General features: G+C 38.6%; 1 protein-coding gene across 1 annotated transcript; it reads right to left on the minus strand.

The window, feature by feature from the left end:
- Window positions 1–12146: 12146 nt before the first annotated feature.
- LOC149210987 (putative anthocyanidin reductase) lies at window positions 12147–31423 on the minus strand. The gene is made up of 6 exons (XM_089396844.1): window positions 31257–31423; window positions 30866–31032; window positions 13316–13525; window positions 12992–13154; window positions 12503–12707; window positions 12147–12414 (listed from the first exon to the last, which is right to left on the minus strand). Exons 1-6 carry the CDS (start codon window positions 31396–31398, stop codon window positions 12270–12272), a joined length of 1032 nt encoding a protein of 343 aa, XP_089252970.1. The 5' UTR covers window positions 31399–31423; the 3' UTR covers window positions 12147–12269.
- Window positions 31424–72089: the final 40666 nt, after the last annotated feature.

Raw genomic sequence — 72089 nt, forward strand, 5'->3', positions numbered from 1 at the left:
TCATTGGGCTAAAGGGATCGCCTCTTTCCGTAGAGGGTGTAGAAATTCTCACTGTATATTAATCTAATTATGCAATGTACCAAAGAAAAATACTTAATCTACTTCTACAATCAAACTTGTGGAAACTTAATCGATTTGAGCAAGATCAAACAGAACACATATAATAGAGAAGAAGAAGCAATCACACCTGAAACACAGAAGAATACTCTGGGGAAAGCCTCAGCTAAAAATCCCGCTGTCTGTATTATCATACAAGTGGAAATATCTCAGGATTACACAAAGCTTTAGCTCTCACATCTCTCACTGCTGCTCATAGACAGAATAGACAACACATATGCCTTCTCCTTTGTCCTATAAGCCTCCTATTTCCTTACGTTGTTTGTCTGGGATGATTCACCTTCAACCAAGTGGAACACTGCTCTTACACACTATAAAAACTGCATAATCCTCAAGGAATGAATTCCTTCTGCATGCAAGAGATTTTCTCATAGGAAAATTCTTGCAACTGATAGTACACTGTCCGTGCCTTTAATCTCAACTAGGTCTTTGTCTGAAATAACATGCATGAGTTATTTATGAGAGAATATTTAGTTATCTGGAGTACACTAGTTGTATGCATGCATGCATTAACTGACTGAACTCACAATTAGTTCCTCAAACTGTTTGGAACTAATTTAACTGGACTTAACTCAGTTAACTGAGCTAACTAGTTACAACTCAAATACAACTCATCCTTATCTCCTTAGTTAAGGGATAACTTCCGAAATCAAGGGGATAACTATTGCATGACTTCACAATGACTTCATGTTTGAATTTCTCCAACTAATTAAATCAAGATGAATTAATTAATTATTTTTCAAACAGCCGGTGAGATTAAATTCGAATTTTAATTCTCAATTTTAATTCAAGGAAAAATTAAAATTGGAATATCCTGAAATGCTATCTTTAGCAATGCCATTTTTATCATTTCTATTTTTAGCATTTCTTGTTGTTATTTCCAAGCACTCCCTCTCAACAAGAAAGGGATTATTTGCCACCCCGATGCTATCTCTATGGAACTCGAATTTACACTTTAACAATGCCTTAGTCAAAAATGTTAGTATCTTGCTCCTTGGTCGAAATATACTGCAACAACATGATCATCCTTGCCACACAGTCTCTGAGATGATGATACCGAATGTCAATGTGCTTGAATTTTTCATGAAATACTGGATTCTCAGAGTGTTTGATACAACTCTGATTATCACGATAGATCACAGTTAGATCCAGATCAAACAAACCAACTAGAATTTTCCGCATCCAAATGGCCTCACATGCTGCCTAACTTGCAGCCATGTATTCAGCCTCTGTTGAACTGAGTCCAAATGACCTCTATTTCCTGCTGTACCAAGAAACTGCATTTAAACCAAGGTTGAAAATTCCTCCTGATGTGCTCTTTTAATCTGATGGACTCCCTACCCAATTTGCATTTGTGAAGCCTTGTAGCTTCACTCCCTCTGTCTGTCTGTACCATAATCCATACTGAGATGTGTCTTTGAGTTATCTCAAAACATGCTTAGCTACCTTCCAAAACAACTTGGTAAGTTGAACCATAGCTTGACTCAGCTGGTTCACCGCATAGCGCAAATCTGGTCGTGCGTTCACCAAGTACATCAGTGAACCCACAAGCTGCCGATACACAATAGCTTCTACTACTTCTCCTGAAGTAGCATCCTCCTTCCTCTAGTTACCTATTAGAGGAGTCTGCATGGGCTTGCACTTCTCCATGTGGAATCTCCTGAGTATCTCATTGGAATACTTGCCTTGAGACACAAACACTTCCCCATCCTCTGCCACACTTCCATGCCTAGAAAGTAGTGCATGAAACCCATGTCTTTCATCTCGAACTCTCTTGCAAGGTCCTCCTTGCAAGACATGATCAACTGATCATCACCTGTCAATATCAGATCATCAACATAAAGAACAATGATCAACTGCTTACCTTCCATTATGATGTGGTACAAGTTCGCATTCGCTTCGCTCTCTGTGAATCCCAACCCGGTGAATTAGTTGTCGATCTTGGTGTACCAATCATGAGGTGCTTGTTTCATCCTGTACAAGGCTCTCTTGAGTCCGCAAACATGTGACTCAAGATCGAAGGTCTCAAAACCTTCTGGCTACTCTATGTACACCTCTTCCTCAATATTTCCATTGAGGAATGAAGTCTCACATCCATCAGATGGATCTTCCAACCCATCTGTGCTGATAGTGCCAACATCGATCTGATAGATGAGTACCTTGCTACAGGAGCAAAATTCTCATCATAGTCAATCCCCTCGACCTGTGAGAAACCACGGGCAACAAACCTTGCCTTATGTTTCTCCACACTACCATCAACAGCTTGCTTTACCTTGAAAAGCCAACGGGAACTCACAACTAACTTGTTCTCGGGTCTTGGAACCACATCCCAAACACTGTTCTGAAATATGGAGTCATACTCCTACACCATAGCATCAACCCAAATCGGTTGCTGCACTTCTTCCTCAAAGGAAGATGGCTCGGTCTCAACAAATTTCCCAACAAGGGCCATGTATCTAGTGTACCTATCAGGTGACCTCCTCTGTCTGCGCTGAGAAGATGATTCTCCCACTTTCTCTCTTGCATCTAACAACAATCTGTCAGCTTCTCTCATGCGCTTCTGCCCATCTATGGAAGACTCTTCTTGAGTGGATGTCTCCACTCCTGGAACCTCTGCATGCTGTTGCTCCACATCAGTCTGAGGCTCCTCCTCCTTAGGAACCAAAAGTTCCTCCATAGCCTGTAGTTGGAGCTCCCTCTCAAGGGAAACTCGCATGGCCTTCTGCTCATCAAACTTGAGATCTCTGCGAACCATTGTCCTCCGACTGGTAGGAAAATACACCCGATAGTTGTGGGGTGTATCAGTGTACCCCAGTATCCCCAACTTTGCTGTCGGCTCAAGTTTCTTCTAGGAATCCTTGGTCACATGGAAATATACCGATGAGCCAAAGATCCTAAAGTGACCCACATCTGGTCTCTTCTCGGATAAAGCTTCCTCTGGTGTCTTCATCCCAAGAATGCGATGCAGGCTTATATTCTGCAAATAGACCACTGTGTTGCATTCCTCAACCCACAAATGAAGTGGTAGGCCTTGGTCATGCAACATCACCCGAGCTGCCCCCACAATCGTTCTGTTCTTCCTCTCGGCCACCCCATTCTGCTGTGGGTCGTCAACTCCCATTTGATTCCTTCCACTGCACAAAAGTCCTCAAACTCTTGAGAGACATATTCTCCACCATTGTCGCTTCTCAAGGCGCTGATCTTCTTCCCTGATTCTTTCTCAACCAAAGCTTTGAACTCACAAAACTTTGAGAAGGTTTGATCCTTCTTCTGCATGAAATAGATCCAACATTTCTGAGAAAAATCATCAATGAAAATCACATAATACCTTTGTTTTGTGGTGGAGGCTGTCGAGAATGGTCCACACACATCTGTATGAACTCGCTCCAAGATTGCTTCAGTTCGACTATCTCGATCATGAAAGGAAGACTTGGTGTACTTTCCCAAGGTACAACCTTTGCGTGTGTCCACTTGCTCAAGTTTACCTTTGGGAAGTTCGGTAGAAATCTGTTGCATTATCTTCAAGGCCCCATGATGCAAGTGGTCCAACTGTCTATGCCATAACTCACCAATGTCTTGGCTTTGCAACAATTCTACTTTCAAACTCAATGCAACACAATCATCTACCTCCACCTTGTAGAGATTCTTCACTCGAATCCCAATCCTCTTGGTCTGACCTGTGGCTATGTGTCTCAGGAATGCCTTTCCTTTACTGAATACTACATCATAGCCTTTGTCTTCCAACATCGCGACCAATACCAAGTTCTTCTTCAGTCCTGGCACATACTTTACATCAGTTAGGGTGAGAGGAGCTCCATGCTCCCTCTGAAAAACAACTGTACCATCACCTGAAACATGGTACTTTCCATCATCACCCATCTCTCTGCGCATCTTGAGGTTTTTCTCCTCCAAGGTACTGAATAAACTCTTATCGCCAGTCATCTAGAATGAGGCTCCACTGTCCAGATACCAAACACAACCCACCATCGATGAAACCATGCATGCGATGAGGGTAAAATCCAATTCGAACTGAGAGGCTGGTGCCTCACCTTCTGATCCTTTCGAGGGTCCATTCTTGGATTTCTTCAATGGACAATTAGTTGCATAATGGCCCACCTCATGACAATTAAAGCATCTCACTTTAGATTTGTCAATCTTCTTCCCACCATGGGAAGAACTTGATTTGGAATGGGAAGCCTTCCATTTTCCTTTCCTTGCCTTATTTTCTAAGGCTAGATTTTCTTCATCATCATGCTTAGATGAAGAACCATCTCTGGTGCTCCTCCTAATCTCCTCCTGCATCAGATCCGACCACAGTCATTCCCAATCCGATAGTTTCTCTCTTCCATTCATCGAGTCCTGGTAGCTATGCTAGCTCTTAGGAAGACCGAGGATAGCAAGACTCACCACATCATCATCGGCTATCATTATTCCTATACTCCCAACCTCATCTCTGCAGGTGGTAATCTTGTTCAAATATGTAGAAATAGCGTCGCCCTTTTCACACTTGATTTTCCGAAGCTTGTCCTTGAGTGCCAGCTTCCTCTGGTCGCTGCTGTTCTGATATAGGTCCTTCAATGTCTTCCACATTGAAAACAGAGTCTCCTTCCCATGTAGACTCGAGACAATATGGTCTCGAACTCCCTCCAGAAGAATCCTCCTCACCTTCGCCACACACTTCTTCCATTCCGCCAATTTGTGTGCATTAGCTGCAGTTGGCTTGGGGATTTCTTGATCAATGAAATCCTTCAAACGATTGTCTTCTAATACCACTTCCATGTGATCCTTACATGCTATGTAATTTGAGCTGCCATCTAGAGCATACTCAAGTCTCAAGCCATTGAACGCGATTGGTGAACTTTGAGGTGTGATAAGAATTTGATTTTGTACTTGCAATCAAGAACTTCAAACTTCGAATTTTTCCCTTCTTAGTATACTGTTCTCCTCTTTGATCACCTTTGCTCTGATACCATGTATAAATTCTCACTGTAGATTAATATGATTATGCAATTTACTAAAGCAAAATACTTAATCTACTTCTACAATCAAACTTGCGGAAACTTAATCGATTTGAGCAAGATCAAATAGAACACATATAACAGAGAAGAAGAAACAATCACACATGAAACACAGAAGAATACTCTGGGGAAAGCCTCAGCTAAAAACCCTGCTATCTGTATTATCATACAAGTGGAAATATCTCAGGATTACACAAAGCTTTAGCTCTCATAGCTATCCAGCTCTTAGTACAATCCCTCACTGCTACTCATAGACAAAATAGACAACACATATGCCTTCTCCTCTATCCTCCAAGCCTCCTACTTCCTTGCGCTGTTCCTCTAGGATGATTCACCTTCAACCAAGTGGAACACTGCTCTTACACACTATAAAAACTGTGTAATCGTCAAGGAATGAATTCCTTCTGCATGCAAGAGATCTTCTCATAGGAAAATTCTTGCAACTGATAGTACACTGTCCTTGCCTTTAATCTGAACTGGGTCTTTGCTTGCACTGACATGCATGCGTTATTTATGAGAGAATATTTAGTTATCTAGAGTACACTAGTTGCATGCATTAACTGATTGAACTCACAATTAGTTCCTCAAACTGTTTGGAACTAATTTAACTGGACTTAACTCAGTTAACTGAGTTAACCAATTACAACTCAAATACAACTCATCCTTATCTCCTTAATTAAGAGATAACTTCCTCAATCAAGGGGATCACTGTTGCATGACTTCACAAAGACTTCATGTTTGAATTTCTCCAACTAATTAACTCAAGATGAATTAATTAATTATTTTTCAAACAACTAGTGAGACTAAATTCGAATTTTAATTCTCAATTTTAATTCAAGGGCAAATTAAAATTGGAATATCCTGAAATGCTATCTTTAGCAATGCTATTTTTAGCATTTCTTGTTGCTATTTTCAACAGAGGGGATTTTCCTTCACAACACAATGATATAGAACATGAAGGCTACTTCATTTTGATGCGAAACTTCCTAATGTGCTGCAAGTATGGACAATCAAATACCATTTCATTTCAAAATTTGAATTCTTGACTTCTAGAAGCATTTTAGAGTATTTGAATAGGTGTCTAGTAGCATTAAGTAACGTAATTAAAGTTGTTAAGAATTCCATTTAGTTAATGTTTTGAAGATGCATTGGTCCATAGGAAAACCACTCCTATTTTTCAGTATATACACTACAACTTTGATGTATTTAGTTAGAAGTTTGTTTTGGTCAATGATTTAGACCACCTAGAGTGGGATATTGAACCTCATGATGTATTTAAAGATGAAAAACATGGCAATGGGTTATGTTGGTTGGATTAGAGAAGAACAAATTTTTTGAGGACTGCATTATTTGAAAACTTTTCCAGTAAATGAATGAATTTTAGAAGGTGATTTGCAAGGATTCGTGTGTGAAAATATTAGTGGTTTGTGATACTTTGATCTTATAAGTTGTCTCATGTGTTTACATCTCTTAAATGTATCTTCTTGCTTGAAAAACCAAATGTTTAATTCAGAATTCATCTTTCATGGTGCTCTAATTTAGTTCTTCAAGTTATCAATGTTTTCATCCTAAAGCAACAATTTAGAATTCATCTATGGTATTGATGCTCTATGTGTTGTCTTTCACCTTTCTACACTCACCCTCTACAACGATTTAACCTAAATTACACCACCAAGGTTGCCTACCTTGCCCTTATGGAGAAACCCTTTTCTCTTTCCATCATCTCACTGGACAAAAATAGATTTGACATGACTCCATGCCCAATGGATCTGTCTCTTTTCTCATCAACAAACCTTTGAAAAAATACTTTTATTTAACTTTATACCTAGCCTAATATCATATAGATTGAGTAATCTAAGTGAGAGAGCCCTCTCTAAGGCCAGAAGGGCTAGATTCTAACCTAGAAGTGGTTTGTGGCTACCTTTGTAATTTCTCTCCTCAACCTAGGGAATTTACAGAGTGCTAACAAAAGAAATGAAGGAAACCATCAAAGTGGTTAAAGACTCTATGACATTAGAAGACGGGATGAAAGAAATCAAAGATATTATTTTTGGTCTTACACAAGTCAACAAATAAGGTCAATCAATAGTAGTTGAAGTATAAGAAGATGTGGAAGAAGAATTAGATAAAAAGGACAAGGAAATATTAAAGGAGACCAAAGTGAAATTGAAGCTAAAGAAGAAGAAAAAGTATATATAACTTAAATTTTGGAGAAAAAGGAAGGAAAATATTATACAATGTAGAGCTGAGGACAACCTACACCAACGTGTAGAAGTAAAACAAGTTTTTGTATTGATCTCAAGTATTGTAAGCCTAGCTAAGACATAGACCAATAAGAAATAATGGTCGTAATTAAGGGGGAGTTGTTAGTGCTGATGGATATAGCAATTGAAATTAAGGGGGAGTGTTAAATAATAATTTGTCCTGTTAACTAAAGTAGTTGGACAATTAGTTGCTAGTCCAAATTAATTTTAAAAGCATATTTTTAGGCATTATTAGTTTGAATATTTTTAGAAAATTCATGTAAAGCCTATATATCTCTAGGAGTGGTTCATCACAGACAATTATAGATTATTCCTGATGCATTGTAAAATATATTTAATGACGAGAAGGGCTTACAATTCCTCAAATGTGTTTCTAGTTGATTTCATTCCCACATCTGTTTATCTTTTAACATTTATGTGATTAGCGTTGGACAAGAAAGAATTATGACATGTCACCATACATGGAACACAATACAACTAGGATGTTAAGTTCTTAGATTCAAGTTATCTGAACTCCCAACTTTGACAATAACAAAACAATATGTTGCTACACAAGAAAAAATTTCACCAATTTTAGAATGCTACTTCATAATCTAACATCACTAGTTAATTTCTTCACCATTAGACTGCACACTTGCATCTAATGGCCAACACATTGAAACAATTGGATTCTCTCAATAGCTGTTCCTTATGAGATTATGCAAATTGTGCTATTGGCAATTGAGTTTGTTATCTAATATGTTCAGGTTGCTCTACTGGTTAAGCTTCCAAAATTAATCATCAAGAGCATCTAGGAAGGGAGTAAGCCTTACCAAAATTAGCCCGCTTAGTGTATTTCTTGCACCCTTAGATCTCTCACAACACCTTCGATCTTGTCTTTTCATGCAAATAAAGACTATAGGAGGGCATTGCTAGTGAAAAATGGGAGTGTCGTAATCCTCTTCATTGATCTCTAGTGATCACCATACAAAGTAAACACCATCAATATCACTACAACTCCTCCACTGCACCTAAGCATGCTATATTTAGCTCTTAATGCACAACAAATCGATGGACAAACAAAGCATAAGGCTACGAATAAATCATATTACCAATCCACTCTCAATAATAACTATCTACTCTCCCCTAAGCTAATATTATCTTACAATAGATTACTCTTATATGCTTCCATTTCCATGGGCCCTCTCATGAGGGAGTCAAGTCCAATTTGAATATGATACCAAATTATAAATGTGGGAAAGTAGATGCTTATTTACACACCCTAAAGAATGTATTGATTCACTATTAAATCAATACAACAAACTTTTTCTCAAGATAAATAAACTACCTTTAAATTACCTTGACCATACAATCACCCACTCAAGGTAACTATTTTTTAAATTACCTTGATCATACAATCACCCAATCGAGATAACTATTTTTTAAATTACCTTGATCATACAATCACCCACTCAAGGAAACTATTTTTCAACTACACACTAATATATGAAGTTAACTAATTGGAAAATATTTATTAAACCAACTTGATCTAACCACTTTTTCAATACTAAGAACATGTGAACATGTTTTTGTAGTAAAGATAAACTCTACCTAATAATAATCAATAGCCCTATAAATCCACAAATTTTATTACATCCAAAAGAAATAAGAATCATATATTCCTATCATAATTAAGTATATTTTATTATTTATTGAATAAGTTTGGCTTCTACAGTTAAATGCGATATAATATTTAATTAAAAACTATACAAATGAAAACCAAACCAAATATTTAAATTACTAATTATACTTGTATAAAAAAATTGTAAATCTATTCTAGACATGATTGTAATAATGTTATTAAAAAATATTCAAAATACAAATAAACTTTTCAAACTTATTTCATCAAAGAGTGGCTATCGGAGATGGAAAGTCTTCCTGCAAAGGCCATAGTAATCAGACCATTTTGAGGCAAAGCCATGCACCGCATCCAAGCATAGGATGGAAAATATACAGAGAATAGAATGCACCAGAAGAGAGCAGGATGGAAAATATTCAGAGAATAGAATGCGCTAGAATAGAATAGAATAGAATGCACTAGAAGAGAGCAGGATGGAAAATATTCAGAGAATAGAATGCACTAGAAGAGAGGAGGATGGGTCTGGCAGGGAAAGCTACCATGAACAAGGATAGTAGGTTTCAACCAGGTGACAACATTAAAAATTGAATGCATATACCGGAGCTTGCTGGTAATAAATCAGCTTTTTGGAAGCGACCATGGTCCAACTTGGAGTCTAAGGTGGTGGGCCCGTCTGTTATAGGAAAACACAGGTCCAGATTTATGGTTCATCTCTTCTCCTTGAGTTTTATGTGGATGTTTCCATTCAGGTGTGTTTCTGCTGTAGGAAATTACAGGTCCAGATTTATGGTTCATCTCTTCTCCTTGAGTTTTATGCGGATGTTTCCATTCAGGTGTGATTTTTTTGTTGTTGGTATGTTGGGATTTTAGTTTTTAATACTATAACTCATTCGTTTGTCCGGTGTTGTTCTCACTACCACTCTATAGTGACGTGCTTGTAAGACTTTATTATTAACAAGGGTAGCATTAACCTTATTTGTTATTCATTTGTCCGGTGTTGTTCTCACAACGACTCTATAATGACGTTTTTTAAGACTTCATTATTATCAAGGGTAGCATTAACCTTATTTGTTAGGTTAAAGGATGGAATTAGATGGGCAATTGCGCGTTATAGGGTGATTTTCTTGTCAAATATGGTTTAAAAATTTACAAAACCGTTAAGTTGTTTTCTTGAAACAATGAAAATGTGCTGGGAAATGTGAAAACTATCAAATTTGACGGGTGTGTCAATTTTGAAATTCCATCCCTGGTCAGGGGTCAAATGATTGGTATTTAGATTTGGATTTTCCCTCCTCTAGTGATGTGTTGTCCTTCGGTCGATTCATTTGGTACTATCATCTGCCACGTTTCTGGACAATATCAAGCATAGGGGGCGGAGCATATTGTTTTTTGTTCTTTTCATAGGGGATTGGGGTTCCCAATATTTTTTACCTCCCTATTTATTAATGGCCCTCTCCACTTTTCTCACCCCTTTTGGGGGATATTCTACGTTGAGAGTCACCACACTCTTCTTGCCATATTGAAGTGGGGACATTGTAGTGGTTTTCCGGTGATTATTAAACGTGGTTTTTTCAAGGATTGCCTAACCAATTTTTTGAGAGTGGTAAGTTCTCACAGGTTCATTGGTTGTTTGGTTTCTTTTTCAAACTACCACTTGCCATGGATGATCTACGTGACATCTCCCTTGGACTGGAGGAGCTTATCAAGGTGACGGTTGAGGCAGAGGATTCCTATAGGTGCCGTACAAAAGCTTTGTCTTGCAACTATTCACAGGTTTGTGGTGCGGGACAAGATTCTATAGTTGGTAGTGAAGGGTATATGGGCCGATTGGAGGCCATTAGAGAAATTTTGAGATAAAAAATGGGCTTCAAAACAAAGAGGTACAACAAAAATCAGCGTTATAATAACAAATAAGATTCAATATGTTGATGTCAACCATGGGGTATGAATCACCATTTTTGGAGTAAAAAAGTAAAAGGATAAAAAAAAAACTACTTTTTAAACTCATATTTTCAACTTATCTCCCTATGATTGTACTCAAATCCAAAGCGGAAGCACTCATTGGATGCAAAATTTATTTTTTCATCCAAAAAGTACCCACATTGCATACTTTTGATGGACCCTACTATATGAAAAATGTGAAATACATAAAAAGACGTGATTGCAATAAAGTCTTTTCATGTATTTCACTTTTTCCGCGTAGTAGGGTCCATCGGAAGTATGCAATGTGGGTACTTCTTAGATGCAAAATTAAATTTTGCATCCAATAAGTGCACCCACTTAGAATTTGAGTAAAATCATAGGGATATAAGTTGAAAATACGAGTTGAAAAAGTAATTTTTTTCCCTCCAAAACTTGATGAGGTTATCTAATCTTATTTTATATTTCCACTATAATTTATAATATTTTTTAGGAGGTCCATTTTAGAAAAAATAGTTTGATGGGGCGACAACAACTGGGCTTTGTGGCAGTCGAATACATATTGTTCTATATCTCGATTTCTCTTATTTATTCAGTTGATATAGTGGAGATGGCTCAAATAATAGGGCTGAGTTGTTAGCCTTGTGGGAGTTATTATTTTGTGCAAAGTGGCTGGGCATAGACTCTCTAGACATTTTTGGAGACTCCAAAGTGATTATAGAATGGGTTTTACAGAGTTCTAATTTTGATCTGCCATTGCTCATAATCTGGATGCTCCGCATTAGATCCTTGATTAAGGCCTTCGTGAATTTGTCCTTCACACATATCTACAAGGTTTGGAATCAAAAAACAGACTCTCTTTCCAAAGAGGCATGCTACAAGATGTCGATGAAGATATATTTCTTTGTTTTTCCTAATGAAAGTCACCATTATTTAGGAAGCATTAACATAACTTAGTCTGTCTCAATATTAGGTATTTTTTCCTATACAAATTAGTTTATTTTGAAGAAATTTTATTTAGAAAGTTTTGTTTTTTTGTTTTCCTCTGAGAATATGTAACCTTTAAGGATGAGGGAGGAAAGTAACGTGTCATTTCATAAGAAAGAAGTTTATAGATCTAAGAAGTAGAAAATAGTTTATGGAAGAAAAACAAATTTTCTCTCAAAAGTGGGATTTGAGATATATGAGGAAGATCTCTAACTACAAGTATATGTAAACATCTTTTTATGTTAATAGAAATTTTGTTTGCTTTTACTTATTGGAAAAAAACAAAGGTATTTCTTCAACATAAATTCATTTTAAAGTCTATTTAAACTAATCATTTCAATTAATCTATTTCAATAGTCCATACGATTGAGCGCATTTGATCGTCTCATCAAAAATATCTTCCAGGCTGTACTTGTAAGAAAACCCCATATCCAGAAGTTTCCGAGAACAATTTGACGCATAAATACCATTATCATCTTCACCATGGGTTCTGCCATGATAAGCCAAAATATAGATCAATATAATTAAATAAAAGTATAACTCAATATGGATTCAAATGATGGCAAGTGACTACTTACTTGAATTTTAAAGTGAACTGTGGATAGCGCTTGTGAATGAACTCTGCCATTTGAGAAAGTGTAAGAGAGCGCACACAACAAATATGTCGTCCTTCTACATTTGGTTGCTCCATCAAAAATATATGAGCCTCACATACATCATCAATATGAACTAATGGTATTGATCCCAAAAGAGACATGGCTATCTTGAGCCCTTCATAATTACCTGAAATATTTCAACAGAATTCAAAAGATTTGTCCAATTTTAACATAATTTGATTGTAAAATTTAAACAATTAACTTCACTTATATTCATTAAATTTTCAAAATTAAAATAGCCAAATAGATCAGCCAAAAATATAAGTAAACTTTATTTCCTTACAATAAAACCCAAAAATATATATTAATTTTTTAATAAATGTATAACTAAAAAATGTACACATATATATTTTAACCCTTTTATCTAATGAATTAAAAAAGTGTGTAGATTTGCATTTTGAAATTACATACCTGTAATTAAGCTTAATATTTGCTCACATGAATATGGGAATTCAGAGACAAGACATGGTCCACCCACATAACCCGGTCCAATTGTCACAACCTCCATTTCGCTACTGTTTAATCCATACTCAATGGCTGCTTTCTCCGCCAAAGTCTTGGCCAAACAATAAAACTGGACATATAATAATTAAGACACCAATTTAATTATTCTTCTACCTTTATATATTCATAACTCTAATTTATGAAGAGTAAATTAGTGGCAAGTGAGTTTGTGAAATTAAATCGAATACAAATTAATTATAAAATATAAAAATAAAAATAAAATATACATACATTGAGAGGATGGAGTTTGCTTCTTAGGAAATCGACAGGGGTCCATGTTGACTCGTCCAGAGTGGAGCCACCAATAAGGTGCCCTTCCTCATTCAAGGGACAGGCTGCTGCCATTGAAGAAGTATAAACCACACGCCTCACCGATTTAGCACGTGAGCAGGATTTCAATACATTCAATACCCCTTTCAAAGCAGGCTGAACAAAATCATCCTGTCACACAATTAACATTGTATATTAATAGTAGAGCTTCAAAATTTTAACATTGTATATTTCCAACATTATAAGTAAATCACCGGAAGTAAAAGCATAACTAATAAAAAAAAATTGCGATATATTAGCACTTAGAATTACATTATTGCCACTATAAAAAATTATAAAAATATTGCCATATATTAACACTTAGAACTACATCATTGCCACTATAAAAAAATATAAAAAATATTGCCACATATTAGCACTTAGAACTACATCATTGCCACTATAAAAAACTATAATAGATAAGCAAACTGCGAGTCTTTGTCTTCACTGTCATATTCTTGGCCAAGACTAAAACTTTTTATCCAACTTCTCTAGTTTATCCAAAATTTGACATAGATTCCACGCTCTAATACCTGTCATGGGGGATAATATCTCGATTTGCAATATCTTGACATATACTTCTTAGAGAGTCTAGAATGTCTTGAGTCCATTTTCAGTCCAAGGTATCAATTTTAAAGTTGAACCCCTCGTTAGCTAATTTGTTCACAAATCTATTTCCATTTCTCCTAACATGGGATAGAATGGGAGTTGCGATTCCTTACAAAAACTTTGTTATCCTTGCTAAGAAAGCTACCATGAAGTATCAAGCTGCTTGAGACTTTAGAAGGGTGTGATCCATATTGGAGGTTTTCAATCATCTAAATTTTTGTTTTTGACTCCCCTTCTATTATGAATTTTTGAAGATTGCTTCTTCTAGTGATGAGTAATACCTATTCAAAAGCATGTAATTTAGCAGAATTGTTATTATCTATCCCAAGACCCCTCTAGTAAATATGAATTATGTGACCTAGACTTGTTCTGAAAACACCCTCAAAACTGGTCGGTCCTGGATTACCTTTTGAGGCCCCATCAAATTTCAATGTTAGAAAACTAGTTGGGGGAGAAGACTAATAGTTGGACATGAAGAGTTTGGTGGAGACAAAGGAACTTGAGGACAAGTGATGTATTGATGGAGATTTAGTAGAGAAAGAATGTGTTTTTCTTGATGATTGCAATCCTAATGTTGGGAGGTCCATGGGATTAACAAAACAATTTTTTGATCTTATTGAGGATAGAATGCTACATGAAATTCATGATCTATTTTATTTTCAAATATTTTTCAATTCCTTTCTTTCTAGGTTTTCCATAAGATAAATTCTGGAAAGAGTTTTCAATCTCTATTTAACATTGGATTGGAGAATGCAGTAGATCTCCATTTCTCTATGGTTGATAACATACTACTTCTGTTTCGATCTAATTGTCAAAAGACAATAGCTGTGTGAATTCCATATCTTAGAAGGAAACTCACATCTATTTAGAAGGTTCTCAATGACCTCAGGGTTGGCACAACAAAGGTGGCATATAGAGGGCCCCTGAAAGTTTTTTTTCCTGAAGCTTATTGTAGGTTAATGTTTTGTTAAGCATAAGCAACCATAGGAATAATGTTACCTTAGGTCATAGCTTAAGATTCCAAAGCTTCTTCCATTATTTTCGGAATTTTGTCTTATCATGCATGAAAGGATTTTGTATGCTTCCTTGAGATTAAAAGTTCATGTAGGACCATGATCACATCTTAAAATATTTGGCCCTTATTGGGTCTTTTTTTTCCTCTTTTCCATTTCTCTGGTTATTTCAGTTTGAGTGCCTTGGTTTATGTATATTGGCTAGAGAGAGCAATGTTCCCATTGTTGTTATAGTTTTTGTACTTGGGATTGAGTCCAATACTGAGCTACGATGACTTTCCTTAAGAGATTAATTAGTTTTTTATATTTTGTATTTCCCTTCCTTGCCCTAGCTTGGGCCATTGGTGCCATTAATCTTCCCAAAAAATAGCTTTCCATTTATAACTTCCCAAAAGCTACAATTTTTTAAAATATAACTATTTCTCTATGATGTATTCCAAAGATATGAACCTTTGATATTTCCTTCCATGCAAATCAGTTGTGTTTCCTCTATATTTGGTGCATATTTTTCTTTCAAAACTTGACTCCATAGAGATTTTGGATTCTGTAAATCTTCTCCAAGTTTTTTCTCTGACAACTTCAATGAGAATTTCAGGGTCCTTCAAATCCAATCCACCAAGAAATTTGGGTTCACAAATATTGTCCAAAGCCATCAGAGCCCATTTTCTTTCATGAGTTGTCCCGCCCTAGAGAAAGGTTCTTTGGATATTTATGATTTTCTGTAAAATTACTTTGGGAGAAGTCACAACTGAAAGTAAGTAGAGATGAAGATCTTGTAAGAAAAATTTCAAAAGAATGAGTCTACTTGGAAGGTTAAATGATCTAAAGGTCTAGAAAGAAATTTTATTCTCAATTTTTAAGATAAAATCTTCTCAAACATTTTGCCGAAGATATCTTTCCAACAAATGGGCACCAAGATATTTTGACAGAAGGGAAGTCCTTTGAATGCCTAAGAGTCTAGTATAATGAAATTGAATGGTAGAGGGATTATTGAAAAAGAAAATTTGTGATTTGGATAAATTGATAGTGATACCAGAAGCTTAGGAGAAGTTATTAAGGATAGTCTTAAAAGAAATGGCTTATCTAACAATAATGATAGGGAGAGTTTGGAATTAAAGCATGGATACATTTTAGAGAACCTTCTAGTGCAATAACTTTTAAGGCATGTCCCAATCCCTTTTCTATTAGGAGAAATATATAAGGATAAATAGGGCGTCCTTACTTGATACCTCTAGAGGGGAAAAGTGGGGCTAAGGTCGAACCATTTACAAGAATGAAGAAGAAATATTTTGTGATAAGAGCCATGACCCAATGAATCCAAGATTCCCCGAAACCAAATATTTAAGCATATAAAAAATGAATTTCTAGTCAAGCTAGTCAAAATATTTTGACATATCTACTTTAATAAGAATTCTAGGGGTTTTTGAAGATTTAAGTGAATAAATAAGTTCATGAGTCAAAATAATGTTTTCTAGTAGTTTCTTACCTTCAACATAGCCAATTTGTTGAGGAGATATGAGAGTAGGAAGGAGAAGTTTGAGTCTCTTAGGAATCACTTTACAAATGATTTTATATATTACATTACAAAGTGAAGCAAGGCAATAATCAAAGGGAGAATTAGAGTGAGTACCTTTAGGGATGAGAGAGATAAAGGTGGCATCCAAATTTGAGAGGATGGAGGAGAAAACCCTAGAATCTTCCACCAATCTCCACAGATATTCTCCTATGAACTTTCAACAATCTTGAAAAGAAATTAGTAATGAAACCACAAGGATTATCTATGGTCATTCCCAATGATTACTTCCTTTATTTCTTTTATGGAGATCTCCCTTGATAAGATTGCATTTTGCTTTAGAGTCACTAACTTTGGAATATGCTTTGTTATTTTTTGGATTACAAGCCTTTTGTCTCTGATTGGTTTTGTTAGGATGTCCTTAAAGTGATCTAATAAATCCTTAGTTATTTCCTTATGATATTCAATCTTCTAATTTTGAGAGTTTTTAATGCTCACAATTATATTGCACTGCCTATGTTGAATCTTGGATTTGTGAAAAAAATAGATGTTCCTTTCTTTTTCTTTTAGCCATTGGATTCTTTATTTTTTCTTAAATAATTTTTCTTTATACTTAAGGCACCCTTCCAGCTGGAGTTGAATAATATATTCTTGGTGGTTTAATTATTTCATCCTTCCCTCCTCAATGATAAATTTTTTCATGGATTCCATCTCTTTTTTCAATCTCTTATTTTTCTCATGGATGTTGCCAAATTCTTTAATATTCCACTTATTTATCTTCATTTTGAGATATATTAGCCTATTATAAAAGTGGTACATAATGGTGCCATCAATTGTAGTAGCCCTGAGTTAAATGTTCATGTAATAAAATTTAATAAAGGTAAAATAAGACCATGGTTAAGTGACAATTATTCCAAGCTGAATGTTGGGAAAAATATCCTAGTGGGCATCACTTGTGTTTTATAGCTAACGGAAAATTGGAAAAGGAAATGGCTAAGGATTTGGAAAGGAAAAAAGGTATTTTTGGCACATTATTTATGAAAATAATGGGAATTAGGAGAAAAGGGAGGTGAAAGGTCACATGTTGCATGTGAGGAGGAAAATGAAGAATAATAATGGAAACTTGAAGAAATTAGAGACCTCATCAATAAAAAGACATCAAAGCATTAATTGGTAGCCTTTTGTCAGTTTAGTGTTAGAATTTGTCAGCCTTTTGTCAGTTTAGTGTTAGAATTTGTCTCAAAGAGGAGAAAGAAAGTAAGCAAGCAAGGAAAGGAAAGGAAAAGCAAAGAAGGACACGGAAAAAAAGGAAGGCAAGGATCAAGCAACTTCAGCGAGAATACTTGCAGGTAATAGATTGCATGTGTGATTTCCTAGCTGGTTTTGACATGCATGGTATGTGGTTCTTTTGTTGTCATTGACATGGATTTTGCCAGGATTTGACAGTGGATTTTAGCCTAGCCTTTCTATTTCCAGAGAGCCATGGTGTGATGGGATTGTTCTTGGTTTGAGCTTTGGGTTTCTAGATGGTTTTGGAATCCGAGGTGAGATGGTCTCAAGAAAATTCCCAAAGGTCTAGGAATCCCTTGAACGGTAATTGCAGGATACACGATAAATCCTGAGGGTGGAGATAGGAAAATTCCTCAAGGATGGTGAAGAAATTCTGAGGCATCCAAGCTCGATTTGGTTTTGTGATCTTGGCACTGGTTTAGGTGTGATCACGATATGGATAGGGTGGAGGTGGTTTAACCTCTGGATTCCCTTGGTTATCTCTGGATTGGTTTATCCCATGAGATCCCACATTCATGCTTGGAATATGGCACAAGGGTGATTGGCTGAAGAGAGATTTGGCTCAACCAATCTATGGTCGGGTGGAATGTGGAAGTCCCGACTCGGTTGGTATTTGACTATGGTTAATAAAAGATAAATTTCTCTTGCTTTTGGTAAGGAAATGTATTGGTTATTATGTGGCTTTAGTGGTTGTGCTCATATTGTTATTTATCTAGTTATATACTGGTTATAAGCATGGTTTTATGGCGTATATTAGTCATGGCACTTTTCATGTTTTCACTTATAACTGAATAAATAATGAATGCAAGACGTAATTGATGTTAAGAAAACTAATGAGAGAAGCTAGTGACCCTTCATGTTAAACCTAAAATAAGTTTTCAGTCCCTTATGTTCAAAATTTCATTCATGACTTGTAGGTTGCATATCTACCAAGTGTTTGAAAGAATGTCAGTCCCGGTTGGGTTTGATCAGGTCAAGTCTTGGTTCTAGTTTTTGCTTTACAAGTATTTCCTTCATGTCTTTTATGAGTTATTGAAGTTTCATAGCTTTCTAGAAAGAGGCTAAGCCCCAGTCCTGGAAAATAACCTTAATTATTGTAGTCACTGGTAAAGCACTGACAGGAAAAGGATACATTTGCACTGATGTAGGCCTATGGGAGCGAATGGGAACCCAAATTCGCATGGAGGCCTTTTCAAGGGAGCGACTGGGGCTCTAAGTCAGGGAAAATGTGATTTGTATAAGGGATTGCACACTTGCAGGGTTGGGTACTCCTGGGGGTCCCATGGCATCTGAGGGAAGTCGGTAAGGTCTTGTTGTTTCGAATCCATTTCCTTTAGGTCATCTAGGAGGTCGATTCATATCATAGTAGCTCCTCATCTCATGTTTACCCCGGGTAAGCCATTGAAAGTGGGTAGATGTGAGAGAAGGCAACATTATAGGGTGGTACCAGAGTGGGTTGCACTCACCTTGGGTCATATCTGATACCATAGGGTGGTATTAGAGCGTGGTTTCACTCTCTTTGGGTAATTTTAATGTTGTAAAGGTTATGGTTTTCATGCATGGGATTAGGGTATACAATTGGTATGATCATGTGTGATGTTGTTGTGATGTTATATTATTACGCAAATATGTTTATGACTATACATGTACATGCTAATGTGGACTGATCTTGCAGATGAGATAAGCCTCCATTGAACATCACTAAGGTATGTATTTGATTTTGGTATCTATTTGGTTTATCTGACATGGTACACTTGCAGGAAGAAGAGAATAAGGATAACAAGCAAAATGGTAGATTACATTTCCCATGACACTTCCTATAGGTCAGATGAGAAACAAGGAGAAGAGTATTCTCCTGGTATAACAAATACATTAACAAGCTTGAGGGCAGATATCAGGAGTTATAAAGTAGAAAATGACAGGTTGGTTGAGGCTCGGAAAGACTTGCAATGGCTTAAGAGAAGTAGGTAGAAGTTAATGCAACAATGATTCAAAGCTTGTAAGAGTTGCAGAAACATGGAAAATTTAGAATCAATTAAGAGCAGGAAGAGAAAACTAATGGAGCCTATGGTAGCAGATCTTAGTCCGAATACAAGTTGGATAGAGGGGACATAGTTAGAGGTGGAAGATCATTGGATACACTTGTCAGGAGGACTTATATGTATGGGCATCATTCTAGTTCCTCATCCAAGAGACATAAGTACAATCATCATTGTCATCATCACTATAGGAGGAGGGAGTATTTACCTGAGGAGTTCAAGAAAGTGAGGCCTCCTACATTTGATGGAGATATAAAGAAGCCAGAAGATGCATATGCATGGTTGCTTAGAATGAATAAATTCTTCATATTTCATAGCTATTCATAGAACATGAAAGCCAAGATAGCCACCTTCAGTCTTAAAGGGAAAGAAGATATCTGGTGGGAAGATGTAAAGAATGTCAAGGGCATTCAGGAAGAAGACTTTATTTGGGATGATTTTGAGAGGATCTTCAAGAAGAAGTACTTATCAAAGAGGTACTATGATGATAAAGGTAAGGAGTTTTATGAGCTACAAATGGGTTCTATGACAGATGATGAGTACACTAGCAGATTATTGGGGTTGTTGAGGTATGTGCCATATCTCAAGGAAGAGAAGGCTAAGATTCAGAGATTCATTAGTGGATTTCCAGTAGCATATAGAGACTAGATTGAGCTTGATGAGCCTATATCACTAGAGGAATCCATCCATAAATTGAAGCATTGTTATGAGCAGTCAAAGCGAAAAGCTAAGCCTAAACGTGAATTGAAGGCAAATGAGAAAGTAAAAGGAAAATGGCCACCGAAGTAGGGAATACCTCAAGATGCATGTGAGAAAGAAAAGGTTGCTCCTTACTAGAATTTCAGTGAAGTTGAGAAGGAATATGTGTCGCAGCCTAGAGAGAAACATACTAGATGTGATAGTAGAGCACCATTGTGGTGTTAGATATGTGGAAAAGATCATCGTAAGAAGGATTTTCCATTATACTAGGGAGGTAGGCCTCATATCTATAGTGCTCAGGAGGTGAAAAAAATTGGGGATGTTGGTCATAATATTCCTCAGATTTATGTGGCTATGGAAAAACAGGCAGGAAGATCACCAGTCATCTATTATTGAGATGGATGGTAAGTTTTGTGATCAAGTTATTTGTATTTTGATTGATCCTGGATCTAATTATAGTTATGTTAATCCTGACTTGGTGGATAAGTGTGGCTTGAGAAAAGAAGTGCATGCAGAGTCTTGGTTGGTGCAGTTGGCTACAAGTATGAAGAAGAGAGTTCATCACTGGGTAAGAGCTTGTGCATTTGAGTTGAACGGTATGCCTACAACAACACATTTGAATGTACTGCCATTGCTATCATATAATATGCTTTTGGGTATGGATTGGCCATATTTTCATAGGACCAATGTAGATTTCTATGACAAGGCTATTGAGTGCCTAGATGATAATGGAGAGAAGAGAATATTGCAGGGAAAGAAGAAGCCTACATCAGTGAGGATAGTCACAACTATGCAGGCTAAGCGCAGTTGCAGGAAAGGTTGTGTGATGTTTGCAGTTCATATTTCCAGTGACAAGGGTAAGGATGTTGAGGATGCATAAATCTTCAAGAGGTACCATGTATTGCAACAGTTTTAGGATGTGTTTCCAGCAGAGATTCTAGAGTTGCCTCTGCACAGGGAAGTACAAGTTTCTATTGAGTTGGTACTAGGGTCAACACCAACATCAAAGGCACCTTATATGATGAGCACTCCAAAAGTAGTAGAGTTAAAGTTGCAACTGAAGGAAATTCTTGAAAAGTGATACATTAGACCAAGTGTATCGCCTTGGGGTGCACCAATATTTCTCTTGAAGAAGAAGGATGGTACTCCTAGATTGTACATTGATTACAGACAAGTGAATAAGGTGAAAATCAAGAATAGGTACCCATTGCGGAGGATTGAAGACTTGTTTGATCAGTTGAGGGGAGCAAAAATGTTCTCAAAGATTGAGCTGCGATCAGGATATCATCAGGTACACATCAAAGAAGAGGACATATACAAGACTATATTCAGTACCCGGTATTGGCATTATGAGTTTATTGTAGTCCCATTCGGTTTGACTAATGCTCCAACTACTTTTATGTGTTTGATGAATAGTGTGTTTCATCCTTATTTGGACAAGTTTTTTAATGTATTCATTGATGAAATATTGATATATTCTAAGAATGAGGAAGATCATACCAAGAATTTAGCAACAATGTTGAGATTTCTAAGAGAGCATCAGTTGTATGCTAAGCTTAGCTAGTGCAGTTTCTTTTAGACAGAAGTACACTAATTGGGACATGTTGTTTCCAAGAATGACATAACAATAGATCTGGAGAAGATAAAGACTATCATGGAGTGGGAAACTCCTAGAAATGTGGAGGAAGTCAGATCATTCATGGGCTTAGCAGGTTACTACAAGAGGTTCATCAGGAACTTCTCATGCATTGCATATCCTATTACATCATTGCAGAGGAAAGGTAATAATTTTGAATGGAAAAAGGAGTGTGTAACCAGTTTTGAACAGTTAAAGCAGTTGTTGATGAACACTCCAGTGTTAAAAAATATAGATCTGGATAAAGAGTTTGTAGTATTTACAAATGCTTGCAAGAGAGGGCTTGGTGGAGTCCTTATGCAGGAGGGATAAGTGATATGTTATGAGTCCAGGAAACTAAATGAGCATGAGAATAACTACGTGACTCATGATCTTGATTTGGCAGCTATTATTCATGCCTTGAAGATGAGGAGACATTATCTTCTTGGCAGGAGGTTTGTGTTGATGAGCGATCAATGTGGACTAAGATATCTGTTTGACCATTCGAATTTGAACACTAGGCAGGCTAGATGTTTGGCTACCCTTAGTGAGTTTGACTTTGAGATCAGGTAAATTAAGGGAAAGGAGAACAAGGTTGCCGATGCTCTTAGCAGGAAAGTGTAGTTGAACCACGTTGCAACAATGAGATCATATGGAACATATTTACAAGATCAGATCTTACAGGTAGGATAACAGGATGATAGTTACAGGGAGGTTATGCTCAGGTTACAACAGGTTATAGGTGATCAGGATGTGGATTACCATCTTACAACAGATGGCTTGGTGAGATTTATGGACATGATCTATGTGCCAGATGATAGTGAACTCAAGAAGCTTATCTTGAGGGAGTTTCATGTAAAACCATACTCAAGTCACCCAAGATATTATAAGACATTGGCAACAGTAAATAAGTTCTACTACTAGTTGAATTTGAAGAAGGAAGTGGCAGATTTTGTGGCGAGATGTTTGGATTGTTAGCAGGTCAAAGAAAAGTGTAAGCATCCAGGTGGGTTTCTTCAGCCTATTCCGATTCCAGAGTGGAAATGGGAGGTCAATTCCATGGATTTCATTACAATTCTTCCAAGGATATCGAGGAAACATGATTCTATCATGGTTGTGGTAGACATGTTGAGAAAGGTAGCTCACTTCATTCCAGCGAAGACTACTTATTCAACTAGTGAGGTAACATAGGTATTCATCAGGGAGATCGTGAGATTGCATGGTGTTTCGAAGAAGATTGTGTCGGACAAGGATGCCAAGTTCACTTCCAAGTTTTGGAAGGAGGTTTTTGCAGGATTGCGGACAAAGTTGGCCTTCAGCACAACTTGTCATCCATAGACAGATGGACAAACATAGAGGGTCAACAAGATATTGGAGGAAATGTTGAGGATGTATGTCATGCATCAAAAAAGAATATGGGAGGAGTACCTTCCATTGGTTGAGTTTGCATAAAACAACAGTTATTAGGAGTCACTAAGGATGAGTCCGTTTGAGGCATTATATGGGCAAAGTTGTAACACTCCCATCAACTGGAGTGATCCAGTGAACATGGTACTTATTGGAACGGACATGTTGGCAGACATGGAATAAGAAATCCAGGTTATAAAGAAGAATCTAAAGGAAACATAGGATAAACAAAAAAGTTATGCAGACCAGCACAGGGCATTTAAGGAGTTTCAGGTTGGGGAGCATGTGTATTTGAGCATCAAGCCCAAGAATATCTCCTTGAGGATTGGATCATGTGCCAAGTTGACACCATGGTATTGCGGGCCTTTTGATATTCTTGAGAGGATTGGACTAGTGGCCTACAGACTTGCACTGCCTCCAATAATGAAAGTCCATGTTGTTTTTCATATTTCATTGCTTAAAAGATATGTAAAGGATGTTGATCATGTTATTAATTGGTTTGTATTACAGATGGAGCAAGAAAGAGAATTCTAGCCGGAACCCCAATGCATATTGCAACAAAAACATCTCATTCTCCATAATAGAGCACTCGAGTAGGTTAACGTGCAATGGAAGCACTTTGAGCCCGATGAAGCTACATGGGAGATGGTTGATCAGATGTGGGCTATGTATCTTTTATTGTTTTTTGGTGAAGGAAACTGAGTCTTGGTATTTGTACATATTTATGTATGGTTTCTACTGTAAATACCATAATGAGCTAAGTTATAAAGCTCCAATAAGTGATATGGTTGTCATGTTGTCATGTTTGACATGATGGTTTTGCTTTTGAGCAGGATGTTATTGTAAATATTGCAATGAGATGGGTTATAAAGCTCCATAGGCAGTGTGTTTTTTCTCTTCAATGGTTTTGCTAGGTTTGGGCGTGCTTTAACATCGAGGACGATGTTCCCCTAAGGGGGAGGTGTCTGTAACAACCTCGAGTTAAAATTTCACGTAATAAAAGTTAATAAAGGTAAAATAAGACCATGGTTAAGGGAAACTTATTCCAAGCTGAATGTTGGGAAAAATATCCCAGTGGGCATCAGTTGTTGTGTTTTATGGCTAAGGGGAATTGGCAAAGTCTAAGGCTTTGGAAAGGTAAAAAGGTATTTTTGGCACATTATTTATGAAAATAATGGGAATTAGGAGAAAAGGGAGGTGAAAGGTCACAGGTTTCATGTGAGGAGGAAATTGAAGGAAAATAATGGAAAATTGAAGAAATTAGAGGCCCCATCAATAAAAAGACCTTAGAGCATCAATTGGTAGCCTTTTGTCAGTTTAGTGTTAGAATTTATCTCAAAGAGGAGAAAGCACCAAGAGGAGAAAGAAAGTAAGCGAGCAAGGAAAGGAAAGGGAAAGAAAAGGAAGAAAGGATCAAGCATTTGTCTTCCACATTATTAAAAATAGTACTAAAACAATCTATTAGAGCCTAGTTTCAGCTCTATGTCACTTTTCACAAGCCAATTTTTGAACCAATGATAATTCTTTTTGAGGGCTAGATCCCCAAAAATTTGTAGATTTGTGCATAATCTCTCATATATTGAATTTTCTACCCTATTTTTTTTGAAATTATTTCAAACATAGGAATTTTTTTTGTCTATAGAAGGTAGGATCTCAATTTCTCAACCCACTTTGGAAGTAGTCCATTTTCAATAGGTGGCATATCTCCTATTTCACAAGGAATAGAATAACTTGGCAATGAAGAAGATACATTCTTGCTTGAGTTAAGATTACTAGGTTTGCATGAAGCTTGATTATTTGTATACCTAGGTGCGAAATTACTAAATGAGAGGCCGTAGCCTCCCCCCCATGGGGGAACCATTATGTGTTCAAAAACCCTAGCGATAATAACTCAATAATGGATTTGAATTTGCAATTGTTTTAAATTTATATAAGTTTAACAAATATATTAATTTTGTTTATAATTAATAATAATAAAAATTTGTTTGTTTGTTTGTCAAGGTGTTTACGATCCTCCAGGCTTGACCTGTGGCTTGAGGAGCCACAACCCAGGGGAATTTAATCCGTCAAAGTCACCCAGTGATCACACCCAACTTGGGCCACACCAGCCCTAAGCTAACTATATTTTTTAGCATGTCTCTTCCCTCTAGAACATGGCACAACCAACCCCCATGAGGTTTGATCTTGGGTCGCCTTGCTAATGAGGCCCATCCTCAACTAGTTGTGCTAGTGGGACTTGACTAATAATAATAACTATTTAAAATAAAGTTATAATTTAGTTAATTTTAATTTAAATTTTTGTTCTGGGTAATATGAGACGTATTATAAGCAAGTGTCTAGATGTCTACTATGCATTAATGTCTATCCATGTTTATTAAGATAAAAAATAATAATAATAATAAAAAAATCAATTATAAAATAGATAAATGAATTTGAAAATAATAAAAGATGAAAAAATTAATTATTAACATAAAACTTTAAAATGTTACGTAAAACATTTAATAAGAGAACCAACTAATTAATGCCACACTATTGCTCTATATCCTATCATAGTTATAAGTACATCATCGGCTTAAATTTAACCTAGATCTAGGCTTGGAATTTCAAATTTACTTCACCTATCCACTAAAATATTAGTCATAGTGATGCAGGAAAAAACGACTTTTTTCTGCAACTCAGCTCTGCTCTAAACAAATTAACACTTCACTATTTCTCTTACAATCATTCACACAGATTTTTCAGGACTCTTGTACAGTAATAAGTAATCATTCACATTTAGATATCGATGCATTCATGCATAAACACACAAAAACACACAAAAACAAAGCACAACAATTAATGAATTCCTCTTCTCATTAATAAACACCAGAACCGTACATACATAATAAAAATCCTGATCTATTCTCCTCTAGCCTAATTCTACATTCATTTTGGACATTATATTTTCCCTTAGGCTTACATTGACTAAATACAACTTTTGAAGAAAAATATATTTTTCCTAGATCCCTAAATCATTCCCTGATTTATTCCATAAATCTCTCATGCTTTTCAAGGCAACTTTTCTTTTGCCTTATGAAAAAAATCTCTCCTATCCATAACTTTTCTAAAGCTATTCTATAATAATTAAATGAAACTAAGAATATTTACAATTAAGAAATTATAATTCCTTTACAATATTGAAATCCCTTTTGGAGCTTTACTTAAAAAATATTGATGGCTTGGAAGCTATAATGCTCCTGCATCAGATTCCCAAGGTAGAAAAAAATCATGACCTCCTTGTCATGTGTCATTATGATCCAGGTGGATATTGGTGGCCACCCACCTATTCCACATAGATCCCCCCAGTCAGTTTCATCTATTTCCTTGTTCATTTCGTCATTTACTATTTTTAGCAGTTTTTCGGGTCCTAAACTTCCGGAGTAGTTTTGACCCCCTAAATGGTGTGGTGGCATGGACCTGCAGCGAAACCTGTAGTACTCAAAGAGACTTTTCCAACAAGGTATCGTACGTGCTAAAAAAAGATAGTATGACCAAGTTACGACCTTGGGAAGTTGACTGCCCAACTAACCCCAACGAGGCCCACAAACTCTTGGTGTTACATCTCCTGAGGTTAGGTTTTTGGTTTTTTTGGGTTTTCTCATGTTTTCCAATAATAAATAGGCCTTGGAGCCTCATTGTAACACAGTTCAGAGGCATGTAGCCGCCACATCTCTTCTCAAACATAAGCTACCATCACCCGAGCTATCTTATTTCCATTATGTTTGTAAGCATAGTTCAATATTTTTCTATTAATGAAATGAAGTGTTTTCTACTACATCTCTGTGTTTATGATTGTGTCTGTAAGTTGTTGCGTTCCTGTTTAAGTTCGGATCACATTAATACCCGATTCCTTCTGGATCCCAATTTTGTATTGTAACTAATCACTAGCTTCTTCATGTTGCTGCTCTGTTTTTGTTATCGCTATCTTCTTTAACATTCTAAGTTTCCAAACTTTATGCTGTAGCTGTCCATTCTCTTTGCTGATGCACTCTTGTACAATCATTTTCCTCCTACAATTGATTGCTCTTCTTACATCAGTGTGCAATTTCTCATGCACTTTCATCATTATTATTCTCATCTTATCAATTTCCATGTCCAAATTTTCCTTTTGCTGGTATATGTTACTATCACCACTCACTTGTCACTGAATCTCTGAATTTAAAAATTTGATTACCTCAATGGTCATTTCATTATTTTCATAACTTCTCTTATTACACTCTTCATCTTCATGCATCTTTTCTAAGATGTTTAAGACACTTGAATGTCTTCTCCCTTGCTACTCCACAACTAATAGACTATTGTCTTCTTCAAAATTATCAATTTTGACTTCATCTTTATTACTATCTTCAAAGAAAATTCCCTACTTTATATCTTCTTGCTGAAAATGAAATAAAATTTCATTTTTATGAGACAAACTTGTCCCACCTTCCATCATCTTATCTTCTTTTGTCTACATCAATTGTTCTTTGTCATCATCTCGCTTTACATCTATGGCTGTAATCTCAGGTTCTTTCAACCATCTTTCCAACAATTTGATTTCCTCCTCAAATTTCATAAGAATTGAATCTGAATGTTTCTCTTGATCATCTACTTGATCCCTCTTTTGGATTTTTGCATAAGCCAACTTTCTCTTACTCACTGCACTAACACGTTCCTGTAATTGTGCACCATCAACTGCATTTATCCATTGTGTATAATTTCCACTCTGACTACCTGCATAAAAAAATGTTGTCTTATCTTCTTTCATAACATAAATTTTCTTCTGTTCTTCTCTTATGTCTTTGGAAATCATATCTCCACTTTGTATGACAGTTTTAAACGATTGTCCAGCTTCATCAACACCTACAACCATACACAAATCATTAGTTTTAAAATCATAAGACTCTATGGTCTCATTTGATGACTTAGTGATCAGTTCCTCATATTGCTTTGAACTTTCCACATAGTTCAAAAGATCTTTTGTAGATCTCTTCTCATCATCCTCATCACTATCCTCACCAAGTAATGGTCCCTGCTCTGGTTCACAAATGCACACATTCATCTTGGCTTCCTTGAGTTCTTCACTCCTCCATTGAATACTCAATCTATGTTTCAGCTTTACCTGCAACCTGTGCCACTTCACCTTTTTCTGTAGCACCCATCCACATCTTTGGTCTTCAACATCTTGTTGTAGCAGCTCCATAAGCACATTCAACCATGCCTTCATCTCAATCATCTCTTTCTCAAATTCCTCATCCCTCATCTTCCTCATGCCAACTACTTTGGCATTTTCTTTTATCTGATTGTGACTTCTCACTGAACCCTTGACATGACTATTAGTAGTCATTGTCACTTCCTTCTTTTGTGAACTCTCCTTGTCCACTTGTGAGTTGTAATCTAGCCAACACCTCACCAAGCTATCTCCTCTAAACTTGGCCAATGGTTCACTTCACTTGAAACTTCTTTTTGAGCACTCCTTGCTCTCTTGGTTGTTGCATTAACCTTACTCACTTACTCAGAACTTCCACTTTTCCTTTTCCTCTTTGGAAATTCATCTTGTTGTTGGTTCTATCACAATTCCTTCTCTTGAGAGCTCTATATGCTCCCTCTTCCTCTGTCACAACTACACTTGTTGTAAGGCTACTATCTACACATTAATTAATTGTCAAACAAAACACAAGACCAATAACCTGTTAGATCTCAATATATATGCTCTTCCATGCTTTGCATAAGCTCCTACGTGCTATATTCCTGGAAAAAAAAAAAGCTTCTCACTCAGATCTATATTTCCCAAACAGCGTATCCTTGCTCTGATACCACTTGATGCAGGAAAAAACAACTTTTTCCTGCAACTCAACTCTACTCTAAACAAATTAGCCCTTCATTCTTTCTCTTACAATCATTCACACAGATTTGTTAGAACTCTTGTATTGTAATAAGTAATCATTGACATTTATATATACATGTATTCATGCATAAACACACAAAATCAAAACACAACAATTAATGAATTCCTCTTCTCATTAATAAACACTAGAATTGTACATACATAATAAAAATCATGATCTATTCTCCTCTAGCCTAATTCTACATTCATTTTGGCCATTAGCACTGCCTTTAGGCTTACATTGACTAAATACAACTTTTGAAGAGAAATAGATTTTTCCTAGATCGTTAAATCACTCCCTGATTTATTTCCTTAAGCTTTCATGATTTATTCTCTTATGATTTATTCCATAAATCTCTCATGCTTTTCAAGGCAACTTTGCTTTTACCTTATTAAAAAGAATCTCTCCTATCCATCACTTTTTTAAAACTATTCTATAATAATTAAATGAAATTAAGAATATTTACAATTAAAAAATTATAATTCTTTTACAATATTGAAACTCCTTTTAGAACTTTTCTTCAAAAATCTTAATGACTTAAAAACTTTAATACTCTTGCATCACATAATCACTTGTTTTGTTTTCCTATCATTTTACAATAAAATGTAAATCAGTGAATACTATTTTTTCTCGAAAATAACCATCCCTAAACAACATTGATCTAATTGCTAACACTGAAAATCTAGCTAATGTGATACTCCAAAAGCCATGACAATATAAAAAAAAATTGAAAAAGTATGGGAAAAGGGTAGTACACTGGGATAAAAGTAGTTTCTTGTCACTGGTTGGTTGTGATCCCAGTCCAAAAGTTAGAAGGGGTTGTTTGGCCAAGATATAGTACACTCCAAATGACATTCTTTTTAGTAACACTGCCATTGAATGTATCGTTTTTTTTTACTCCAAATGACATTCTTTTTAGTTGCCAACAAATAGCAACACTGCCATTGAATGTATAGTTTTTTAAAATTGGTCTGATACGTTGACATGTGTAAAAATATATTAATTAAAAACAAAAATATATTAATTAAAAACATATTAAATTTGGAATGAACAACAACTTGTTTTACATTTATTTAAAAAAAAAAATATTTATAATTAAAAAAATAAAAAAAATCATAATTATGGAATAAAATCTGACAAAAATTCTGCAAATCTTTAAATTGAAAATAATGGCCATTGACTGTAAACTTGTAATTTAAGTATTCAAGAATTTATGACTGGTAACTTAAATGTTTGCATTGTTTCAAAATATTTTAACCATCTAATATGTTTAAAAACTAGTAAAACATCATTAATACTCACCATCTAATATGTTTAAAAACTGGTAAAACATTTGACATGAAGTCAAATTCCAACCCTGGCCAGATCTGGAAAAACATACCTCAGAAGACTTGGAGAAGTCCATAGGACTGGCCACGTGGAACACCCCTTCACAGCCCTCCACCGCGGAATCAAAGGCGCCCTCTTCGCATAAATCTGCTTGGAAGAGCTTCAGTCTCTCTGCAGCACCAGGCAGGGACAGCAGAGGCCCAGTTTTTGCTTCGTTTTCTGCATGCATGAAAATATCAGGGTTGCTCACTCTTAATTTCTTATCCATCCGTACGTACTTTAGTCCGATACAGATTGATTAGTAACAAAGATATGGTTAAACAGTTAGGTGGGAATTGTAGTTTGAGTTTTATAATCCAATTCTGAGCAAAACTATATACAACTGAAAACTATTCCAAATACAAAATTTCTACTGTTAGAAAGTAAAACACAAAATGATATACTTGGGTTTCTAAGGGTGCCGTTGACAAAGTAGCCTCTGTGGAGAAGATTCTTGACGAGCCATGATCCAATATACCCTCCTGCTCCTGTAACACAGACCTTCACGCCCGCTCCACCTTCGTGGCCTTGCATTTCTCTCCGCATATGATATTGAGATGCATATTGAAATGAGGACTTAGGTAATGTGAAATGAAATAGTGTGAATTACGTCGTCCACACGACTCCTTAACCATTCTAAACCACACAAAATTTATATATTATTTTATTCCAACAGAAAAAAATTTCCAATTATTTTCCTTTTCATAATTCAGTTATTTAAAATTTAGAGAATTCTATTTAATTTTAAATTTTAAATTATTATAAAATTTAATAAATAATAACTAATTATGAGTTTCTAGTTTTTATTATTATAGAAAATTTAAAAAACATAAAAATATTAGTGATTGGAGTTTTTTGGAGTTTTTTACAATTATTTATATAGTTGGAGATTTCTGGAATAACACTCCGTAATATTTGTATCAGCGATTGGAGACTTTCACAATTATTCATATGATGAAAGAGAGCCTAGTGAGTAAACAGTGAAAAAAGAATGAATAATAATTATAAAATCTTTGACCAAAGTCACTTTTGACAATTAAAAGGAAATTAGAAAATAATGATTAAATTAATAATTAGCACTTATTATTTTTGAAAAATTGACAATATTGTTTAAGAAAGATTTAAGAGACTTAAAGAATGAAATAATTAAAATAGGAATTAAATTTTTTAATTTAAGAATTAGTTAATAAAAGGGTTAGCATAAAATTAAATTAAAAGGGTTAGCATAAAATTAATAAAAGGGTTAGCATAAAATTAATAAAAAGGTTAGGATGATGATGATGATGATGATGTTAACGTCCACTGAGACCATATTGGTCTATCAGACCTATAATTTTCTTTCTTAGTTTCTAATTGTTTGGCTCCTCGTCTTTCTTGGCGAGATTGGTGCTGTAGCTTTCTTTTTTTTCTCTACGGTCTTCCAATTTTCTTTATCTTGCATCTCCTTCATCTCTTCTGATTCTTGGGACATTGGTGTCTTAGCTTCGCGATCTACTGTGTTCGTCCTTTTGAAGATAGTCGAAGAAGAAGTTTGGTATAGGAGATCTGCTTTGCTGTTAAATGAAGATTTATTTTGTGCGGTATTCGAACCCTCATAACTGTTGATGCTTGAGGGCTTGTCGAGTTCACTCTTTTGTTGTTGGGCGGGGCTTTCCCCCTTCTTGTCTTGAGAGTTGTTTCTTTCTCGTCCGATTTCTTGTGATTCAGAGTTTTCTCGAGAGTATTCTTCTTTGATGACAGTGTAGTGTTCCTTTTGTGCTTCTTCCCACCATGTAGATCTGTGGTGATTTTTTCTAGCAGAATTTTTCTGGGAGGCTTTTGGGCAATTTTCGGCTAGGTGGCCTGTCTCAAAGCAAGATCGACATCTGAAGAGGACACTTTCATAATCGAGTTTCTGGTTCCACACATAGTCTTTACTTGTTAGGTGTATTTCAGCTGGGAATCCCACACTGAAGTCCATTTCTACACAGATGCGTGCATAGGTGGTTCTAGCATATTCCTCTGTTTCTGGGCACCTGCAGTAAAATTTCCCAATTGCATTTCCAATGGCTTTTAGTGAAGAGAAATTCCAGAGATTCAAGGGTAGGTTTGGCAATCTCACCCAAACTGGTGCTGAGGTTATGACTATTGTTGAGGGATTGAATGATGGGTTCCATGGCCTCATGAATAGGCCTGACTTTTCCCAAAACCAAGGACCGGAATCTAGAATACATTGTCTACTCTCAGGGTTTTCAAAATCTACTATAAAGAAACCCCTAGCACAGGGGTAGATATTAATTGCATTAGAAATTAGAGGCTTCCGTACCTCCGAGATCCAACAGTGGAGAGCTCTCAACCGCGGCCAAAAACCATTGAATTGGCAGATTAGGGCACTATTTCAGAGAACTTCAAAGCCTCATCGAGTGAGGCCTGGACCACCAGGACAGTGGGAGCTGGGGCTTCACTGACGATATGGGCAAGAGCTTGCCCCCGAGAGGTAACTAGTAAAATAAAAAGAGTTTAAAAATTAAACTCTTTTTAAACTCTTTAGTAAAATAAAAAGAGTTAAAAATTAAAACAAGAATAAAATATTCAAAAAAGATTAAAAGAAATTAAGAATTAATCAAACTTGGGTAATTTAGAGAATATATATATATTATTAATTAAATAAAAAAATAATAATTAAGTATTCTTTAAGATGAATCATAATAAAATTAAAACATTAATAACTAAAAGGTACTCGGGAGGGCGAGAAGGTAATCAAGGTAGGGTCAAGAGTGAATGGGTGAGATGATGGATGACATGTTAGAATGGTACAAAGACTAGGATCTTTGATTGATTGAAATATTACACAGTGCTAACAAAACATAAAAATAATTTATTTAGACAAAGGATAATAATTATTTATTTCAAAAGTGAAAAAAAGTATTTAAGTTTTCTAATGGAAAGTTTGTATAAATGGTTAGATATAAAATAAAACATTTACACAAACTTATATACATTTTAAATATTTAGTATTTATTTAAATATTTATATAAATTTGTATAAATAGAAGTTTATATGAAACTGAAAAATAATTAATTTTAGCACATATATATTTAATGCGCAATTTGTAAGAGAGAAAATAAAAAATATTAGTAGATGACGTTGATATAAGCTTATAGACACCATTTTTATATGCTTCTTGCTATTTCTTTGTTCTTTCCTATTTGTAATCATAGCTTCTTTGCAATTCCGCACTAGCTAATTGATTAAAAAACAAAATTTTAATATATCACAAGATACAAATTTACTTGCCTAATATTTTATAATAGCAAAATAAGTAAATATTTATAATCAAAATATAATTAATATAAAATCAACTAGAAAAAATCACCATAGTCCTTTCCTTCAACCAAAAGTTATTCTTCCATAAACATAAAGAAACATGGCATAATTACATTTACTATTGTCCTCAATATATGTTATGATACAATTAAGTTCATTTTTCATAAACATAAGGAAACATGACATGTTAAATTTCATGATTGTCCTCATTATCCATTATGATAGAATTTTTCGCCTTATAAAATAAAAAATGAAAAAACAAAGATCCAAAGCTTAGTACCCTTCTTTTTTATGAGTGGACTTCATTATACAAACAAGACTAATAGCTGCAACATAGCATAATCCCTACCTCTATTGCTAATTAATTGATTAAGGAAATGTAGGGTACACATTTTTGTCATTATTCGCATCTCCGCACTGCACACAAAATGCGGGATACATGTTTTGTTGTTGTTCGAGAATTCTTTGTTTTGACAATCGTTTTGGCTATGTGTTGCCATTGTTGCGTCTGCACTTTCGTACTGCACACAATGAAAGGAAACTCTGCTTAGTTTTCTCTGCACCTCTGCATCCACCACATGTGGTCAATTAACAATATGTCTTAGAATTATAACAAAATATTCAGATTTTTTGATACATTGTTTGAAGTGCAGAAGTGCGGGTTCATACAATGGAATCCATAAATACATATTGAGCAAATACTAAGTAATATCACATATCATTTTATTTTTGCGGAGGGGAATGTGTACAGAGGTACATGTTTGTCCATTGTGTAGAGCCCGAAAATTCATGTTGAGCATGCATTGAGGAATAGAAAGCCCGAAAAATTTAGTGCCCACAATGAAATCTTTCTTTGCAAGATTTTCCTTATGCGGATTGATACATTGTGCAGAGTCTCGATATTCATATCAAGCAAATACTGAGAAATATAATATATTGGTTTCTTATGCATTTTCACCTTTCACACAATGAAAGCTTTGTATCCGCAATGAAATTATTCTATGTACAATGAAAGTGCATGTATGTACTATGCATAGTGAACATTTTGTACCTGCATGTTGATGGTGTTAGAAGTCCGCCAACACAAGGGGGTCTCCCCGGTATGAAGTCCCAACTAGACCTCAAACTGTTTGGATTAGGAGCCCCATCCAGATAATAGGCCCGACCACCATTATTCTTGGAGATTTTCCTTGGCTGCAATTATTAACATACGAGATTATGCCCAAAATTTGAGATAAGCAAGTTGACACTGTGAAGCATATGGTTGCAACATATATAGGGTTTTTCCACGAACATAGTAGAAAGAGTGAGCCTTTAAGAGAATATTAATAGTACTATTCTAGTAAACAAACACAAGAGCATAAAAAGAATTGTTAGTTGACCTGTGAAATAATTCACATAGTAACAACGATCATGAAAGAAATTAATAACGCACATTCAACAAGATGTATACTAAAGATAACAAAATATTTCATTTTCTCTAGTATGTATGGACACAAACATATACCACAAACATTAAAATAATAGTCTTACAATATCTAAGATACATGCATGAAAGTGCGCCATCTCTTAGAGCTTCAAATATTAAGTGAAAGCTCCAAGTACACAATTACAATGATGCAACACTAGCTGGAGTAGTGGAACATTAAGTCACCACTTGCTCCTCCAAAGAATGATCTTCTCTCCTATGAAAAGCTAGAGAAGCTAAGGTGAAAATTCAATTCCTTGAGATATGAGGGTGTATATATGACAAATGAGGTGACTCTCCACCTCCTTTGTGACTCTTGACCTCCCTCATGACTCTTGAGCTCCCATATTACTTTTCGAATTCCTATGTGACCTTTGAGATTTTACATGACTCTAGGAATTTCTAGTGACTTTTCAAATTCCATGTGTGACCCTCGGGCTTCTACACATTTTACATTTTTACATTTTCTCTGAAAATACAATATTGCATTCCACAAATTATGGAAAAAAATACATTGACAACATATAAGTCTTATGGTAACACTTTGAGAATCCATGCCTTTGCGACGGTGCCATATAACTTCATTGAATTGATGCCAATATCTTCTCTTTGATGCTATGACTCTAACTTATTCATGATAGATCTTTTCTTGTACTTCATCTTCACCCTCCAAAAGGTATAGATAAGTGTTGAAACCTTCCAAGTCAACATGAGTTTCCATCTCCTTATCTGGGTCCAAGATTCCTTTACCCCTGCATAATAACATCTTTGTGTCTCATCTCCACAAGTGTCCTCCTTGTGCCTCTCCTTTCTAAGCTCCTTGACATCATCTTGTCATGGTAAAATGATATCACTTGCAAATGAAATTCACTCATGACAAGACAACATCAGTCTTATAATCACTTATTCTATTTGTGTTTTCTCATGTAGCATACTAATTGTGATGGGACAATCTACAAGGGATTGAGAGAAAAGGTCTAGGAATTGTCCAATTAAGCACTGCAGGGACCAAGGGATGACCATGTTTTCCACTAGAATTGCGGGATATGAAATAAGGGAAGTCTCTTTGAGGTTTTTTGTAGTGGGAAAGTCCAGTAGACAAGGGTGATGAGCTTTCTCATCGAGGATGTGCAATGCGTAGTGCTTAAGGAACATGAAGCAGGGATTGCACAATTGAGCTCTGAAAGGATTGAGGGAAGACCCTATTGTCCACTAGAACTGTGCAATGCATAATAGGAAGCAAGGAAAGACAAGGTACTGCATAGTAGGCAAGTTCAATTAGCAAGACTAACAAGTCTAGGCACTGTAACTGCGCAATGCACACTGTTTGAGGAGAAGACTTTGGAATTGCGTAGTTGAGCACTGTAGTGACCTAGAGATGGACCTATTGTCCACTAGAACTGTACGATGTGTAATAGGAGGCAAATTTGGTGAAGGGATTGCACATAGGGTTGGTGTAAGTAGTAGAAAGTTAGGTCACTATAATTGTTGAAAAATGCAGCAAGAAATTCTCAATTTTATTTTTTCTTGATTAAATTGAGAAAATTCAATTTTTCACATCAACAGGCAACTTGGATGTATCTAACTTGTGTGACATGGCTTATGTCACCTAGTTTACTTAGTAAATTTGAGTTTGAGGAGTCAGAGTTTAGTTAAGAATGTGTGATTTCTAATTTGTAGCAATCAAAGCCAGTTATATCAAGTTGTTTTCAGTTAAACTAGTTCCAACTGTTGGAGAAACTAGTGGAAGGTTAGTTGTGCAATGGGACTTCAATCAAACTCAATGATCATTTAGTTAATTGATCAATCAACCCAAAATAGCTAGTGCATGTAGATAATTTGAGTTACCTAGTTGGGTGGAGATTCCAAGGTAGTGTAACATCAATTGTAGACTATTCCAAATTGTACATGTGTTGCATGCAACCTGATGATCAACCTGAGGAATTGTGCAATCCATTTTGGAGAAATTCCTAAATAATAGGGGCCTAATTTCCCAAATATTTTCACAAGGAAATAGGGGCTCAAGCAGAGGCCGAAATTGACTAAGTCTGGGTCAGAGCTTGTCAGTGAGCAGATGGATAGGTTATGCACTTGCAGGTTGTGCTTAGTTGAAAAAAGAAATTGTAATACATCTCTATTCATCAAATTAATGCAAGAAGACATTGGGGTTTTTAGCAGATTAATTTCCTCGGGAAAAATATTGTGTGCATGTGTGTTGTTTCTTATTGCATATCTAAAATTTTTGTTCTAGATTATGAATTAATTTCTGCATAGCAGTAGAGTAGGTTTGTGTATTGTGATTTTGATTAAAAAATTCATGATTAGTTGCAAATCTACATCATAATTTCTACATGGTATTAGAGCTAGATTCGCACTAGAGAAAAAATTTCGAATTTGTTTATCAGGAGGATAGGATTTGAAGTTCAGTGCAGAATGATCTCTTTAGAGCTGAGAAGATGGCCTTCAATAGAATGAGGCTAGAGTATGCCTTGGAAAGCAACTCTAATTTCATCGCATGGAAGGATAACATGGAGGAAATATTGGATGACAATGGATTGCTAGAATACACCAAGACAAATGCTGCAAAACCACTGGAATTTGATGCTCAAAACCTTACTCAGTGGAAGAAAGATGTAGCCAAGGCGAGGAGATAATCTTGATTCTTGGATGGAGTACGAGATCACATTGTCTCAAATCTCTACTGAAAATAAACTCCGCTCGCAATGTGGAATGCACTAACATAATTGTTCGAGAATGTAGTGACCATAAGAAGATGACACTCAATGATAAAATTCAAAGTATCAAGATGCAGAAGAATGCCACTATTTCGCGGTATCTGAGTAGGTTCACACAATGTCATGATGAACTTGTCGGGGTTTGATCTAGGGGGCTCCAGAGACACACACAGGACAAAGAGGGCTTATGAATGCTCAAAAATAAAAGTGCTCAAAATGTTTTTTACCTAGGACCAAAGCATAGATCTCGTCGTCCTGATTGTAGAGGTGCAAACTGTTCGTCAATCTAAGCTCGTATGAAGGAGAACGAGCCAGTCAAATTTTTGGTCAAAGTTGGGCTGTGGGCCAGGTTTAAGTGTCCTACAATTTGACCGACCTCGAGACATGAAACCTAGCTCCTGAAATCAGTCAAAATTGTGGCATCATTAATTTCCCCAATATCCCTTATTTTCTTAAACTTTGGAAATGAACCCCTCTTTTAAAAATCAAACACAAATTATAAATGAGGTGGCGGACCACCACCCCTGCCACCCCAAATTTACATTACAAAATTTTTATAAGGGCCGACGGGCCATGACCGTCGTTGGCCTAACCCCAAACCTTGCAAAAATTAAAAATTATTAAAGTTTGGCTCAGCGTCCATCACCTCGCGGAGCCCTCCACCATATACAATACATTGTCATGAGGGTGGGCACGGGCCACCTCCAGTGGACCCGTCCCACACCCTGAAACCCCTTACAAACGTGCCATTAGTTTGGGACTGGGGGTCGAACCTGCCCGACCCACGTGGGCCGGCCCCATAAACAGTACTACCACCCATAAAAGTAACACAACCCATTAAATGAGTACCAACTCCAAACGACCCATCAACGTTTAATACGGCCCATGAAATACAATGCCAGCTCAAACTTTAATGCGCCCAACAAAATTTGCGCCATTTAAAAAAATGGTTAACCAAAACAATGTTATTTTGGAGTGGGCAGGGTTTGACCACCCGACCCCTCCTCAACAAACCACTTAACTTAACCATTACGCCCAACCATTTCATTGGGTAATCTGCCCTCCAAACCTTAAATGAACTTTCATTTGCATAGTGCGGGGAGATGGAGGAACCAAGAGCGGGCACGGATTTTGAGGCAGAGGAAGGTAGTACATGCAGTTCGAGGCAGCATTTTGCAGGAGGGCCGAATTTTCACATTATCAGATTTTGACAAATTTTATATGGTTTCAGCATTTATTGATGCCATGAACGCAATGGTGCTATTCTTGTCTCCATCGGATTTTTGATTTTTTCGGCCATTTTTCAGTATGTAGGTGGAACCATGATTGCTGCAGAACCATGATCCTTGAAATTTTCCTGAGGAGGTAATTTTTCTACATGTCGGAATATATTCAAGTTTATAGTTGTTTTTCACGGTTCCATAGGGATCGCAATGGTGAGGTTAGATTCACCATTTGAGTTGCAGATTTCCAGTCCATCCATGGAGCAAAATCTTTGAGGAGTCTAGGGGGAATCTAAAAGATTCCTTAAGCCCCAGATTCTCAATTTCTCAGAATTCAAAAATTGGACAATCGATTTTGCACTATTCGACACCACAAATTTGATGGTGCATTCAGATTTCTCATTCTCTTATTATTTTCTTCAACCACTTTTCTAAGTGGAATGCAGGTGTCAGCATTCATGTGCGAGCAACAATTTCCATGCGATTGATGCCATGAGATCGATGGCATGAACAACTTCAGCAGTTTGACATCTGCTTCTTCAGATGGCTCTTGGTTGTGAGGTATATGCAATGTTCATGTACTTCTTCTTTATGTATTATGCTGCACAGGGCCTTGCTTGATGTTTGATGTGGGATCCTATTCCTTACTCATTTTTATGATTCCTACTTGATGTGACGCAGAATCGCCTATGTGATGTACTTGTTGTCATGACTCATCATGTTGTGTTTTGAGATCCCTTTGTTGTATGTTGATGGGATACTCATGTGTCGCCATGCATGTTTGTTTTGAGATCCCTTTTATGCCATGTTGGTGGGATGCTCATCGTGCATGAGTTTTGTGTCATACTGATAGGAGTCTTTTGACTGAGAGTTCCTGTAGTGGAACATCTCTTAGAGCCACTCCTGTGTGAGGGAATTTTCCTTATATGATCGCGACATCATCTCTTGTGTACATCATCACTATTGACAGCACTTAATGCAGTGACCTACACCATCTTGACACTGGGGCCTGGAGACGTAGTCCCTCTTGGACGAACTTTGTTATCAACAATTTTATTTTTATGTTGCTGATGATTGACATGTTCCTCTTCTTTACAACATGCACATGTATTCACTCATGTTCTTTTAAAAATGAAATTTAACACATCACGAAAGTAAAAGGTCTTGGAAGGGTCCTTCATCACACCTGGACCTGGATCAAGTGGTATCAGAGTGGTCTTTGTGTGTATGTAAATTGCAGCGTGAACAATGGAACGTGCAATGACAGAGGATGGAAAAGCGATGTACGAGACGATGCTCAAAATTTCCAAAAGGGTAGAGATAATGTATGAAACTCTACAGAAAGAGACAAAGGAAAAGGAGCGATTGCAGCTTCAGTTGCAAGCCACAGAAGAGGCCATGGAAGAATTGAAGCAAGACAAACATAATCTTCAAACAGAGAACGCTGAATTGAAGATGCGTCTACATGAAGAGAAATAGGAAAAACAAAGTTTGCTACGAAAACTGTAAGCAAAGGGCAAGGCCTTGGAAAAGCTGTAGTGTGACCCATGTGAGGTAAAAAGTAGTTCTCCATCTTCATGTATGTTTCCTGATGATAATTTCGCTGTTTTTGAAAATCATACCATAGGAATTGGCTTCAAACTACTGAAGAGAATGGGGTATGAAGGAAAAGGTTTGGGTGTTAATGGCCAAGGCATTGTCAACCCCATGAAAGTAGAGGAATTACCATGTCGAATAGGACTTGGGTATGTTAGAAAAGAAGGTGGGAAAGTTACTGAGACAACAAGTGAACCACCAACAATAGATGATGAACAACCCTCATCAGTTCTTTCCAAATCGACAGAGGAGGTAAAAGATGTTGATTTTCTTTCGGTTTCGTCGTCACATAGTATGAATTCTGTTGGAGATGTGGAGATCCCAATTACAGGCACAAACATGAGGCTCCTTACTAGGACAAGGCATGAGGAGGAAAAATAAATTGGTGTTAATAACCAAGGCATAACCCAACCATTGAAGGTAGTGCAGGGACTTCAATTTGCAGGCTCGAGATACACCAAAGGAGAATGCTCGAAGGTGTTAGATTCTTCCAAGACATCATCGAAATCGTCGGGGAAAGAGAATGATGGGAAAACATCCCCATCATCCCATGGCAGTTCCCATTGCAAGGAAAGAGTTGAGGCAAGCTATCATCGCCATAACGACATCAAAGATGACAAGGGAAGGTATAACCAATTTCGATCTTCGAATGCTCATTTCTATTATAATCATGTTGTTAGAGATGAACGTAATCATGGAATTGAAAAACATGTACCTTTTGTGGATTACATAACCATACATTTTCTAAGTGTTGGAAAAGAATGGCAGCACACAAAAGGACGAGGCATGAAAGACCCTCTCAACAACATGTAAAGAAACATGTTAAGCAGATTTGGAGGAAGAAAACCTATTGCAGTCATTGCGATAGAAGTGGCCATCAAAGAGCCACTTGTTGGAGGCTCCATCCAGAGCAGCATCTTAAAGACAAAGTGTCGGTGCATGAACCAGGTGAAGCAGTTGTTCGACAAGCAAAACTGCCACAAGGAGGTGACCCATTCACATTGATAAGTGAAAAATGCTTTCTAGACATGTTATCATTTCATGGTCATGCTTTTGTAAATCATTGGTTGCATTTTAAGATGTAAAAGTGATGATGTGTTTTCCATCACTTGTTCAACAACAATGATGTTTGGTCTTATTTTGTGTTGCATGCTAAACTCTGAAAGTGATGTCGGGTTTCCATCACTTGTCGAAAGAAAAAATAGTGTCGGCCTTATCTTTGTAAATCATGTGTTACAGTGATGATGTGTTTTCCATCACTTGTTGAAGCAACAATGATAGGTTGGCCTTGTTGTCATAGCTGAGGTCTTGCGTCCATCTTGATGTAAACTTGAGCACCGAGTATGTGTTATAAACTCGTGGCAAGTGTGGGACGTTTGGGTCATTCGTTGGTCATGAAAGTCAAGCATGTAACTTGCAAAATAATGTACTACAGGTTGTAGAGGTAGTAGGTTTTGGCTCGTTGCTTAAGGCTCTGAAGAACAAGGTGAAGGAGATGGAAGCGAGACCGTTTTAGGACACTTGTGATGCAGACAGGGTACAAAGAAGTTGCATATTATTGTTCATGCTTTTGGAGGACCAAAAGCTCCTCAGTGGGGAGGATTGATACAGGTGGCTCCAGAGACACACACAGGACAAAGAGGGCTTATGAATGCTCAAAAATCAAAGTGCTCAGAATTTTTTTGACCCAGGACCAAAGCATAGATCTCGTCGTCTTGATCACGGAGGTGGGAACGGTTCGTCAATCCAAGCTCGTATGAAGGAGAATGATCCAGTCAAAGTTTTGGTCAAAGTTGCGCTGTGGACCAGGTTTAAGTGTCCTACAATTTGACCGACCCCAAGGCATGAAACCTAGCTCCCAGAATTAGTTGAAATTGCGGCCTCATTAATTTTCCCAATATTCCTTATTTTCTTAAACTTTGGAAATGACCCCCTCTTTTAAAAATCAAACAAAAATTATAAATGAGGTGGCGGGCCACCACCCCTGCCACCCCAAAGTTACATTACAATTTTTTTATAAGGGTCGATGGGCCATGACCCCTGTCGACCTAACCCAAAACCTTGCAGAAATTAAAAATTATTAAAGTTTGGCTCGGTAGCCATCACCCCACTGAGCCCTCCACCATATACAATACATTGTCACGGGGGTGGGCACGAGCACCTCCGGTGGACCCGGCCCACACCCTGAAACCCCTTACAAACGCGCCATTAGTTAGGGATCGGTGGGGGTCAAACTCGCCCGGCCCATGTGGGCCGGCCCCACAAACGATACTACCACCCATAAAAATAACGCAACCCATTAAATGAGTACCACCTCCAAACGACCCACCAATGTTTAATACAACCCATGAAATACAACGCCGGTTCAAACTTTAATGCACCCAAAAAAAATTTCACCATTTAAAAAAATGGTTAACCAAAACAATGTTATTTTGGAGTGGGCGAGGTTTGACCACCCGACCCCTCCTCAACAAACCACTTAACTTAACCATTACGCCCAACCATTTCATTGGGTAATCCGCCCTCCAAACCTTAAATGAACTTTCATTTTCACAGTGCGGGGAGATGGAGGAACCAGGAGTGGGCACGGATTTTGAGGAAGAGGAAGGCAGTACATGCAGTTCAAGGCAACATTTTGCAGGAGGGCCGAATTTTCACTTTGTTAGATTTTGGCAAATTTTATATGGTTTCAGCACTTCTCAACGCCACGAATGCAATCGCGCTGCCCATATCTCCATCAAAGTTCTGCATTTTTCAGCTATTTTTCAGTATGCAGGTGGAACCATGACTGCTGCAGAAACAGGGAATGGAACCATGATCCTTGAAACTTTCCCGAGGAGGTAATTTTTCTGCAAGTCGGAATATAGTCAAGTTTATAGTTATTTTTCACAGTTGTCCACAGGGATCACAATGGTGAGGATAGATTTGCCATTTGAGTTGTAGATTTCCAGTCCACCCATGGAGCAGAATCTTTGAGGAATCTAGGGGGAATCTAAAAGATTCATTAAGCCCTAGATTCTCAATTTCTCAGAATTCAAAAATTGGACAGTTGATTTTGCACTATTCGATGCCACAAATCTGATGGTGCATTCAGATTTGTCATTCTCTCATTCTATTATTCAGACACTTTTCTAAGTGGAATGCAGGTGTCAGCATTCATGTGCGAGCAACTATTTCCATGCGATTGATGCCGTGAGATCGATGGAATGAACAACTTCAGCAATTTGACATCCACTTCTTCAGATGGCCCTTGGTTGTGAGGTATATGCAGTGTTCATGTACTTCTTCTTTATGTATTGTGCTGCACAGGTCCTTGCTTGATGTTTGATGTGGGATCCTGTTACTTACTCATTTTTATGATTCTTGCTTGATGTGACGCGTAATTGCCTATGTGATGTACTTGTTGTCATGACTCATCATGTTGTATTTTGAGATCCCTTTGTTGAATGTTGATGGGATACTCATGTGTCGCCATGCACGTTTGTTTTGAAATCCCTTTTATGCCATGTTGGTGGGATGATCATCATGAATGAGTTTTGTGTCACACTAATAGGAATCTTTTGACTAAGAGTTCATGTAGTGGAACATCCCTTAGAGAAACTCCTGCGTGAGGGAATTTTCCTTGTATGATTGTGACATCATCTCTTGTGTACATCATCACTATTTATGGCACTTAATGCAGTAGCCTACACCATCTTGACACCGGGGCCAGGAGACGTAGGCCCTCCAGGATGAACTCCGTTATCAACACTTTTGTTTTTATGTTGCTGATGATTGACATGTTCCTCTTCTTTACAAAATGCACATGTATTCACTCATGTTCTTTTAAAAATGAAATTTAACACACCACGAAAGTAAAAGGTCTTGGAAGGGTTCTTTGTCACACCCGGACCTAGATCAGGGTTGGTGTTAATGTTCGAGAAGATGACTTGGCAAGCCTAGTATTTCTAGGCCTTCCAAAGAGCTGGCATAACTACCAAGATTCGATGAATGGGAGGGAGAACCTAATAAATTAGGAATGTTTATGGTACAATTTGGTATAGGAGGAAATAAGGTAGAAAGCCAGAGATGGGACCTCATCCAAGGGCGAGGATGAAGAAAATTTTGCATTGGTTGGAAACGGAAAGAAGGGAAAAGGGAAGCAATCTCAATCTAAACCAAAATCCAACCAAGGGGGAAAGAATAAATATTTGTCCAAAATTAAATTCTTCCATTGTCATGAATTTGGGCACAATGCCATGAAGTGTCCATACAAAAAGGCAAGCAAGAAGGTCTCAAGAGGAGCAGCAGGGGAATCCTTTGATTCATAGTTCGAGCTTGACTTTACCCTTATCACATGCATGGAAAACACAATGATGGGGAGAGTGTGGTACTTGGATTCAAGTGCCTTGTTCCACATGACAACATGTAGAGACTTTTTTAGTGACCTAGAGGAGAAAGACATGTAGATGCACATTGAGTTGGGGGACAAAAAAAGGTACAATAAGACCGAGATTGGTATAGTCACCTTTCAGAGGGAGTCAAGCTAGAAAATGTGAAATAAGGGAAGGCTCTTCAAGATTTTGTGTAGTGGGAAAGTCTAGTAGACAAGGGTTATGAACCTTCTCATTGAGGATGCAAAATGCATAGTGCTGAAGGAAGAGGAAGCAGGGATTGTGCAGTTGAGGTATGAAAGAACTGAGGGAAGACCATGATGTCCACTAGAACTGTGCAATGTGCAGTAGGAATCAAGGCAAGATAAGGTACTACACATCATGTAGGTTTAGTCAGCAAGACTGACAAGACTAGGAACTGTAACTGCGTAATGCACAGTGTTTGAGTAGAAGACTTTAGAATTGTGTAGTTGAGCACTGCAGTGACCTAAAGATGGACATATTATCCATTAGAACTATACAATGCACAATAGGAGGAAAATTTGATGAAGGGATTGCACATAGGGTTGGTGTAAGCAGTAGAAAGTTAGGTCACTATAACTATTGAAAAATGCAACAAGAAATTCTCAATTTGATTTTTCCTTGATTAAATTGAGAAAATTCGAATTTCCACATCAACAAACAACTTGGATGCAGTTAACTTGTGTGACATGGCTTATTTCACCTAGTTTACTTAGTAAACTTGAGCTGGAGGAGTTAGAGTTCAGTTAAGTATGTGTGATTGCTAATTTGTAGCAATCGAAGTCTGTTATCTCAAGTTGTTTTCAGTTAAACTAGTTCCAACTATTGGAAAAATAGTGGAAGATTAGTTGTGCAGTGGGACTTCAGTCAAACTCAATGATCATCCAGTTAATTGATCAATCAACCCAAAATATCTAGTGCATGTAGATAATTCGAGTTACCTAGTTGAGGTGGAGATTCCAAGGCAGTGTAACATCAGTTGTAGACTATTCTCGACTGTACAGTTGTTGCATGCAACCTGATGATCAACCTGAGGAATTGCGCAATCCATTTTGGAGAAATGCCTAAATAATAGGGGCCTAATTTCTCTAGGAATTGCACAAGGAAATAGGGGCTCAATCAGAGGTTGAAATTTGCTAAGTCTAGGCCAAATATTCTCAGTGAGCAGATAGATAGGTTATGCACTTGCATGTTGTTCTTAGTTGAGCAAAGGAATCATAATACATCTCTATTCATCCGATTAATGCAAGCATGCATTGGGATTTTTAGAAGATTTATTTCCCAAGGAACAATATTGTGTGCATGTGTGTTATTTCTTATTCCATGTTTGAAATTTTTGTTCTAGATTGTGAATTACTTTCTGCAGAGTAGTAGAGTAGGTTTGTGTCTTGTGATTTTGATTAAAAACGTCACGAGTAGTTGCAAATATACAACATAATTTCTACATGGTATTAGAGTTGGATTCACAATAGAGAAAAAATTTCGTGTAGTATACCTAGGGGGGATAATATGGGGTACATAGGGAGGTACCCAAGGGAATAATATGATGTAATGTTTAAGGATGATAAATAAATGGACCATAGTTCGTAAATAAAGTGGGTAGCTCAAATTATACAAGGGACCACAAGTAGTTAGGAAATAATGTGATAAGCCCATGGTATTAGATGTATGGTGTTTAGAGACCCATGGTAGTTACCCATAGTACCTACCCATGGTATTGTATGTATGAAGCCTATATAGAGGCTAGAGACTCCCCATTGAGAGAAGTCAAGGATTATTGTATTGACAAACATATGGCTTGTGGAGTGATCTCCTTCCTTAAGGAGTAATTGTATGGTGTTACCCTACCTCAAGGGTTTTGAGATTAATAAAGATATGAAGTTCTATCATATATCATGTTATATATTGAGAATATTGGGCATTTTAATATATTTTCAGGTCAGATCTACTACAAGTGGTATCAGATCACTTTCTTGGGCAAAGAGGGGGATAATTTGTTTTTCATTTTTGCAGGAATTTTTTGGGTGGCAAGTTAGCAAATCAGATTTGAAAAGTTTGGTGCAAAATATTAAAAAAAAAATAGCAGATCTGGGTTCCTTGCAAAAAAACACCCAAATTCAAAAAATAAATAAGTCAAATTGGAGTCTGGATGAGGGGAATATCGCTGATTTAAAATCAACTGTTTTGCAGAAACTTTTCTGACGACAATTCGTGGATGGCAGATCTCCAGTAAATTTTTGTAGTTTTGGTGGGGAATTTTGGAAAAATAGTTGCATATTTGAGCTCTTCTTGAAAAATCACCCAATTTCTAAAAACAAATCACTTGAATCGAAGTCCAGATGAGGGAGATATCATTAATTTAAAATTAATTTCTTCTTTTTGTTTTTTGTTGTTTTGTTTGTTTGTTTATTTGTTTTTGTTTGTTTGTTTGTTGGTTTTTTGTTTTTGTTTTTGTTTGTTTTTATGTTGGCTTAATGGGTCCTGGCCCAGGTTCAGATTTAGTTGTGCCAAACAAAACCCGCATAGCGCGGACTGAAGTCTCACTCGAAGCAGTATGGGGGATGCTAGAACCAAGTTTCCGCACCCAGAGATCAGTGCGATGTCCTTTTTATGTCCTAGATCTGCCTTCGCGCAGATCTTTAAGCCCCTAGGGTTTGGCATTGTAGTTTCCTTCAAATGGACTCTAGACCTCCGCAAAGGTCTACGATTGGATTTTGCGGACCTTTAATAGATAGGCTATCTAATTTTCATAGACTAGCCTCAGATCAAAATCCACACAGATGTGCTTAATAAAATTTAACAGAAAGTATTATAACCTTCGCGTAAATACTTAACATGCATTGCATTCAATTAATAAGACTTATCTAGTAGATTCGCGCATCAATACATCATTATTTCATAAAGACATTATCTCATCACAACATATATCACAAACATAAACAATAGAAGGAAACAGATAAAACATATGAATTTATCCAACAATCTTCTTTATTGGTCTTTAGTACAAAGTTACAGACTCAAACTTCCCTGCGCACTCAGTTGCAGGGATCCGCCCACTCAGCTGCAGACACTATTCTAGGCCTTTGCACACTCATTTGTAGAGCCTTTTCCTCCTCTAATACTTGCTAAATATTTAAGACTCCATTCGTTGTACCCATGGAAAAACATATATCTGCCTTAGACTCTCTAAGAAACACCTATTTATACAATCCCATGGTCCACAGACCAAGGGTAGATCTCAAAACTGACTCAATATTTTACATAAACGAGGGTAAAAACCCTTGTTGACTCCTATCTACCTATGCGCTCCCCATCCATAATTCACGGAAACTTTACATATTTTTGCACCAAAACTTGGGTTTTTAACCCAAAACTAACCTAGGGGACCCCATCCCAATAGGCCCCCAACACAAAGGTTGTGACTCCTCGAGTCACTTGGCTGGCGCGGTGATCTTACTGCGAAGATCCCATAGCTCCACCTGCACAACTGCTACCTCAGTAACGTTCTGTGTAGCTGCCTGCGTCAATTGTTTGATGAGATGCTCTGTCGCTGGTCCTTCACTGACCAACTTGATCCTCTGTTGTGTGAGTTTCAAGTTCGTCAGCTTCCCTTGAATGTTTGTTGAGACTTGGTAGGATTCTTCCAACCAAGGACCCAACCTGGTCTTAAGTACTACCTATTTTGTCTGATCTGCTTCCACCTGTGCGAGGAGCTGCTTCCCCTCCTGCAAATTGGTGAGGCGCTGCGCTGTAGAAATTGAGCGCGTCGTTGCCCTAAATTCATCATACTGCTTTTGGAGCTCATGGATCTCTATGTTCAATATCTGCAGGTTGGGGTCTTCCTGCACGGTCATCACAAACTCCATTTCCTATTCAAACAAAGTTGTGCAATCAACGACTGCTACATCCATAGTAGCCATCCCTTCCTTGATGGTAGCTCCTCACTGTTACTTGACCTACGGCGGAGTCGAGGGTTATGATTTGAGCTGTAGCTCCATGATTTTCATGTTGAGTTCATATTGAACTCTTTCCACCTCTGCTTTTTCATCGCGATTGCCTGCAGCTAGTTTCTAGATCTTGGCTTTGGGTTGTGCATCCTCAGGTATGTGCAATTATGACACTATTATGCACGCCTCTACAACCGCGACTGCCAACAGGGAGCTCTGCGCCTAGATAGTATCCATTTTCTTCAGGGCCTACATCTTCTCGGTGAAAATTTGTTTATTATTCACCTGGTACTCGCTTATTAAACTGAGAACGTGTTGCTCCCGAGATCTCAGTTCCGCTGTCACTCCTGTCTGCAGCACATGAAGAAATTCGTTGGGGAGCATTGCAATATTGAGGCCGATGTTCTTTAGGGTACTTATGATGATCTTGTCATTAGCTGATTCCACACTCAGGGGTCCTTTTGGCACAACAACTATTTTAAGGTCCACTATCCTTACTAGTTATGCAACCTAACTTGTTACCGGTGCCAAGTTCATTTGTGCGGCGCTCACTTGACCTGCACCCACCTGTATTCTGCCAGTTTGGATCTGCAGCTCATGCAAATCCTTCTGGAAATTTCCCAACGACTACATGTACTGTTGCTCAAATTGTTGCAAAAGTTTGGTTGTAGTGTCACGCACCTTATCACGATCTTGTCGAGATCGCCCTTTGTTAGGGTGATGGGATCCATCTGCATTTTAGCCGAATTCACCTTTTTGCGGGAACCCTCCTGTTGCTACTATTCTCTGTGTTTCCTTAGCCTAAATGGGGTGCTCTACCCCTCATCACTACCACCGCGTTGCGCAGACTGGTCTTCCTCCTTGGTTTTGGGTGACGAGGATTTGTCGCTTTGCTCGAAGTCACATTGTTCTTGTTCAACCTATTCCTTGGCAACACACTCCTTTCCATTCGAGCCTTTTCTTCAACTTCCTTCTTCTGCTACGTGGCCAAATTCTGTGCTGCCTATTTTTCTTCATCCTTCCGTTTCTTCTCAGTTGAGGTCCCCGCGCCTTTGCTAGTGCCTGCATCTAAGTTGGACAAGGTGTGCCAATCTGTCAGCCAACGCCTGATCACTTCCTGTATGGCATCATCGATGACCAAATACGGAAAATCAAACCACTTCTGCTGCGGTTCCTTCTACGCCCGAATGTACATGAGGTGGAAATCTACCTTGAACTCAACCTATGTGGAAAACTGCTCATACAAGGTTGGGGACAACCTTGGGCACTAGTTGATGGCCATGTAGAAGCTCACTTCCATCAACACCCAAAAAATATTCGGTCCTTGGTGGCCCAGAGGGAGGCGAACTGCGCAACCTTTGGAAATGCTTCCTTCAATGGAGGAAATTGGCTATCCTCCTGCAGATCCCAAGCGGCCAGCACAATAGAGAGCAACAACCATGCATAGTGGAAGGGCTTGCTCTCATCTTGTACCTCACGACATTTTGCAAGAATTTCACTACATAAATACCACGACCAGTTAAACTGCATGCCCTCAACGCATTGTGCAGCCAATGATATCACAGGATTCAGAACCTCGTCTATGCGACACTTCCTCATAACTTTTCCGGCCGATATTTGGGTGGAAATCCACACCGCGGGATCATTGATGGACGTGATCGAATAGCCATGCGGCTTCTTGGTAAGATCAAACTTATTTTTCATCTTCATTGCCAAGTCTCTCTCGCATGTCTTTTCGTCAAATTCCTTGGCCAGATTCAAACCTTCATGTGGTAGGTGCGTGATCCTATGGATGAGCATATCCGTGATGGGTATAGGTGCGCCAAGCCATAAGCACCCATCGTGCACTAGAGTAAGTAGCTACCACACACAGGTGGTGTTAATATTAGTGCGGTGGTAGTGGGGAACCCATAGCAGGTTCAACAACCCAGATTTTTCCACTCCACAGATCCATTCAAGTGTCTCCAAATTAGTGACACCTGAGTCTCGGTAATACATGCTCCTCATATAATTCTCTGTCATGAGGTGAGGGAACCGCTCATGGTCAGCCATGTCCCAATCCTCCATTTTTAATAGGGTAACCCACACAAGGCGTCGTCCTTCAAACGTTATCTTCTCCGGCAATAGGGGCATGTGAATGAGGAACTTTTCTGAGTCAGGGTCCTTGGGGACCTTCACGTTCCCTTTTCACAGAGGGATATATTCAAGCAATTTGGTGATGGTCTCTGCTCCCTCAACATCGATATCCTCATTGGAATATTCAACTTCCAAATCCATAACCTTCTCAGGCTGCTTGTCCTTATTTTGCTTATGAGTGGCAGAATGTTTCCTGGGTGACTTGCGCACTGGCACCGGCCTCTTCTGCTTGTCTCTCTTTGGGTTTTGGGTGTCTTTGATGAGGGTAGGCTTCGGCTTGGGTGACCTTAGTGTTGTAGGCATAGGAGTCGGAGCTTCCATGCTTACCACCTCTGGAGTAGCTCCTTCGAATGCAATGTCTCCCCTAGTGCTCATAGTTTCAGCAGGTTTTAGACCCAACATGGTTTCCAGGATAAATTTCTGATTTAACTCGGGAAAATTCACAAATGCAAGGCTTGTGACCAAATCCTCAAAGAATGAGCAGCTCATAAGCAATAGACAACTCCGCTAAAAACTCGAAGTGTGCAAAGTGTTCACTGTTGGACTGACATGTGTAATTCATAGGGGATTTTGAATTCAAATCCGATCGTTCCCCCAAAAATTGATCATTAATGCTGGTTTGGCGGCAAATCTTCAAATATTTTAGCCTTAAATGCCGGCCACCCGCTCCTCTTAACTGTCTCCTAGATGTCAACTCATGAATAGTGACTCTAACGCTTACTCTACGGCTGTGCTGTGTGGTATCTCCATTCAGAGTGCAGCTCCCTTTGTGCAGATTTTGATACTGTGACGTCCCCCTTTTTTGCGTAGCCCCCCTGTTGTGTAGTTCCTCAAACCAGACAGTGTAGTTTATTGTCCTGCGCTCCCTTGCAGCTACCTGGAGAACTAAGATTGTCTTGCCATCATATAGTCAAGTAGTCGGATCTTCTGTATAGGGCTTCAATCAGCTTCCATTCACCCTTCCCAGAAAAGGTTCTCCATTTAGCTTCGTAAGCTGAACTGCGCCTCCTTCTATAATTTCTTTGATGACATATGGCCCCAACTAGTGCATATGAAACTTTCCTGGAAACTTAACGAACTTACTATCATATAATAAAACCAAGTCATTTACCTTAAATGTGCAGATCTTGATGTGTCGATCGTGCCATGAGTTTTCATGCTCCTTCTGAACTTGATGATGGAATACAGTTAAGAATCTATCTTCTTCAAGCTCCATCAGCTGCACGGGCCGCTCTTCTAAGGCTTCGTAGTCTGCCATCCCTGTGAAAGTTACTATGTGTAGACTAGGCACAATATATTCCATAGGCATCATAGCTTATATGCCATAGACCAATCGAAAAGGTGTCTGATCTGTTAGCTTTTTGCAAGTAGTCCTGTACACCCATAGTACTACCAGTACGCACACATCCCAATCATTCTACTGCGCGTTGGAAATATTTTTCAGTGCGTTCTCCAAGATCTTATTAAAGGCCTCAACTATCCCATTAGCCTGCAGATGATATGGTGTGCTCTTCTGATGATAAACCTGGAACTTGTCAGTCAATGCACTGATTGTTTCATTAAGGAAATGTGTACCGCCATCACTCATCAATACTTTTGGGCAATCGAATCTGGTTAACACATACTCAAATAAGAACTTTGCTGTTGTGGCTCTCGTACAATCCTTCACACACTGTGCCTCCGCCCATCTGGTCAGATACTCCATCGCGGTGATGACATAGCGCACACCTATTTTCTTGCCTGGGGGCTGAATTTGTCCTACAAAGTCAATTGCACATTCTCAAATGGATGCAATGACACTTGAGGGTTCAGTGGAATCTCATCCCTCCGCGATGGTCTACCCATTATCTGACATGCATCACATGCCCTACAATATGCTTTAGAATCTTTGTGCAATGTAGGCCACCACAATCCTGCGTGCAAAATCTTCTATACCGTTTCCTTTCCTACATAATGTCCTCCTGCAACCCCTTCATGAGCTTAAGCTAGGATGCTATTTCTTTCAAAATCTGGTACATACCTTCGCAGTATCTCATCAGCGCCCATCTTATACAAATGTCCGATGATCACAAAAAAATCTTCCCCGCACACCACTAGTTCCTTATTTTGCTGAATGGTATATCCTTATGGAGCTATCCCTATAGTCAAAAAGTGGATAATATATGCAAAAGGGTTATCCGTTACGTGCACCGTGAAGTGCTGCGCGTTGGGAAGCCCTGCCTCCAAATTAGTAGGCTCCTCCCTATTTCAATTCATGACAAATGGTTAGGTCCTGCATTCAACCTTCCTGGCTTCACAATTACCTCAAAGTCATATTCTTGAAATAACAACAACCATCTGCATATTCCCCCCCCCAACACAGGCTTATTGACCAGGTATTTCAAGGTGGAATGATCTGTGTACATCTTGAAATGTCTGCCCAACAGATAATGTCTAAACTTTTGGAGTGCATACACCATAGCCAATCCTTCGTGCTCTGTCGTTGAGTAATTATTCTCAGCCTTTGATAATTTCCTGCTCGCAAAGGCTATAGGGTGATCCATCTCTCCTTCACCGCTTGTGTTAGCACTGCTCCCAACACAATACATGAGGCATCAATGTGCACATGGAATTCCTTCTTCCAATCCAGGAAGACCAAGATCGGCGCGGTGACCATCTTTTCCTTTAATAAATCCAGACTACATTGACATTCTTCATCATAATACAATGTAGCTTCCTTCTTCAATAGCTTCTCCATAGGCGTGGTAATCTGAGCATAAGCCTTGATGAAATTTCGATAATATCCAGTATGGCCCAGCGTTGCACGCAATTGTTTGACACTCCTCAAGGCCTCGAAATTGATGATTATCGTGATCTTGGTAGGGTCCACCATTAGTCCTTTCTTGCAAACTACATGACCCAATAAAATCCTGAAGAGGACGCAAAATAAACACTTCTTTAGGTTCAGTGTGATCTGATATCTTCAACACATTTCCAACATTAAGCATATACTGGCTACATGGAGCTTTACTAACCCAAACACTGTCTAGTAATCAAAATACACCTCCAAGAACTTGTAAATAAACTCCTTGAACTTCGCAATGACTACACCAAATAATACCGCTGGCACATTCTTGAGTCTAAACGACATCATAGTATACTGGAAACAATCCCCTTTCATCGCGAAGGTTGTTTTACTCCATTCTTCTGGTGTGATCTTAATCTGATGGTATCTGGAGAACCCATTAGTGAATGAGTAGGCCTCTTTCCCTCCAACATTATCCAATACCTCATCAGTAAACAGTGTTGGAAAAGGATCATGGACGCAGGTGTCATTAAGATTCCTTAGATCTACGCAAATCCGTATTTCTCCCTTTTGTTTCTTTTCTTGGACCACCATTGGGCTCACCCAATCAGATTCCTCCACAGGTTCGATAATGCCTGCCTCAAGCATCTTGTCCAACTCCAAGCAGACCTTTTCCTTGTATTTGGGATTAAGGAGATATGGCCTCCACTTAATAGGCTTTGCGTCTGAACTCAAGGTAATTTTCATCATGCCCTAGTCACTTATGATGCCTTTTAAGTCCGAAAATTTTATATGAAAAATATCATTGTACTCACAGAGTAAATCAACAACTTTATCCACTATGGAATCATCCCAGTAATCTTCGATCTTCGCAAATTTTGGTTCTTCTTCAATACCAATGTTCACTTGCCTAGTTTTCAGTGGTGCAGTGACGTCTGGATTTTCTATCCGCGGATCTTCAACCTCGTGGTGGCCTTCGGCCTCTGGGATATTAATATTTCTTGGATCTTCATCCTACCCCTCAGTAGTCACATTATAGCATTCCAGCACATGGCACAGCTGGGTGCTCCAATCTGGTTGAAACAACTCCAAAGGATCGTGCAAAATTATGAAGATCCTTGCCTTAACCTCCAACAAAGCTTCATCAATGCTTTTGAACCCATCTTCAAAACTGAAGTTCATTAAGAAACCTTCCCTTAATCCCACTTCGTGGTGCCATGTCAGAGCTCAGTTTCCAGGTACCAATTCATAGGGATTATATCCAAAGTATGATAGAATAAGTGCACCCACTCTGGCTGCGACTCTGTTTCGTAGGCTTTAGTCCATTTTGCCAAGTGATCATGCAGATCATTTCTCCCATCATATTTTTCAGTTAATCACACTTAAGGACAACCAAATCGCAACCTCATCATTCTCCTGTATTCACGCCATTCATCAAAGATATCCTTGTGTGTAGCCCACCACTATGCGGGCGTAGCGCGCAGCGCCAAATCTAGTGCTTAGAAGCGATGATCCTCAGGGACTTCTCTTTCAAAGGCATCTAAAAAATTATCTATATCAGTTAAACCATTGTATTAGGGTAAATTTCCTACCTCTAATGACACACTGCAGTGATTTAGTCATCATGTTGCAGCGCAGTGTGGACACTTCATGCAGCCTATTCTGCCAATGCTCCAATTCTTCATCTGAATCTGAGGTACAGGAGCTTTCACGATCCCATGCAATCCATCCATCAACTATTGGATTAATCCAGTCTTGGTCTCACATTGTGATTTTGTAGATTTGATCCAAATAATCACCACTTTCTTCATAGTCACGAATTGATTCAGTATAGTGTGGTCCTTCTGCAGGGTCCAACGGTACTACAACGTGGAGTGATTTCCTTTCAAATGACACTGTCTGCTTTTTCAAGTTGATGACACCATTCATATTAATATCCCAATCAATTCCAAGGAGGGGGTATGGATAACTATCATCAACAATTTCTATCACTTCAAAATCAGCTAGTGCGCTCGCACCTTCTATATCTACAATGACTCCATGCAGTCATCCCATGGGGATAATCTTTTGCTGGTTCCCCATCCTTAGTTGAATCGAAGACCACTGTAGCACAAGTCTCCCCATTCTCTCCCTTGTCTATTTAGGCAAAAGGTTCGCATCAGATCCTAGATCCAAAATAACCTGGTCCAACTCATAATCTCCTATCTGCGCAGTGAGCCTCATTTCACGCCTAGTTCTTGCCTTATGTTTTCCAATCTTTGGGACTACACGGTGTCCATCTGGAGTATTTTCCTTAATAGCACACTTGTTTATCAATTCATTTAGCCCCTTCACAGCCTTGCTATCGTGCAGAAGTTTCATGCAAATCTCTAGGAATGCGGTAAGTACATACAGACAACCTCTGTAAGCGCGCTGGTCTCTAGTAGTTTGCCCTGACTTCCGGAGGTAGATGCCTCACCGAAGCTTTTCTTTGCCTCCATAACTATTTCCTTCGTGTGTTCTAGATCAAAGCCAACTTCCTTCTCTTGAGCCTTGCGGACCCACCCAGTTTCTTTAGGTTGTTTTCCTTTATTGTCACTAGTCATGATTCCGCTTCTCAGTACGATATTCACATTGGTATCCTCCTCGCGGGGCTCAGCCCTCAACATTTGTAAGTTCTATGTAGGGTTCTGAGGCTGCGCCTTCTTCTCTTGCATCTTGGCTATCAGGACAAGGCATTCATCTATCGTATGGTCAAACTTAGTGTAGTATTGGGATGACGGGCGTGTCTGATTCTGACACTCCCGCGCGTAGTGCCCTGGTGTCCCGTAATTATAGAAAATAACCTGTCCACGACCTCTACCATGTCCTCCTCCTCCTCCTTGGCCTAATCTGCGCCCTTGATATCCTCCACGTGCTCCCCAAGTGCCCTGATCCGGAGGTCGTGTTTCTGCTTGCATTCGATAGGTAGGCATTCTTTCCATCATCAATTCATAGCTATGACAATGGCGCTCATCGTGGCCCACCGATTTGTAGAAATCGTAGAATAGTTGTTGTGTTGTTTGCACAAAATTTTGCTGCAAATGACAATTATCTGTTACATGTTTTTCGGCCACTTGATAGATAGCGCACCATACCGCAAGACCCATACTTGATCCTGCTGGAGCTTCCTTTCTCAAGGGCATTTGTCCCCCCCCCCTTGTGATATAATTCATGAAGACAAGGCAGTGATCTTTATCATGCCCCTGGCTCTTACACTTGAGGCACCAGACTTCCTCGCACACCTCCGACCTAGCCTCTTTTTCTTTTTTCAAGCTCTGCAATTCCAAGCAGAGGTTCTGCAACTACGAGTGAATTTTTTGAACTCCCAAAGATGTGTCCTGAATAGGCGTTTCATGCAATCTCATAGCGATTTCTAGGGCTTCCACTTGAGTCCCTACCTTCTGTTGCGATAAAGCAATCCTCAGGTGGGGTAGGAGCGAGGCTATAAACCACTCGCGGTGCTGACTATCTGTGAGGTACATATTAGCTTCACGGATCACACAGTTTAGTCTTTGATATGAATCCCAGGGTGTTTCGCCAGCCCTCATTGTGATTTACTTGAATCCAACTATTGATTGTGAGTCAAAATTAGGCTTACCAGATTCCTTGTTCAAAGCGGCTTTAGTGTCTGCTAATGATGCCAAAGGATTATCAGTGCAGTACTTGACGTAAAATGTCAGCGCGCGATCCTGCAGAGTGTTAACCAACTACACCTTCTTCATATTATCATCTGTAACTTGTTGCGCTGTCCACACAGCATCCATAACAAACCAAAATTGATCTGCATGCTCACTCCCTATACCCTTAAAAAATGGCAACTTCATTGTATTCGACATGTTGAATGGTGGTGACGGTGGTGGTAGTGTGGGCGAAGTTGTATGTTGTGGGCACTCTATGGTGAAGCCTGTACAGTTCCCTCATTGTTGCTCGAAGGAGGCCCAATCAATGAGTTATATTCAGGACCTGTTTTTCCTCGATCTCTTAAAAGCTTTCCACTTCATGTAGCTCCAAACATCAAGGCAATGGCATAACCCATTTTTCACACAATAACAACTTAATCCAAGTGTTGAAAGATCTTAGATACTTACCTCGTGGTCCTTTGAAGAAGCATTGCTTTGCTTTGTTGTAGCTGACTGAGGTATCAACCGCGAACTCTGTCACAAATCCTCTTATGATTCGATCAAGCCAGTGATCAACAACGCGTGCGATCTTATCTTCGGAAGCTTCCAACCTCCACACTAGTTCCAAGGTCCACACTATTGGACCGTCAAGTCTCCACCTTCCTCAGCCATCTGCCAATTTAGCTATCCACTCGTATAGCTCGATCGGGAAGGTGCATAAGAAAATTTTGTGTATTTCTGTGTACAAACATCTATCCAACCATTGTTCTTTTGATAGGTGCGGATTCCTGTTTTCCTGCACCGTGAATTCACGGATATTTCTATCCAACCACTTCTCAATTTCCTTTTTGGTCGGTTTCCAGTGATGCGACATCACACATCTCCTTAAGTAGATCCTGGTCCCGACAACAGAACCATTTGTTGGCTTTGTTAGAGTCGGTCTTGTCAGTCCTCCATCATAGATCAAAACTCTTTCTGCATTTCATTTTTAGGTGTCCCACTCCATTCACTCAGCTGCATTCTGCTAGGGGCATGCCATAACCTGATGGAAGGGCCTTATCATTCATTCCCCTCATGTCTTGTACCTGCTGGCTCAGGTCTTTTCATCAATGTGTATTAAAATCCATGACAGTCAATGTTTGATCTTTTAGTGGACGAGAGTCATTTCGGTCATTAAGTCTAGGGATTAGTCATTAGGTCTCCAAACAATGTCCAATAAAGCCAGCAAGGTCAGAGGGAGGCTCTTATGAAGTTGTGATTCAAAGATTTTCATCGTCATATCGATAGATTACGACTGTTCTTCAAAACTCTGTTTTGAAGAAAAGTCAACAGTTTGTCATTTGTAAAAAATTTCAAAAGTTTCTCAGTGGATTTCTCCAAGCGCAACCCTGGTCTCCTTAGCCAAATTCCATGTCGGCTACCCCTGCAAAAAATTGCCAAAAAATTTCATCATTTTAGTCAAAGAAATAAAAAAGAAGTGTGAAAAGCAGAATTGTATTAATTGTGAAAAAGTGTCAAAGTGAAAACATTACAAAATGGGTTTTGGAAGAAGAAAAAATCAAATCCAACTCTTGCAACATATTTCTCCAAGTTATATAAATCATTTGGGTCAAGTTACATTCATAAATCTCATAGCAAAGTCGAGTTTGGAGGTTGAAGAGCAAACAACAGTTCGAAAAGGCCGTGATTGTGTTAAGAATTGGAGCGCGACGCACAGGTTGAGGGGCGCGGCGCACTGGGGATTACCGCCTAGTGTTAAATTTAACGGGCACGACACACAAAGAGAGCGCGGCGCACTGGGTTCTTGGCGCGGCGCATATACACAGAAGCCCGATTTTGCTCAGAACTTGCAACCAATCGCCTTCAATCCCTTGAAATTGCCAGGTGGGGTCAATCTCTCAGTGTTTCATCCATTTTTATGTTAGCATGATGATAGTAAATGGTGGCTTATGGTTTCACCAATACTCTTAAACCCTACCAGTTAAAATCATTAAAGCTAATGCTGTTAGGGTTAGAAAGTCATTGTGTTGGTGCCAAGGTTCTTCCTCCATTTCATTTTTCCTTCTTGCCCTCATTCCCTTCTTCCCTGTTCCACTTTTTCCATTTCTCCCTATCCCAAAATGCTACTAAAATCCTATTCCCTATCCCCTCCTCACATTTGTCAAAAGTAAATCCCAAACCCTACCCCATATAAATTTTCCTAACACCCAAAACCCTACCCCATATAGAGATCTCCTAAACTCCCTACTCCCTAAATAAAATTTCTCCTCATAGTCCCTAATCCCTTCATATTATTCCCCTTCCTAACAGTCCCTTGTTGCATTTTCCCCTTGGTGGCAGATTTCAACACATCAAAAAGAGCAGTTCAAGCACAGTTCATACACAATAGTCATCTTGTCTTCAGGGTATTTTGTATAGCAGTCATGGCATCTGAGCATTCATCGGACTATGAGGTGGAAACCCAAAGTGACTCTCCCTTGGAAGAACAGGCACCCCAGAGGTCTCATAAAAGTGGCAGACATGTTAGAGAGGAACCGACCACCCTTACAGAATTGCAGGCCTGTCCTCTTGCTATGTCATGTTTTCAGCATCAGTCGTGCTATGAGTTTTGTCAAAAGGTGGCAAGTGTACAATTTCATCATCAGTTGGCTCGTCTTTTTGTGCTGCACTTGCACAGAGATCTAGCTATCTTGGCTGGCGTCACCTTCACACTTACACCAGAATCCGTCTCATTGGCAACCGGTATACCGAACATTGGTGAACCATGGCACAAGAAAAAGAAGATTGACCGGCAGCATTATGAACCATACATCAAAACCAGTTTCTTAAGGCATCTCAAGGGAGTGTTCCCATTCCGGTATCTGAAAGATGAATATGCTCCACTAATGAGATTGATTATGAAATATTTCAGCTGTGAGGGGCGATTCTCTCATCTTTATGCTTATCACATCAGGTTGCTCATGCATTTGACTAGGGTATGGATGATGAACATTCCGTATTTCATTTTCCAGAACATAGAGAGGATAACACCTTTATACAGTGCAAAACACCTCAGCAGCAACTTAACAGTGTCTATCATTTTGCTCTTATTAAGATTTTGGTGGTTCATCAGCTTGGATTGCAGGGCATCACATGGGATGATTTCATCTCGCGTGATTTCTTCAGAGCTTCACGGAGAGTAACAGAGGTTAAGCATGAGGGTGAACCTTCTCATCGGTATGAGCGCCATGAGATTGCTAGTGTGCCAGTTTTCATCACTTATCAGAAAGGCACCAGATGTTTGTTTGCAGCGGCAAAGCGAGTGTTATCTCCACCTGGGGTTGGAAGGGGACTTGCTTCCTCCATCAGCATCACAGGAACAGGACAAAGGCAAGGAGCCAATGCAGGATGAGGGGCCTTTAGGTGAGCCATCAGGTGAACGAGAGACCCAATTCGTTCTCCTTCATGATGATGATACAGGTACAAATCTGACAAGTGCACAGCTTAAAGAGATCATCCACGAGCAACAAGTAGAGATTCAAGCCTTGTCCCTTGATTTGGAAAGAGCCAAATGGAACATGAAATATCTGGAGCATAGGAACAAATAACTGGAGGCTCAAAAAGTTCATGGAGCTACAAAACATTCATGAGCATCGCCAAGTTGCACAAAGGAGAAGAGTTGAGCTCACGTCATTGGAGCAAGAGATTAATGAGGATCGGGAGGCCAATCTCAAGAGAGTTAACATGCACTTAGAGAGGCTGCTGGAAAAGGCTGACAAGGACCATGCATTTCTGAGGCACATGGATTTCCACTACATGGCGCGAAACAAAGTGTGCAGGGCCCGAATCAGGAATTTGAAGGCGAAATTGAGGAAGGCAATCAAGAAGCAAAAGAGGCAAAGGGAGCTCGATCGACTTCAGATATTGTCAAAGCCTCTTTGGCCCAACAGAACACTTGATAAGGAAGCTACAACCAAAATTTCAAGGAATTTGGGGCATTTTTGGTGTTTTTGGAAATTTTTGTGCAAAAAACAGGGTTTTTCTCCCTGTGCGCCGCGCCACCTGGCACGCGCTTACAATAGGGAGCTCCAAATGACAAAAGGTTTACATTTTTGGATTTTCCATGGAAAATCATGACTTTTGGTGCATGGCCAAGAAGTTTGGGCCAATTTTGAGTCCTCAGGAGGTCAAAAACACCCAAAAAATGACCTCTCTGCCCCTATTTTGACACACAACAAGCAGTCTTGGGAGATTGTAGTTTTGGAGGGGCAAATGGGTACAAAATTCAGAAATTCTACCTGAGTTGGAGAGTAGACAGGCAGGGCTTTCCAACAAGCACACTTGGGCTCAATTTTGACGTTGGAAAGTGCCTAAAACCCAGCTCCAAAGTAGCGCAATGCATACAGTTTTTGGCGCGACGCACAGAGACCCAAAGGCCAAAATCTCTCCCGCTTCGCGAAATTTTGATTCGCAATTTTCTCCAAGTGGGCCCACTCATTTACTCTAAATTTTTCCCGAAATTAAAGGCAAAGTTTAAAAAGCATTTTTGGCTTCTATCCAAGTGGCCAAATGAAGGCGAACAGCCACCCACAAAATATATGCTCATATTTGCTTTTTTCTAATTGGTCTTCATAGAAAATTGAATGTAACTGCTGATGGTTGGCTCTTCACTTCCTGGGTTGATCGACCTTCTCATGGCAAAGCTTATTTATTGTATTGAGAGTCATTTTGTAAAGGGTTGGAATTTCTGGGAAACTGTGGGAGAGAGACCCATTCACTCACTATACATTTTGACAGAGAATTAATGAAAGATTGCAGCTCTGGTTCATGAGATTCCTGTGGCGTGAGTTTAGCAAATGTATCTTCTTTATGTTTCATATGTATTTCGTTATGTTTCATATTTTCATTCATATTCATTTCCAGTGAAAGCTTTCTAAGTAAAAAGGTAGAATTCAGTGTGCTGCTCTGCCTTGGGATAGTTTTCACATTCTATGTTTTCTTCTGTTGAAAAGGATTCATGTATTTATGCCCTTTTCAAACTCTTAAACAATCTCTCCACTTCATGTTATTTCGAATCTAATTGCTAGACTTTTCGCCTGTCTTGCCTCACGAAATAATCTGCGTCTTTGAGTTAAATTCTCTCCTCATTCTGTTCCTTGGTCCCACACATCCCAGAAAACTCAGTCATTTGTCAAAATACCGCTATCACATCCATTTACCTAGCCTAAAATCAGTATTCATTTTTGAGGCATCTCAGACCCTATTGTTTATTTTCCTGAGTGTGACCCGGAGAGAACCCTCTCCTATTCTGGTAGGGCTAGCTACCATACTGAGCGTGGTTTGTGGTTACTCTGAATTTCGCCTTCTTTCAGCCTAAGGCAAATTTAGGTGCTAACATAGTGGCGACTCCGCTGGGGAAGAAATTATTTGTTTGTTAGTCTTCTTCGTTGCGTAAACGGTAGGCTTAACCTACGAACACCCCATACTTCTGATAATTCTAAGCTTCTGGATGATAAGTTTAGGGTTTGATAGGCTGAGTAAGTTGTTCATGTCCTTCTGATTTTTTTGAAAATAGCACGCTGGCTTCGAGATGATATACCAGAGCCAATCCATATCTGGATCCTCCTCATATCTACGAAAACCCCAATTTGATTCCAAGACTCCTTCGTCAAGAGAGCTCTATAAATCCCGTGTTCAAATCCCATTCATGTCCTGACATTTTTGAGTATCTTGAAGAGATTGATTTTGATGAGCGGTTTGAAATATCATTGTTCGAGACCAAATCTGAAAGGGTTGTTGACTATATTGTCCCCAATCCACAGTTTCTTGTAGACCTAGAAAATGAAAGGGCTAACCGGTCAATTGATAATTATATTGCGACACAGCTTCAAACTCAAATTGTTAATTCCCTACAAACTGCACACACTCATCTAACACCTCCAAGACCAAATCCACCAAGAGTGATGGCTGCCCGTTTTGCACCTATTGTGCTGCCTCAAGTTCTAGATGATATGCCCGCAGATTATCAAAGCAAAATCCCTTTGTTTGATGGTGCTCCTCATAGCGTTACTGCTTAGCAACATGTGGACAGAATGGCAGACTTCTATGACCTTCATGAGATCGATGCAGAAAATGTAGCAATGAGACTCTTTGTACAAACATTTGCATGTGAAGTTAGGAAATGGTTCAAAGGTTTGCCGGTTGCACGTATCGCTACCTTGGCCGAACTGCAAAGACAATTTTTAGACCGCTAGGAAGTGAAAAAGAATCCTCTTCAAATTCTTGCTAAGTATGAGCAGATCAAACGAAACGCTGGTGAGTCGGTCCAAGACTACTGCATTAGATTCAATTCCTTTTATAATGAAATTCCTGATCATCTAAGGCCACCTGTGGGACTAGCCATGATGAAATTTCCAGATGGTTTTGATACTGACATGGCTTATCAACTGAGAGAGAGAGAGCCGGCCACAATGGAAGACATGTAGAAAATTGCGGTCAGCGTGGAATCAAATTTGTTGTCCAAGAGAGCTAGAGCAAAAGCAGAAAAGAAGGTCACAGTCAAGGAAGAGTCTTCCTCGATGGATCAATTACTCAAGAAGGTAGAGAAGATGCTTGAAAGGGTGAAACTCAACAAACCTGAGCCACAAGTTAGAAATCCTAACTTTTGTGGCCAACAACAGCCACAATATAGGATAAGATAGAGAGATCAGCGAGCCGAAGATCAAACAACACAGCAGCGAGTACATACACCTCTTCAGCAAAATTTTGTGAATGGACCGAACTCTGATGATGAAGGGAAGGTAATAGGGGAAGAGAACCACTTCTTTACTCTGGATGATCTGCCTACTTACATCACTGAAGAGGAGGAGTATGCGGAAAGTTTAGCTGCACACAAAGATGCAGATTTCATTCTAGTAAGTGACACAGTCTTAGAAGAAGAATCAGAGGAGTATCAAAGGGGCTATATGAATGCTCTGTCCGCTCAGCAGCGACAATATTCACTTAGAAATAGAGATTTTCCAGTTAACCCAATTCAGAAGAGGAAGGAAGTTTCGGCATCAAAGAATGATTCGTCAGTTGCACAAAAGAAAGGCAAAGAGGCACTTGGACCTGACAGTAGCAATTCACCATCAGCAGAAAAATCAAATCAGCAAATTGTATCGAGAGAAAAGGAAAAGAAAGAAGTCCCGGGCAAAGAGGTAGAAAAGACTTCCGCTTTTAGTTTAGAGAATGAAATTTCTAAGTTGAAGGTATCCATTCCCTTGACTGAAATAATGAAGAACATCAGTTATAGAGGGTAGGTTTCTAAAATTTTAAACTGTGATCCAATGTCTGATATGGTGAATGTCGAAGATGATCAACCCGAAATGATTTTTGGAACAACATTGAATGGTGAGTCTCCAGACAATGATGTGCCACCTTTTTATATCAGTTTAATATTGCATGATTTTGTGTTACACAATGCCATGTTCGATTCCGGAGCTTCTCACAATCTCATGCCCAAGGCTATCATGGATAAGATGGGTTTGGACATCACCTGGAAATACCATGATCTCTATTCGTTTGATTCCAACAAAGTAAGATGTATCGGGCTCATCAAAGAATTGGTTGTAAGTCTGGATCAAATCCCAGTGAAGAATGTTTTGATGGATATTGTAGTAGCAGATATTCCTCCCAGGTTCGGCATGCTTCTTTCCAGGTCTTGGGCAGAAAAATTGAAAGGGACACTACAACTAGATTTCTCTTATGCAACAATTCCAGTGTTTGGCCAGATGAGAAAACTGTATCAGGAACAAAAAATGAAATACATGATTACAAGCAAGGAGAAGCCCATTAATCATCCAATTAATTATGTACATACAGATCTAGAGTCTTTTGTTTTGTATTCAGATAGTTTTAATGATGCAGATAGTTAGTTAGTTGAAGCAAAAAGCATTCCAGAAATAGTAGAAAATTTCAGAGAAATTTTGAAGAAAGAAGGACGAGGATAGCAAAACACCATTGAGAAATCAGCTGAAGATAATGGACAGCAAGTAGGAAAACAGAGCCAGCAGAATTTCGGCACTTGGAAGAAGAGGAAGAAGGCTTGTGGACCATGGATTTTGACGGTGCAGTGGGAAATGATGGTGCTGGAATTGGTATTTGGGTACGCAGTCCTTTCTCCGCCCTGAACAAGGTGCCTAGTAATGTGCGGGTATGCTCTTACAAATTAGCTTTTGATTGTTCAAACAATGAGGCTGAGTATGAAGCTCTGATTGCTGGCCTAAAGATTCTAAGAAAGCTGAATGCTAAGAGGATTGTAGTATATGGCGACTCAGAATTGGTGATTAAGCAGGTCAGAGGCGAATATCAAGAAAAGCATCCTCTGATGCGGGCCTACCGGAATGCAGTCCTAGAGATCCTAAAATTATTTTCAGAATATACCTTGACATGTGTGCCTCATGTTCAAAACAACATTGCTGATGCTCTTGCTAAGGCAGCCAGTAGTTTGAAGATTCCAATGAACTCCAGTAATAAATTCGAAATCCATGTCAAGCATCGTCTGACTGTCCCCGACAATCAGAGGTATTGGAAAGTCTTCTAAGATGATGAGGAGATTGATGATTTTCTGCAAAACAAAGGTAAGTTCAAAGAGACCTCAATTGATAAAGAAAATGATGATGGCAAAGATGAGGTGCAGATCAATCAATGGATGTATTGCAGCTGAAGGATAACATCATCCCTAAAGGCTTGATACCTTTAGAAGAACTCTTTGATCAAGATGACGTAGCCCGCAAACCAACATTGCAACCAATAGAGAAGGGTGTTGAAGAGATCAATATCGGAACAGCTGTTAATCCTAAAATGGTAAAACTGTCTAAAGCATTGCCACAAAATATGAAAGCCAAATATATCAGTTTGCTGTCTTCATTTGCTGACGTGTTTGCGTGGGATTATTCTGACTTGAAGACATACGATACTAATATCATTCAGCACACTATACCCATTAAGCCTAATCAGAAACCTTTTAGACAGAAGTTGAGAAGACTAAATCCAAAACTGCTGCCATCAATTGAAAAGGAGATAAATAGGTTTTACAAATCAAGAATCATCGTTCCCATCAGATTTTCGGATTGGATCTCCAATTTGGTTCCCATGCGGAAGAAGACAGGTGAGATTCGTTTGTGCATTGATTTTAGGAATCTCAATAAAGTTTCATTGAAAGATAACTATCCACTGCCCAAAATGGATCATATACTTCAGCGAGTAGTTGGGGCATCTCGTATGTCACTACTTGATGGTTATTCTGGATATAACCAAATTTCAGTCCATGAAGATGACCGAGACAAGACATCATTCACTACTCCATGGGGAACTTTTAATTACGCTAAAATTCCTTTTGGTTTGAAGAATGCAGGTGCCACCTTTCAGTGGGCAATGGACTTGGCTTTCACAAATGAGAAGGATGTCTTTTTGGTTGTATACCTTGATGATTTGATGGTGTTTTCCAAATCTGATGAAGAACACATGTATCATCTGAAAACTTTCTTTCAAAAGTGCAGAAAATATGGTCTATTGCTGAATCCGAAAAAGAGCTTGTTTGCTATGGAGGAGGGAAAACTACTTGGGAACATCATCTCAAAATACGGCATTCGTATTGATCCAACACATGTGCAAGCATTTCAACAAATCGATCTGCCCCGGAATAAGAAGGAGATTCAATCGTTCAATGGTAAAATGAATTTTTTACTCCGCTTTGTACCTAATCTTGTTGAGCACCTAAGAGAGATCACAAACATGCTTAAGAAGGACAGCCAAGTGAAGTGGACAGAAGAGGCTGTAAAATCTTTCAATTTAGTCAAATTGGCTCTTTCCTCAGCTCCAATTTTAATCAGCCTGGAATACACTCAGGATTTTATATTGTTTTCATTTGCTTCGGAGCATACTATGGCAGCGATGTTGATGCATAAAAGAGATGATTACAAGAGACCAATTGCTTTCTTCAGCTGAACTATAGGAGATGCAGCCTTAAAGTAAAATATCATTGAGAAGCAATCTCTCGCACTTGTGAAAGCATTGAAAGATTTTCGGGTATACATTCTGCGTTCTCATATTTTGGCTTATGTTCCTAAAGCTGCTGTCAAAGATGTTTTAGTGCAGACCGATCCGGAAGGAAGATGAGGCAAGTGGATTGCAACTTTGTTGGAATATGATGTGGAGATAAAGCCCACAAATTTGGTTAAAGGACAGGGATTGGCAAAGTTAATGGCCGAATCAAACTTGCACACCTTAGACATAAATCTGATTGCTGCTATGTCCGATGAGAATGAGGAAGGTTCGTCAATTCAGGTATCTGAAATGTTTGCTCTTTCTCCGTGGTATTCAGACATCATATATGTGCTTCAAAATTTGTCACCACCACCCGACATGACTAGAAACAAAGCTAGAACTCTCAAATTAAAGGCTGCCAAGTTTTGCATTCTAAATTCTGCACCTTATTGGAAAGATCCCGGTGGTGTTCTTTTGAATTTTTTGGTGGAAGAAGAAGCAAAGCAGGTCATGGAGGATTTCCACGAAGGGGATTGTGGTGGTCACCTTTTTTGGAAAACAACCGCGAATAAAGTTCTGAGAGCGGGATGCTATTGGCCAACATTGTTTGCTGATGTGTATAAGGTTGTCAAGAGCTGTCATAAATGCAAGATTTTTGAAGGAAGGCAGAAATTACAGCCTTTGCTGCTTAAGCCCATTGAGGTAAGTGCCCCTTTTCAGCAATGGGGGTTGGATTTCATCGGTGAAATTCATCCCGCTTCTTCCGGTCAGCATCGATGGATTCTCACGGCAACAGATTACTTCATGAAATGGATCGAAGAAATTCCCACCAGAAAAGCTACAGATGCAGTAATTATTTCATTCCTCGAAAATAACATCTTGTCTCGCTTTGGTTGCCCGAATAAGTTAATCACTGATAACGCAACAACTTTCAAATCAAAAAGGATGGTAGAGTTTTGTCATAAATATCACATCATTTTGGGTCACTCAACTACCTATCATCCGCAAGGCAATGGATTGGCAGATTCCTCTAACAAATCTTTGGTCAACATCATTAAGAAGCTGCTGGAAATCAACAAGAAGAGCTGGCATAAGAAGTTGGTCAATGCACTTTGGGCAGATCGGGTCAGTCAGAAGAAATCCATTGGTATGTCCCCCTTTGAGCTTGTGTATGGAGTTGATGCCTTGTTTCCTACCTCTCTCGCAGCCCCGGTAGTCAAACTTCTTCAGGAAGCCGGTAGTGAAGATGATCCTATGCAGAGAATATTGAATCAAATGATCCATTTGCAGCAGACCAGAGAAGAAGTTTTCCAAAACACATCCAAGTTGTAGGAGAAAATTAAGAAAATTTATGACAGAAAAGCAAAGGCAGACAAATTTCAGCTGGATGATGTAGTACTGAGGTGGGATGCAAGGAATGAGGAAAAGGGTAAGCACGGTAAATTCGAGAATCTCTGGAAAGGTCCCTTCAAGATTGCAGCATATCGGGGTCAAAATGCCTTTCTTCTGAAGGAAATGAACGGGGAAGATTGTCCAGGAGGGCCGATCAATGGTCGACTGCTCAAGCGGTATCACTTCTGAGTTGTTTCTACTGTTTCCATTGTCACTGTAAATACCATTTTATTTTAGTTTTGGTTTGAGTTTGTCTAGTTAGTCTTTGAGTCATTTTAAGTCCAAATTTGAGTAAGCCCGAGTCAAGTTTCAGTCAATAAATGAGTCAAGAGTTGCATGTCGTTTGTCGAAATGATGACTACATAGCCCAATGGATGAAGGCACTATCTGCTCTCCCAAATATCTATCGTTCTTGGCACCTCCAAGGAGCTACCATCCCCCATTGGGGCCAATGTTAGAGTCGGTCTTGTTAGTCCTCCGTCAGAGATCAAAACTCTTTCCGCATTTCATTTTTAGGTGTCTCGCTCCATTCACTCAGTTGCATTTCGCTAGGGGCATGCCATAACCTGATGGAAGGGCCTTATCATTCATTCCCCTCATGTCTTGTACCTGCTGGCTCAGGTCTTTTCATCAATGTGTATTAAAATCCATGACAGTCAATGTTTGATCTTTTAGTCGACGAGAGTCATTTCGGTCATTAAGTCTAGGGATTAGTCATTAGGTCTCCAAACAATGTCCAATAAGGCCATCAAGGTCAGAGGGAGGCTCTTATGAAGTTGTGATTCAAAGATTTTCATCGTCATATCGATAGATTACGATTGTTTTCTCAAAACTCTGTTTTGAAGAAAAGTCAACAGTTTGTCATTTGTAAAAAATTTCAAAAGTTTCTCAGTGGATTTCTCCAAGCGCAGCCCTGGTCTCCTTAGCCAAATTCCATGTCGGCTACCCCTGCAAAAAATTGCCAAAAAATTTCATCATTTTAGTCAAAGAAATAAAAAAGAAGTGTGAAAAGCAGAATTGTATTAATTGTGAAAAAGTTTCAAAGTGAAAACATTACAAAATGGGTTTTGGAAGAAGAAAAAATCAAATCCAACTCTTGCAACATATTTCTACAAGTTATATAAATCATTTGGGTCAAGTTACATTCATAAATCTCATAGCAACGTCGAGTTTTGAGGTTGAAGAGCAAACAACAGTTCGAAAAGGTTGTGACTGTGTTAAGAATTGGAGCGCGGCACACAGGGGGAGGGGTGCGGCGCACACAGAGCGCGCGGTGCACTGGGGATTACCACCCAGTGTTAAATTGAATGGGCGTGACGCACAAAGAGAGCACGACGCACTGGGTTCTTGGCGCGGTGCATATGCATAGAAGTCCAATTTTGCTCTGAACTTGCAACCAATCACCTTCAATCCCTTGAAATTGCCAGATGGGGTCAATCTCTCAGTGTTTCATCCATTTTTATGTTAGCATGATGATAGTAAATGGCGGCTTATGGTTGCACCAATACTCTTAAACCCTACCACTTAAAATCATCAAAGCAAATGTTGTTAGGGTTACAAAGTCATTGTGTTGGTGCCAAGGTTCTTCCTCCATTTCATTTTTCCTTCTTGCCCTCATTCCCTTCTTCCCTATTCCACATTTTCCATTTCTCCCTATCTTAAAATGCTACTAAAATCCTATTCCCTATCCCCTCCTCACATTTGTCAAAAGTAAAATCCCAAACCCTACCCCATATAAATTTTCCTAACATCCCAAACCCTACCCCATATAGAAATCTCCTAAACTCCCTACTCCCTAAATAAGATTCCTCCTCATAGTACCTAATCCCTTCATATTATTCCCCTTCCTAACAGTCCCTTGTTGCATTTTCCCCTTTGTGGCAGATTTCAACACATCAAAAAGAGCAGTTCAAGCACAGTTCATACACATCAGTCATCTTGTCTTCAGGGTATTTTGTATAGCAGTCATGGCATCTGAGCATTCATCGGACTATGAGGTGGAAACCCAAAGTGACTCTCCCTTGGAAGAACAGGCACCCCGGAGGCCTCATAAAAGTGGTAGACATGTTAGAGAGGAACCGACCACCCTTACAGAATTGCAGGCCTGTCCTCTTGCTATGTCATGTTTTCAGCATCAGTCGTGCTATGAGTTTTGTCAAAAGGTGGCAAGTGTACAATTTCATTATGAGTTGTCTCGTCTTTTTGTGTTGCACTTGCACGGAGATCTAGCTATCTTGGCTGGTGTCACCTTCACACTTACACCAGAATCCGTCTCATTGGCAACCGGTATATCGAACATTGGTGAACCATGGCACAAGAAAAAGAATATTGACCGGCAACATTATGAGCCATACATCAAAACCAGTTTCTTAAGGCATCTCAAGAGAGTGTTCCCATTCCGGTATCTGAAAGATGAATATGCTCCACCAATGAGATTGATTATGAAATATTTGAGCCGTGAGGGGCAATTCTCTCGTCTTTATGCTTATCACATCAGGTTGCTCATGCATTTCACCAGGGTATGGATGATGAAAATTTCGTATTTCATTTGCCGGAACATAGAGAGGATGACCAACTTTATACAGCGCAAAATACCTCAGCAACAA

Source organism: Pinus tabuliformis, chromosome 1_2, assembly GCF_031772625.1.
Source record: "Pinus tabuliformis cultivar Carrire ecotype Pingquan chromosome 1_2, CPIR1, whole genome shotgun sequence".
Classification (NCBI taxonomy): domain Eukaryota; kingdom Viridiplantae; phylum Streptophyta; class Pinopsida; order Pinales; family Pinaceae; genus Pinus; species Pinus tabuliformis.

What these genes read in the sequence shown, in the direction of transcription:
- LOC149210987 (XM_089396844.1), bottom strand. Translation starts at nt 31,398, where the DNA reads ATGCGGAGAGAAATGCAAGGCCACGAAGGTGGAGCGGGCGTGAAGGTC. An exon ending in CGGCACCCTTAGAAACCCAA is followed by an intron (nt 31,033 to 31,256) that starts GTATATCATTTT and finishes TCATGCATGCAG; the next exon opens with AAAACGAAGCAAAAACTGGG. An exon ending in CAGTTCACTTTAAAATTCAA is followed by an intron (nt 12,415 to 12,502) that starts GTAAGTAGTCAC and finishes TTATCATGGCAG; the next exon opens with AACCCATGGTGAAGATGATA.